The 72089-nt window shown below is 47.8% G+C and overlaps 1 protein-coding gene across 1 annotated transcript; it reads left to right on the top strand.

Annotated features, from left to right (window-relative positions):
• The first annotated feature begins 34958 nt into the window (after positions 1-34958).
• On the top strand, positions 34959-68337 carry LOC8032431 (transmembrane protein KIAA1109-like). The gene is given in 32 exon segments (XM_040211333.1): positions 34959-34967; positions 35367-35702; positions 38381-38593; positions 39051-39113; positions 39762-39935; positions 40736-40798; positions 40801-41037; positions 41702-41779; positions 41826-41946; positions 42589-42662; positions 42732-42863; positions 43371-43491; positions 43867-44013; positions 44077-44237; positions 45154-45381; positions 47024-47256; positions 47606-47728; positions 48268-48435; positions 49303-49486; positions 50562-50688; positions 51230-51346; positions 53190-53533; positions 53848-54064; positions 55206-55316; positions 55908-56034; positions 56576-56733; positions 57317-57522; positions 63946-64164; positions 65089-65181; positions 66194-66647; positions 67431-67559; positions 67934-68337. Coding segments are annotated over 32 exon segments (5487 nt in total). The 3' UTR covers positions 68254-68337.
• The last annotated feature ends 3752 nt before the right edge of the window (positions 68338-72089 follow it).

The following is a 72089-nucleotide window of genomic DNA, read 5'->3' as shown; positions in this document are numbered from 1 at the left end:
AAGTCATCATACGCCGAGAGGCCAGATGTATACATGGCCATTCGCGCAACTGAGAGTTTTAAGCTTATGATGATGCATAGGTAGCGAATTTGCAGAGTGGGGCCGTTTTATTCCTGTGAATTGTAAGCTAATTAATGATATTCCAGCTCAAAGTTCCTTTTCACGTCACTGATACTCACCGCGTATAAAAAAAGAATTTTAATAATATAAAATACATGCCATAACTAACGCCCAAACGTTTGGTGCTGTGCGGCAAAGCCGCTATGACCAAGACGTCGGCTCGCTCCGAGTGAAGGTTTGTCGAAGCTTTTCCCGCTTGGAGGTCATATGTTACTCAATCTTTTGCCATCACAGGTTAGTTCAAGTCACTGCAAAGTGCCAAGGGGAGTTTAAAGAAAATAAAAGATGGAGTTTTTTAAATATCGACGCCCAATCTTGCCACATTTTGAGAAATCAGCCGAATTTCCGAGTTGATAACAAAAATATGTGTAAAGGTGGGCATATTATCTTTATATATTCGTAAATAATATTTCGATACGCGCATTTTGATATGTTTTGAGAAGTATTATGAAAGATGGTTTATTTGCAAAAAAATTGTGAATATGTCTCTAAAACGCGTTTTTGTGCCATGTTTGATATATTTGTTTGCATTGAAATATTTTATGGATATTTTTAATTTTTTATGTATGTGTTGTATAACCTTTGTAAAACCTATTAAAAAAGTTATGGTGCCGTGAAAGGTTCGATAAGGAAATGACGACTGTGCAAAGTAGCATTGTGAAATCTTCTCAATTTCCACGCCTCAAGCTTCTCTATTTTATATCTCAGCAAAACAAATTGTTACGGCGTTCATATCTAGCTGAATGTTCCTCCCAAGAACATGGCTTTCATATATATGTTTAACAAAAATATCTAAATTATGACCCGGACCATCATTGCATGAACTGACGTGGAATCACCCAACAGGTTACTTTTTCAGTTGTGTCTGAAATAGAAGTAAATCGTGATTTCCGTGCCGATCCTTTCAATACACGAGATGTTTCAATTAATCAAAACTGTCTAGTAGGCTATGAGACGCTTAAGCGTCAGCAGATGGTACACTGACACTAACGGCCCCAACTTTTACGAAAGGCTTGATGACGGTGCGATATTAGATATTCAACACCAAAAATACGCATCAAAGGGTGCAAAAAAGAAAAAAAAAAGAAAGAAACACCGAGGTTTCGCATTAGGGCAAAGAAAACCCCGATTACTTCCGTTAACAGTCAGTTACACTTACTTAGGATATTTTAAGAAGCTGTACAACTCGGCTATCAAGCCGCTCGGGAAAGTTGGTAGTGTCGGTTGAACGTCAGTGCACTGTACGTCCAACTGAAGTGTAGGGGTGTCGTAAATGTGACAAGGAGTGTAAAACCTACACTTTCTTTTTTCTTTTTTTACGGTGTACTGAAAACACTGTTTTGATGGCCAAAAAGCTAACTTAATTTCTGGAGCAAGGAAAATTAAAAAAACAAAAACAAAAAAACGTGTATTTCGATTTTTAGTTATTAAAGAGTTTTGGGCTAGCGTACTTAAAAGCTTAGCGTATAGTGAAAAGAATATCGTCTTCGCAACTCTCCATGCGCCAATCCAAAAGGTGCTTTGGACTCGGTGGAGACGACGCTATTTCTTTGAGTACGCAAAACTTTGTGTACGCTAGATTAAAGCTCCCTGTCGATAGCCTAAGAATCACCGGGAGTGGACTATTACGATCCAGCTTTTTGCCTTGTGAATGTTCTTCGGTGTTCTGATGGGTTATAATCAAGCAATCTCATTGGTTCCGGAGCGGTGATGAAATGTCCGGGTCAGCGACCCCCCCCCCCCCCCCCCCCCCCCCAAAAAAAAAAAAAGATAGTATTTTTTTGCGCAAAAAACAATTTACGCGTCTCTGAACGCTCATTTTCCGCCCAAATCTGGAGATATATGTCGGAACCAGATGCCAATGTTCCAGCACTAACCGTTATCTCAATAAAAAAAAAAAGTTAGAAGTGATTTTCTAAAAGTTTCGAAGAGAAAATGGTGTCCGACAAAAGCTTTCGAATACATGGAGCTCTATGGGCGCCAATTGCCGAGAAACGGGTAAAACGTGGGCCCCATTTTCGCATCGAAAACTTTAGAAAAGCACTCATAACGTTTGATTCAGTTAACGGTGTTAGTGCCATCCCGTTCGGACCTCTACAACGCTACATTGGAACGATGACGAAGCGTTCCGCAATGCATAGTTTATGATTGAAAAAAAAAAAAATCAACAAAACACTTTTTTTTTTGGTGGGGGGGGGGGGCAAACAGATGTACGCTGATGATGGCTAGGACGTAAAAAAAAAGCACTGTGGTCGCTTAAAGGCATATGTTGGTTTGTCGGTGGTCTAAATCCGCGATCACGCTGATATTACAGCACACAAAAGACAGCTTGCGGACTTTCTTCCTGATGTGAGCGTCTTTTCACGCATAAATGTTTGAAGAAACAAAGCTAAACATTATTTGAGCATGCTCGAGGGCGTGCACGCAAATAATTCTGTCATCGAGCCTGTAGCGGACGTCGCGTCTTTTGTATGATGCATGAGCGGCCTGACCTGCCGGTGTTTGTCCCCCCGCCTGTGGCGGTGGGACCAAGGCGTGAGCAGATCGTTGACTCGAACCCCTCTCGATTTATTTCGCTGCTGCGTCAGACGAACGCGGCTGCACTCCGAGCAACCGGAACTATACGGGCCGACGACGGCTTTTATCTGTCCGTGCCTCGGCAAAGAGATATGACTCGCGTTGCCTGCTTCCGCTGCTCCGAAGTACGCTATTTTTTTTTTCTTTTCCGACGTCGAAGGCACGGTCGAAAAAAAACACGAAACAAATAAGGAAATACCGAGCCGTTGCTTCCGTTTCGAGGGATTATTGCCAGTCAGGGACGTGAAGGAAGCAAACTCGGAGGTCGTCGTCACCTACGAGCGCTCACAAAGCCTTGCGCTTGCGTGGAAAACAGTGTGCGATGCAAATCGGCTCTTTTCTTCTTCTTCTTCAAAAAAAAAGAAGTCTTTTAAAGATATGTTTTTGTGTTACTTTGAACTTTCTTTTTGTTTACAACGTTAGAGGTTCGCGCTCGAGTAGAGCGAACTGCATAGTACCGACACCTCGTTTGAATCCCGGTGAGAGTGCCTAGATTATTTATTAGCGCGTCTATCAAACAATTATCACCTGGATTATTTTTATCTAAACGCTCGGAAATGCAGGAAGCCTCGCGCAATGCGCCAAATTATGAAAGCAACTTTTTTAGCTCCATTTCTGTGGTATTTACATATGCTGAATCATACAGGGTGGAAACAGCGCAAATTTGACGAAGGACAAGAAACAAGAAGTGCGCAGACACAGCGCTGAAATCACCGAGCCGTTGCTTTCGTTCTTGCTTCTGCCTTTCTTCAAATTTGCGCAGTTCTCACCCTGCAAGATGATCATCGAGCTCTCCCAACTTTCTGCCACGTTGAATCGATTTTGGCGAGTTCTCGTTAGTTTTATTACATACACCATTATGCTGTTTAGCTGGATACTAAAACTGCGACTGTGGAATCGTCAAGCTGCACGGGCGAAGCTTTTTTCCCACTGCCACTCTACAGCTGCATTTTTATGGCTGAATTTTACCCAGGTAAAAACATAAAATTACTTGATTTCATAACTGAAACTTCTGCACGCGCAGGTCCTTGTACAGCATTCAGAACGTCGATCACTGGGACATGTGCAGGGAGCTCGACGAACGACGAGGTAAAAAACACGCATTATTTAGTACTCACAAGAGAAAACAATATACATACTTCATGCGACATATTTACAATATGGCACTATTCGTGGCGACGTATGTTTAAGCACGGCATCAGGCTTTCGCGAGAGAGTCGCGGCCAACGTTAGGAGTCAACCAATTCGATTGCTCGGAGATCTGAACCGATAGACTCGGGTTCGGAGAAGTCATCGTTGAGGGCGCAATCGGCCACCGATCCGGTCACCCACTGATCTCTACTATAGGGGGCTGGATGGCGCTTAGCTGCTCTCCGAGCCTGGCGCAAGTGAAGCCACCGGAAGTTCGATGCTTGTCCCGGAAGTCGGGCGTGTGCTGGGCTTCCTAGTGCATTCAGTCGATATTTTGGACCATGCTTTTTTGTGTGTTTGATTGGATTTTAATTCTCCCGTTCTGGATTAAATCCCGAGAATGAGTCATTTGAACGCGGGACATATTCACACTTGATCTACTAGAATCTCAAAATGTTTACATTGAATGGCTTCCCACGATACTTCTCGGGTCTGCATGCGCTCTTACTGCGCAACAAGCAGGCTCCCTTGAGGGAACAAGCGAAAATCTAACGTCCTCGACGCTTTTCAAACCAGCACTCGGAAGGGTTACAAAGCCTGCCAAGCGCTCACTTTCAGGACAAGGCACGCACTTCCGGTGGCTTCATACCTGTTTGCTTAATGCGCCATCCAGCCCCCTCTAGTGGAGACCAGTGCGGTGGCCGATTCCGTTGACGAACACCAGCTCGTAGCACGTGGAGCAAAAGCTCGCGCTGCAGAACCCAGTGATACCGGGTTCGATCCCCACCCGTTTCTATCTAGATGAGCATCGTGCATTGCTACTGCCTGGTGCATTCGGCCAGTCGGCCTGCTCTCGAGGCCCCTTAAAGACCCCAAGCTAGCGGTTGCGCCGCACTGGCTACATTTCTTATCTACAGCTGGGAAACCAGACGTCCATTAAGGGTGACCAACTTCCGACTGTCTAAACATACAGCATAATTAAGTTTCAGCCAACGTAGCTAAAGTCGCTGGATGCCCCTAACTCTTTCGTAAAGCCCCATGGACCCGCCGAAAATGTGGATGATTAGAAGCCTCATCTATACTTGAGGTATCACCCTTGCATCAGCTGTCGAATCTATTCAGAATCGTTCCGCCCGTTTCATACTTCCGAACTATCATCGCACAGCCAGCGTAACTTGCATGAAATCGTCCGTCTCCTTGCCTGTCTCTTTCCGAAGAAAAATATCTCGTCTATGTTTCTTTCACAAGATTTATCACACTAACCCCGCTCTCCGTCAAGCATTGTTTTTAGAACCATCGTACGTATATCATCACGTGTAGACCGTGACTTAAAGATAGGGATTCCCCATTGCAGCACCTCCACGTTTAATGCCTCTTATACCCCAGACCCCCATTGATTGGAATCGCCTTCCTGCACATATAGTCTCTATAACTAACTCTTTTGATTTTAAAAATGTTGTTAACAACTTTTTTAACAGATGTTGCCTCGAGCATGTTTTTTTTTTTTTTTTTCCTCACTCAACTATGTTACTTTTATGTGTTTTGAGTAACCCCCACTCAGGCGGTCACTCAAAACCCTGAGGGAATAATTCTTATTATTCCCTCAGAGTTTTATTATTCCCTCAAATCCGGCCCTGAGGGAATAATAAATAAAAATTAAATGAAAAGAGCTAGGGGTCATATTGTTTCGGAATAATTGAAACACTACGTGGAGAATGAAACATTTGTAGAAAAAATACTTATCAAAGCAACTATATTTTTTTAAACATCTATATTTTGTTCGTTTTTTTTTACTCGTGTATAAATCGGCGCCATATGTGGTGAAAAGTTTTACTAGGGCTGTTGTCCGCTGAAATTTCCAGCCAAGGTAGTTTATATGAGGGCCCTGCCAAAAACTACTTTCACAATCTGTGACTGAGTTTCCCAAGAGCGCTTGTTTAAACAAACCAAGGAGATGAAAGATGTCGTCGTTGACTAATTCTTTCTAAAGAAAAAGAAATAGCCTGAAAGAGAGAGAAAAAGAAAGAGTTAAAGAAAGAGAGAGAGAGAGAGAACAAAATGAGAGCTCAAGGAAGGAATAAGAAAAGGCTTTTGGCACTGGAGAGGCGCAGAGTTGACGACCTCGTGATGGCAGTTTTACGGCCCAGAGGAGACAGCGAGCTAAGTGGTGCGCGTGTCTGGAGGAAGCCGTGAATAAGGCACGACCTTGGCACCTTTCTTTGGATGTCGAGGTTTTCGCCGGGTTGCTTAGGTCGGTGAGTCGCGAAGCGAAAGCTCGATAGAATTTGAGATTGTTTGGGGTCACGTACGCATGAACGCGTCATATCGCCTTCGAACTACGGTGAATGGTTTCTGATGTCGCACTCAGCTTAGTCAAAGCCACTTAAATATGCGTAGCAAGGAACGTGTGGTTCGGCGTCATTATCTTTGAACGCTTTAATTAGGAATTATATTTTGTTTTTGCCAGTGTTTGCTACGGACCGAGAAAATATTCCTACATAAAGCACGTTCATCTACGTTTACAAGAACAAGAACGATTACAATTTCACAAACCACTTAACTCGAGGGCGCATGTTGCTCGGATTGTTTCGTACTAAAGAGACATTTGTTCAAGTTGTCTAGTCCGTCTAAAGTCAAAACTTAACCAGACCAGATCCGCATATAAAAGAAAGAAAGAAAAAAAAAAAAGAAATTAATGTTTGAAGGTACGAACGACTTGTTTAGAAGCTTCGAGTGAACACGATCTGTTCTCGAATTCGCCAAAACTATCTCTCTCTTTCCATAGCCGTTTCTAGATATACTATGCTGGCATTCTGACATCATATCCGTGATGAGAATAAGGGGAGTTTCCCTAGTACAATTTTTGTTTTTTATTTACCCGACATGGTTGTACGCATCGTACAAAAAAACAGTCTGCATACAAATTCGAATGCGAGTCACCCCGAGATTCATGCTTCGAGTGCCGCGTGGCAATTAGTTCAAGGAAAAACGTGGCACGCGGCATTCCAACCACGGATATTGAGGTGACTCGTATTTGTGCAGACTGCTTTTTGTAATGACGTATGAACAGGGTGACTCCGGCTTATAGCAATTTTATCGCACGAATCCGCGAGACAAATCGAATGTACCCATCAAAACAATATATAAAACTTGATGCTACTCCTCTTTCCGTATACTCTCAGATTTTAGTTACGTTTGCGATTCACCAACTCGTCTTCGCATTCACTATTTTTTTTTTTATCATTTGCCGAATTAGAGGGATGCGGATAAAATGGTTATGAAATCTTGCATCCAAAAGATCTAGATGAACTCAGACAGGATACTATTTCGCGCTATCATTTCTGCGTGGCATCATGTAAACAGCATGGAACGTGTCATTTAAATGTGCAAGGCTATTTTTCATGCGGACCTGTAGCCTCCCTTCTCATGTTCTGTGTAGGAGGATGTTCGACGGCGTGTCCACGTTTAGACCGCACTTCGAGACGCGGGAATTCCCTTCGAGCAGCTTCGATGGCCCGTTGTTGTTGTTCTCCGCGGCTCGGTAAACGTAGCCAGGACCTCGTCCAATTAACCCTCGCCACGAGAACACGGAGCGACTACTCTACGTTCTCGTGATATCCTACATCCCTCGTAACCGGATCTCCTCTTTACGCGTCCATACTATTCTATACAACAAAACAGTGTTTACAAACAAGTCCGCGCTTGCCCACACCGGGCGTGGGCATCGCGCGTGCGCAGGGACCAGATTCGTGCGAGGCGAAGCTTCTGGGCATGCGCAGTGCCGACGGCAGCGCCACCGCAATGCCGCGACGTCAGAGACTCACTCCGAGTCCTACCGCCGTCAACGCTACGATTGAGCCGACCTAACGTCCCTAGATGAGAGCTTCCTACAAGTAGCGACATTCTTTTAAGGGCAGACTGCGTGACGATGCAGGGTTTAGGAAGTGAATGGCGGCGCACAGCAGAGGTTTGAACTGAATGCCGCCATTTTGTTCCTACAGAATGGGCTTCGTCATTCGTTTAGTTGTAAAAAGAAGCATCGAGGGACTTCAGGATATTTATTTATTTATTTCAAAATACTATCAGTTCCTACATGGGACTATGATAGGGAGGGCATGAACAAAAAACTTGATAAACACTGAAGGAAAAAATAAAAAGAACACAACAAAAACTTGACAACTGCATTCGTTGCAAACCCGTCCTAAAATATATTACAGAAGAATCATTCGGCACTGGGGAAAAAGGTAAAATCAATACAACAATGGAAGAACGACGCTGGCTGGAAGTCATGACGCGACAAAAAGAGGGAATGGTAACTAAAGAAACATGCAATTTCAAGGATTGCTGCCCACGTCATCAAATGCAAGATAAGAACGAAAAGATTCCAGCGATTGACACGATACTGTGTGAAGTGTCCACCACACAGCGTTCGATTTACGGTTGGTTTTCTGCACGTGTGTCCTATAGTAACGGATAGCTCAAGTAACGCGGTGTGTAGCGCAGTCCCCTGCATATGATTATCTCCCGGCAACCAAAGAGAGTACGGGACTAGCGGATAAGAGCGCCGAAGAGCCAATCTGGATGCAAGAAGCGCGAACATAAGCCCCGCCTCTCTTGACCTGTCTGTAACTAAAAATACTGTTGGTATACTCTGGTCGTCCGTTCAAATTCTACGTAAGGCCTTGAAACTTACTTCGCGACCTTGAAACTTACTTTGTGTATACAGAATGAATAACTAAAACGGCAATAGCGACTCTTTTAATTAAACGTAAAAATGAACGAGACAAATCGTGTATACATTAGGACAAATATTTTGCCGCAACGAAATTGGGTATCATTGTTAAGCGTTTCATGTTTACACTTTAAGAAACGGCATAAACTATGTGGCAATTTTTATTTAATTGTATTTAAAGTACAATTTTTAGTTTCTTTATGATTTCAATAGTCAGCCGGCAACGGCCAAGCGGCGCCAGCAGAGTGAGAGTCAACGGTTCTACCCTCTCTCGTTTTAACTTGGCAGAGGGCGAACGCTACGCCATCCCTACATCGCGTTCCGACGGCTTCGATAGGCGCTACGTATACGAGCGCAACGCAAACGTATTAAAGCATGACGCAGCGAAAATCCTTCTTCGCAATAGAAGCGCACTCCGGCGATACGTAGTCACGTGCCTCAATCCGTTATTCCGATTGGCCCGCAGTTGCCCTAGGTTCCGCCCTACTGACACGTTTTACGCCCATGGCTCCCTGGCCTACGGTTCCCTGGTTTCGGACACTAGCCTGAGCGACGCCACCAAAGTACTAGCTCACGTTCGAACAATGCAGCCGCCACTTCCAGGCACACCCACCGTCGCCAGATAGCGCCAAACCAAACAGCATTGCAGGTTGCCTGTACCTTTGTTCCGACATGCGTGCTTCTTTGTCAAACTGAGGAAACTTAACCGTTCAGGTTGAGGACGAGGACAAGTGTATTCGATCTAAAAGTAGTAATTATGACGACCGCGTTTTAGTTAAGAGAACAACAACAAGAAAACAGGCAACCGATTGTTCGTGCTAAGTGTGTCAGGCGTATGTACCTGCTAGGAGTTGTGCAGCTCATGAAACCGAGATCGCGGAGAAAGCCACGGAAAGCACAGTATGTCCGAGCTGAAGAGAGCTAACCGAGCCTCTTATTTTCTTAGTAATAGACGACCACAAAAGTTTGCATACATGCATATGCAGTTTTTCGTGACTCGCGTACTCAGGCCAACGACTACATTCTGAAGCTATGTGAACCATGAAAACAGTGATTTCCAAACGCGCAGGTTGTAGAAGTCGATCCCAGTAATATTGAGAGTAAAATAAATAAATAAATAAATAACAACGAACGAAGAGCACATAAATATTTTAACAAAGGTGTCTCCTTGTCTTCTTTTAGGCGTTTGTTATTCTCAAATTTAGTGAGCGCAGGGTTTGGGGGAAAAAAATGAAACAGAAAAAAAAAGCACGTGTTATTCTTGTGCGCAACAAGAAAAAACTGAAAAAAAAAGTTTGGTTAATTTTGCTATTTACAGAGGGTATTACCACACACGCTCGGTTCTTTTGGATCTGCTTTGGGCTACGTGTTCAATTCAAAGAAGCATTTCCGTTTAAGGTTTATGTGCTGCCATCTGTGAGTTGCAGCATCAACCAGAGAGTTTGTTTCCGTTTTTTTCCTTTCTCCCTGTGAATAGAAGGGATAATTTTTTCCCCTTTCTTGCTTTTGTTTCCAGAAAGCTGCACGCACAAAATTTTATTATGATAAATACACCACCTAAACGACTTTGCAAAAAGTTTAATTACACTTCGTTTATTTTCATATTTATACGTCTTAGTACCATAGAGTTATTATAATGTACGCTATAGATTCAATGGGTGTTAGTGTCCATGTGACTTCCGGGATGCAAACTGCAGCTGACAGCAACCAGTCTACTTCTGCGGTGCTCCTGCGCATTATGGGAAAACTCGCTTGCATTTTGTCTCTTCGCCACAAAATAACATGGATCACTTTTATTATTTGGGTCGTACCGAATAGTATGGACCTTTATTAACATTGTAAAAGTGTATTTGCTACAACATTTGTCTTCGTCAGTGAACGATGTTAAACTGCGCTATATTTCAGGCCCAAACGCGTGTTTGTTCCACAGAAGGTGTGTAAAGACAAGCGACGAATCTAAGCAAAATAACAATAGAAAGGAACGTCGAGCATGTATAAGGTTTACCAGCATCCCGGTGACGCTTATATATTGCTAGTATGCCAGCCCTGTTACATATATAAAAATGACTCCGTCGTGCATCTTTTACGAGCTTTTAAAAACCTTCAAAATAAAGAATAAAGTATGTGGAATGAAAGGTGTATCTTCTTATTATTTCCAATGCCGCGCGGCCAGCTTTTATCGGGCTCCCGTTTTCTGGCTACTGGCAAAGATTTCGAGCGTTCGGTGATGTTTTGAACGCAGAACAAGCATTCTCTTTTCACGAGCAGAGATACTAAAACAACACTCTTTATTGCAAATCGGACTATATTATCCTGGCCTTCACTTTACTTTGAATGTCTACATCTCCAAGGATTTACTGTTCTGGTGTTACTGAGTAGTTACTGCCGTTTCTTTTCGTTTTCCAGATGAATATCTGGAAAACGTGGCAAGCGACCAGATGGACATCTCGTCGCTTGCCACGTGAATCCCCCGTGCTGAATAGCGCCGACGCTGTGTTCACGCTACCAGTGTCCGACAGTGCACATAAATGCATGTACGAAGCTGTTTTAGTACCGTATTTAATGCCATGAATTTGAATGAAAAACACTTTAACTGTCCATTGTTTTAATTTACACACGATTGAGAAATATTCCAAACTGTTTTCTACGTTATGATTAGTCGTAACATTTGCTCTTATGATCAAGCGCAGAGAAAAAAAACGCATCCACTTTCCGCCGCTGAAATGAGTCAATTTTAGACTGGTTGCTGTCTTCTTTAATTGGCAACAGCACACTAGCGCCAGCTGAACCTTCTTGCACACTGACAAGTTCTCGGGAACACACTCTAGAGGTGCGAGGTCTTAACTTTCGAAAGAACTCTCGTTGAGCCAACACTAAGTCAACCAGTGTCCTTCCTTAAGCGTCGCGCTCGCGTCAGTGCTTTCAAGAAAATGGTACATAATATACGAAACGGAGAATACAGTAATTGTTCGATCAGGCAAGTAAAGCAAGTATCGATTAAAATACCAGTTTTTTTCTTATCACAAAGGCGGACTCAAAAGATTTCCATCGTACAAACTGATCCTGTTAAAAGAAAAATCGACGAGTAAGGAAAAAAAGGCGGGATGGCGTAATAGCGATCCGGAAAAGGCGAGGCAGAGAAGCGGGCCTCCCGATATCGGCGTGCGATACTCGACGGAAGGCTTTAATGTCGTCACCACACGTGCGTACAACCGACGGCCTTGAAGCCCGCCCCGAACCTGTCGCCGTTATTCCTACTCCAACAGCTATAGCCCCGGAGCGGTGAACAAGAGTGGTCTCGGCCGGCTTGCTAGAAGTTGCGCCCCTGGCGGCTAAAGAAGGCACATTTGGGAAAGCCGTGGATGCCTCCGAACGACTGGACACAAACTTTGTGTTGGAGTTGGGCAGCTAGGGCACTCGGACGTTCGAGCTCAAGATCAGGACCAATCACTGTGCCCGCGGCCTGTCTGAGTGTTGCGAGAATTATCCGTCTGATGCCGTTATATGTGCCCAATCAATTTTCATTGCCCGGTCGGTATACATAAACACCCGGCTATGACGTCACACCGCTGCTCTAGCGCCTGCTATCGGCACGGCGCATGCGCAAAAGGTCCACCTCACTGTACTAGGGTTTTGCGCGCGCGGGATTGTTTTGAAGCCGTACCTTGGCCTAGAGCAGGGGTGGCAAAACTGCGGCTCTTTGCGGGTTCAGTTGCGATTCGCGGCCACCTGGTCAGCGAACTCCCCCCCCCCCCTCTCCCCTCCCCCTTTCTGCAAAATAAAAAAAAACATATATATTGTTTTTTTAAATACCTTGCGTTTTCGCAGCCGTGCTACCATATGTACTGGTGTGAGTCACTCTAGTAAAATCAGAACTCTTACGAACAAACATCTATCTGAGGTGCTCGGAACTGCAATGATGTAATTTGAGTAGAACTTCAAAGTGCTTGCTTCACCAACGCACAATAAAAAAAACAACAACAACAACATAATGCGCAATAGCTTTACGAGCGAAATTCGGTATAACCCCCAAAATTCAATAATTAAAAAAAAAAAAAAGCTGCCACGTTTTTTTTTTTTTTTTTTTTACAGCGGCTCTTTATTTATGATGGTTATTTGTATGGCTCCCTGCACAGGTCCGCCTGGCCACCCCCGAACTGTACTGTACTTAAGACGCGCGTTTAGGTCACGGTGAGTTTATTAATTTTAGGTAATGGCACATATGGTTATGACTTCATGGCAAAGGTGGGTCGCGGTCTTCTTGAGGGCGCGAGCTGTCGGTGATATCCGAAAAGAGTTTAAGGAGCCTTCAAATCAGAGGCAGGTCGATTATTGGTCTATTACCGCACGAAACGTGAACCCTGAGCGCCAAGATTGTATGCTTATTCGTGAAATATTTGAATACCTTTCATATAAATGCATTTAGTAATAACATTTAGTAATAACCCAAGTACATTGGACATTAAAATCGCATCACGCGTGTGTCTCAAACGCCTTTGTGATTATATTCCCCCAAAAAATAGTTCGTTTTTCATAGATATCCAGAAAAAAAAAATATTCGTGAGGGACAATTAGAAAATCACAAGAATGCACATTGTCCTGGTTGCTAACGACACAACGAGCCCTTAAACGTTGTAAAAACCAGGTCAGATTTTCCCGATAATGAGAGCTCTCAAATTCATACGTGTATTCGGTGTATGTGCAAGCGCTTGTTATTTAACACCTACAGTCAAACTTAAGTCATCTATTTAAGCCGTAGCGCTCTGCCCCAACATATAATGTTAGGATCGTGTTCAGAATCATACCACGGTATAAAACCTCCGTTACAGTTTTAAACACTCGCGAACAAAAGTTTAGTCGTCTTAACCGATTAGACTTCGCGTTCTGCTTCCTCATTGTGCACCACAATAGCCTAGCGTGATGTTCTGCGTTAAACGCCGTACAAGGTGCACTCTGAAAAATCCAGAACGTCTGACTCTCCTCTAAAGCACTTGGTAGAGCAGATCGCTGCAATCAAATGAGAGGCTCGGCCACTGACGAAAATAATAATATGTTCAAACCTTTAAAAATAAAAATAAAAAACCGGTTGGCGCTGTGACGTTTAGCATTGCGTTTCAACGTGCTCAGTGCCACATCGCATACTGTTTTCTTTGGGGTTTGAGCATAACATCAGCCCCGTCAATCAGCGAGTTCCCTCCGTAAAGTACAGCGATTGGCTCTCCCTGCATCGGGGGACAGCAATCACTCCAGATATCATAGAGTACTGTCCTAACCTTAGAAATCTAGTTCTACCCTTACATTACCGATCCCCGATAAAATTACTACGAATTCCAGCTGATCCGGGGGTTCATTCCAAACGCCCACGCATCTGGAATCTCCTACCGCGTCGGCGCATGTGAAGTGACATTGACACCCGCTCGACGACATCCGGAGTGAGGGAGTTAGGCGTACACCCTTGACAAAACCAACAGGCGCAAGCTCTCGGCAACGCCGCGATCCAACGAGGGGAAGTCCGACCCGGTGTTTGCGCCTAATGAACGCGGGCTTATTGGCTCGATCCGGCTCAAGGGCACTCATCAGCGACCGTCAGGGTTTCCCTGCAACCGTGTCGGAGATCCGGATTGCTCCTCTGCGGCCGCCTACGCGCCGGTTTTCAATGAGCGTCCACGCCAGGATGCCAACCCTCATACCCGTGTCAGACGGGCACCTAAAAGGACTTTTACGCCATTGGCCTTTAGGATTTTCAAATGACCTTTACCGCCGTGCCAGACAGCGCAACTAGATGTCATTTAGACGATGTTTACAGCGATTGAAGTCTCGTAGCTCGGTTAAAACCGGAGGCATGCGGTTTAAAGAAGCTCGTTTTAGCGAACGCCGTTTTACCGGCCCCAGTTTATCGAATGCGTTTACAGAGAACGCAGTTTACAGAAAATGGCGATGTGCCTCCTTTTAGCGATTTCGGCCGCCGCGAAGCGGCGTGTACGGGTAATTCAGGTGAATTAACATTTTTGTAATGAGCCGCCGCAGACTTCCGTCGCGAAGCGGCGTGAGCGCTGCGGGGGGCATGGCTTAACTCGCGCACCAGTGATACACGCGAGAAGTAGGAAAGCCTTATTTTTTAAAAAAGCGTCCCCTTTTCGATAAACGGCGTTTCTCTAAACTGAGGTTCTGCTTTCTTTAAACCGTGCTTCGGTAAAACGTGCCCATTCTCTAAAACGTGCGTCGATGATATGGCATTCGATCAACCGTAGTAAACCCGGTTCAAACGCATAAATCATGTTCACGCAGGAAAAGTAATATTCTGGCGAAATAAATATATTTTTTAAATTTTTTCTGAAGCGAACAATATATTAAAAAAGACAAAATGACGAGCTCAGTCGAGTGATTACAACAAAGTCCCCTCCAAGCCCAAGTAAAGTGGTTTTTTGGCGATAAGCGGCAACCCTGGGTGTCTCCCGCTTCAGTCCCAACGTTGCTCCGTGCTCCTGGTCCTTTCCGTGCTTCTGCTACGCTTTTGCCTTGTTCGGTTCGGTGTCGTGCTCGCGCTCGTGGTTCATCGCACGCATCGGAGGTCCTTTAAACGATCCTCCCAAAGTCGTATCAGCGCCCAGGTCGCCTCAACCCTCTGAAGGAAGCGCGGTGACCCCTCTCGTGGACGCTCCTCCGTGGTTCGACGTATCGCACGACGCGAAAGTGAGATACAGAAATATATATGCACAAAAAACATTAAATATATACAGTACAGATAGTAATATAAGTAGAGAAATAAAAGCTATATAACTACGGTTGTACGGAAAATCGAGAGGAGGAAAACCAAAGTACCGAAGCGGACGACGCAAGCAGGCGACGACGAGGCCTACTATATAGCTGGGGCCGTGAGTACAGAAAACTATTCGTAGAGCGAGGTTTGAACAGAATATATGTGAACCACGTTCTTTTTCAATAATAAAATTTCTAACGCCTTGATTTTAAATATTGGTACGATCTTTTTATTTCAATGCGCTTCTCTATAGTGTAGACCGCTGCTAACGACAGTAGGCCTTTAGCAGCCGTAAAGGAGTTGCGGGAACTCAGGTTCACGAAAAGGACCTTTACGCTAAATTTCATTTGAGTTGCCGTGTGGCACTGCCTAAGTGACATTTACACTAAAGGTCCTTTGGCGTAAAGGTCATTTTAGGTGCCCGTCTACAGGGGTATTAGACGAGCTAGCGCCTTCTTCGCTTATAGTCACAGTCAAATTAAGAAACGCAGGGTATACGAGTTAGGATCATTTTGCAACCAATGATATTGGGGCACCATAGCCGATAAGAACATAAAAAAAGCAATAATCACGCACGAAGCGCGAACATAAGCCGAACTCCGCGTTCCTCTGGCTCTTGGTGACTCCGCCAAAACGTTTCTTTGGGCGATTATTTGACTTCTCAAAAAAGAAAAAAAAAAAAAAAAGAAGCAGTGTTGGGTTGCGCTATCTTCCTTAAAACAGTTGATTTAGTGGTTTTTGATAACGTTCAGTAAGCTTCTAATTGGAACCATATGTCTATTTTCACTAATTAAAAAGTAAATCAACACATTTTATATTAATGGGCCGTCTGATTGTTACGATCAGTCTCCTATACTCTGTCCCCCTGGCCTATAACTCACCTGCACAAACCGCGTAAATCTAACTTCAACGATTTAAAAAAGAAGATATGTCACAATTAAAAAGGAACACCCTGTAGATATTTGTATTGCGACAATGTCCGGAACACAGCATTTTGTTTTCCTCAATAGTGACACCTACGTTATGATTTCTGCTCTCCAAGCTTCTAAGACCTCGTTGCCACAGTTACCTTCAGACCATTCTTATTTTTTTCGAAGTACAATCTATTTCGGTATAAATACTTTTTTCCTAAACCGGAACTTTGTCAATACCTTTTTGGATTTGCCCTCTCAAACCTTGTTTTGTGCAGAATCTCTACATCCGCGTGAAGTTGACATGGCTGGGTGAAACATCGCAAAATGCCATTCGAGGCATCGTTGAATTCGAGCAAACTGCTTTTGATGCGTAATTTTGTCGTTTTCTTTTTTCGGCGTTCATATGTGCTTTGTTTGCTTAAGAAATAGGCGTTTGTAGTCATTCATTCAAAGATAAAGGAAAGATAGCCCGATATACAGTTAGGAGCTGCGCTATTTTTGTCGGGAATGGAATTAAAACAATCCGTAGTTGTTCTTTCATATACTGTAAACGACTGTATGTGGCGAGCTCGACATTTCGCGAATTTTGCGAACTGTAAGTTTCGGAAATACTTCTCGGGAACAAAAATCCGCGATTGGGAATGTTATTGTATATATTTGCTACCAAAAAGGCTAATCGATTTGCACGATTAATTTTTTTTGCTAAATTTTCTTAATCACGTTTGTCTAAAAAAAGTGAAAGCCGTTTACAAATCCCTGTAACGCCGAATTGGAGCGCAGCTCTTGAGGAGGAGGAGTGAAGGGTACTGAGGGGAGGGTAGACCCCTCCTCCTCCCCTCATTCTTTAATATGCTCCGGGGGGGCGGTCACGTGACCTCGGGGGGGGGGGGGTTGTCACGTGACTTCGGGGAGGGGTCACGTGACCTCGGGGGTCACGTGACCTCAGAGGGGTCACGTGACCTCAGAGGGGTCACGTGACCTGGGGGTCACGTGGGGGTCACCTTGGGGTCACGTGACCTTGAGATGACCTTGGGAGGGGTCACGTGACCTTGGGGGTCACGTGACCTTGGGGAGGAGACCACGTGACCTCGGGGGTCACGTGACCTCAAAGGGGTCACGTGACTTGGGGGTCACGTGACCTTCAAAGGGTCACGTGGGGTCTTGGGGTCACGTGACCTTGAGATGACCTTGGGAGGGGTCACGTGACCTCGAGGGGTCACGTGACCTTGGGAGTCACGTGGGGTCACGTGACCTTGAGATGACCTTGGGAGGGGTCACGTGACCTGGAGGGGTCACGTGACCTTGGGGGTCACGTGACCTTGGGATGACCTTGGTTACGCCGACGGCGACGCCGACGGCGACGGCGACGGCGACGGCGACGCCGCTCAAGCCGGGAACGGGCCCCTAAGAGCTGCGCTCTAAAAAATAGGCCCTCACAAATATTAAATCGTTTACGGTATTCGTAACAATCACATAACCTCTTGTATTGAGGACAAAATCCAAGGTATATGTACATGGGTAGCGAAGCTTCCATGGAAGGGAAACTAACCACCGGAAAGAGTTGAGCACGTTGGTTACACATACTTAATATACACCAGCTGAACAACCCAAGCACACAAATGTAAGAAGGACGAGAGAGACGCATTCAACCGCTGGACTACCAACTGAAATTTAATGAAACACTTCATCTTCATCGACAGGCTAGGATCAATCATACCTAGCTTGCCTCACTTCTTCCTCTTTTTCCTCATTATTAAACTAAGGCATCCTCCTCGTCTGTCTACTTGTGGGCGGTACTTCCCCTCGCAAGAACGTTCTCTCTTCTCTGGTTAAGGTCACAGAGGGTGAACTAACACACATGTCCCCTTTCTCTTGTATGTTTAAAGCTTCTAAAACCTCGCGTGCAAACCGGTTTCGATGGTGCCCCATGACGGTAACTTTGTCTAGGTTCGCCTTGCACTTGCAGTCGCGGCAATGTAGGGCTAAGTGACCTGCTGCCGTCAAGGTCTTCAAGCTATTGGCATGTTCCCGGGTCCTATCATTTATACACCGCCCGGTTTGGCCGATGTAACAGCGGCCGCATGTCAGGGGTATGTGGTATATAACCTCCTTGTCGCACTGGGCATAAACCGTCCTGTGATTGGTGCCACAAACCTTGCCGTTGCTGGTTTGCCCTTGATTAACCCTGCGGCACAACGAATAGGCCTTATTGGGCGCCGAACACAGCACTTGTACCTCATGTCGATTGGCCATCTTTTTTAACCTATGCGTAATCCCATGAATATATGGAACAACCACAAACGGTCTTCTTTTCTTCTTTGGCTGTGTGGAAGGGTCGTTGCGTCCGCAAGTCGTCTTGATGGTGCGGCAAATTCTTTCGCACACGGAGGCAATTACATGTCGCGGGTAGCCCGCGTCTTCGAGTCTGGATATTTGCATCTCAAAACTTCGGCGCCACTATGTGCAGAGAAGCGGCGTATGCATAGGATCCAAAGTGGCCCCACATCTGTGTGAAGTTTTTCTCGGAGCGTGCGGGCGTGCCATCCAAGAAAGTATTTAAGATCCAAGAATCGCGGCGATATTTAGGTATGTCGATGATTTCCTCATTTTATGCACTACAGAAGTTGACGATCATATCGACGGGTGCCTCAACAACATCCTGAGGAGTTTTCAGCACTCATGTATGGGGCTCACTTTCACGCATGAGCTTCCAGAGAGGAAAATCATCAAGTTTCTGGATTTGGTCTTGGAGTTCAGAGCAGAACATGTTTGCTGGAGATACCAAGCCCGTTCAGGGAAAGGGTTTCTCCCCTTCTCGTCGCAGCATTCAAAAACTGTCAAGCAGGCGGTAGCTTTCACAGCCCTGTTTTCTAGCCTGAAGAAATCCTGTGAGCATCAGCTCTCCCGAAGTTTTGAGATGCAAATATCCAGACTCGAAGACGCGGGCTACCCGCGACATGTAATTGCCTCCGTGTGCGAAAGAATTTGCCGCACCATCAAGACGACTTGCGGACGCAACGACCCTTCCACACAGCCAAAGAAGAAAAGAAGACCGTTTGTGGTTGTTCCATATATTCATGGGATTACGCATAGGTTAAAAAAGATGGCCAATCGACATGAGGTACAAGTGCTGTGTTCGGCGCCCAATAAGGCCTATTAGTTGTGCCGCAGGGTTAATCAAGGGCAAACCAGCAACGGCAAGGTTTGTGGCACCAATCACAGGACGGTTTATGCCCAGTGCGACAAGGAGGTTATATACCACATACCCCTGACATGCGGCCGCTGTTACATCGGCCAAACCGGGCGGTGTATAAATGATAGGACCCGGGAACATGCCAATAGCTTGAAGACCTTGACGGCAGCAGGTCACTTAGCCCTACATTGCCGCGACTGCAAGTGCAAGGCGAACGTAGACAAAGTTACCGTCATGGGGCACCATCGAAACCGGTTTGCACGCGAGGTTTTAGAAGCTTTAAACATACAAGAGAAAGGGGACATGTGTGTTAGTTCACCCTCTGTGACCTTAACCAGAGAAGAGAGAACGTTCTTGCGAGGGGAAGTACCGCCCACAAGTAGACAGACGAGGAGGATGCCTTAGTTTAATAATGAGGAAAAAGAGGAAGAAGTGAGGCAAGCTAGGTATGATTGATCCTAGCCTGTCGATGAAGATGAAGTGTTTCATTAAATTTCAGTTGGTAGTCCAGCGGTTGAATGCGTCTCTCTCGTCCTTCTTACATTTGTGTGCTTGGGTTGTTCAGCTGGTGTATATTAAGTATGTGTAACCAACGTGCTCAACTCTTTCCGGTGGTTAGTTTCCTTTCTAGTTACCTGAGCTCTTTCATGTCCAATTTTCACCTCATCGATTCGGCGGGACTAAGCCTCCTCATTGCAACCAACATCTGCCAAGCCAGATTGCTCACACGCTGCATACAAAAGAAAATCATACTGGAAGATGTGCAGGCTTTCTTCGGAGCGGTTCAGCCATCGCAGGGACACGCCCAGCGGGTTTCGAAGATACTCAGGTCTGAAAAATGGCGGCAGGTGCGTCTTCTTACTGACGTTTTACGTGTCAAATGCCCAAATCACTCTGCCTTTTCCTTTTACCTGAGGACGACCAACGATACTACAAACTTCCTTTGGGTTTCACGCTTTCTTCCGATATGGCGTCGTCATCTGTCCTTACATCGCCAAAACCAAGCGAATCCAAAATTGTCTCCACCCCATTTAATTGGGGATTTTGATCTAACTGCGCGGGCTAAACATGTTTTGGGGCACGGACCAAAATATGCCATTGCGCCTAAGCTTGAAGCCGTTGACCAAGTAGCGCTTGTAAGGAACATAGCTGCCAAAGCAGCACATGAAAGGAGCCCGCAGGTCATTGATGAAGGAATTCAGGTTTTTGCAAACCTTAAGCATCAAGCCCTCCCACGTCTGAGCTTCGGACCGACCGTACAAGAACTGAGAGGCAAAGATCTTAAACTTTGCCTTTCCGATAAGGAAGGAGGATTTGTGGTTCTTGACTCAGGGGCTTTTGGAGAGAAAGCTCTTCAAGCCATGGACAAGAATTTCGTTCCGGTGGATGTCAATAGAACTAAAGTAACAAAAAGAGCCATTCTCACGATACTAGAGAAAAATCATCAAGGGGGTTTGTGCTCCAAGATCAAGGCAGCCAAGATTGACCAGTTAACGGTGTTCTTCTCCGTCAAAACGCACAAAGAGGGAAGTCCGTTCCGGGCAATTATTTCGGAGAGGAACACGTGGCAAGCTTGCGTGTCCAAATTTCTCACCGAAAAGATCAACCTTGTTTTGATGCAAGACCCTTTCCGGATTTCCAATTCTGAAAATGTGATTTCTTTTCTTAAAGAAAAAGGGAACATCATCGTTTCTGGGTTTTCGATGGACGTTCAAGATATGTACTACTCCATCCCGCATGCACGTCTACTACAAGTTCTTCGGTCAAACATAGAAGATCAAGGCCTCACGTCATTCCAGAATGCGGCAGGGATGCAAGTAGATACCTTCTTAGAACTTTTGGGCTATTACCTATCAGCCACGGTGGTAGCCTACCAAGATCGCCACTATGTGCAGAGAAGCGGCGTATGCATAGGATCCAAAGTGGCCCCACATCTGTGTGAAGTTTTTCTCGGAGCGTGCGGGCGTGCCATCCAAGAAAGTATTAAAGATCCAAGAATCGCGGCGATATTTAGGTATGTCGATGATTTCCTCATTTTATGCACTACAGAAGTTGACGATCATATCGACGGGTGCCTCAACAACATCCTGAGGAGTTTTCAGCACTCATGTATGGGGCTCACTTTCACGCATGAGCTTCCAGAGAGGAAAATCATCAAGTTTCTGGATTTGGTCTTGGAGTTCAGAGCAGAACATGTTTGCTGGAGATACCAAGCCCGTTCAGGGAAAGGGTTTCTCCCCTTCTCGTCGCAGCATTCAAAAACTGTCAAGCAGGCGGTAGCTTTCACAGCCCTGTTTTCTAGCCTGAAGAAATCCTGTGAGCATCAGCTCTCCCGAAGTTTTGAGATGCAAATATCCAGACTCGAAGACGCGGGCTACCCGCGACATGTAATTGCCTCCGTGTGCGAAAGAATTTGCCGCACCATCAAGACGACTTGCGGACGCAACGACCCTTCCACACAGCCAAAGAAGAAAAGAAGACCGTTTGTGGTTGTTCCATATATTCATGGGATTACGCATAGGTTAAAAAAGATGGCCAATCGACATGAGGTACAAGTGCTGTGTTCGGCGCCCAATAAGGCCTATTCGTTGTGCCGCAGGGTTAATCAAGGGCAAACCAGCAACGGCAAGGTTTGTGGCACCAATCACAGGACGGTTTATGCCCAGTGCGACAAGGAGGTTATATACCACATACCCCTGACATGCGGCCGCTGTTACATCGGCCAAACCGGACGGTGTATAAATGATAAGACCCGGGAACATGCCAATAGCTTGAAGACCTTGACGGCAGCAGGTCACTTAGCCCTACATTGCCGCGACTGCAAGTGCAAGGCGAACCTAGACAAAGTTACCGTCATGGGGCACCATCGAAACCGGTTTGCACGCGAGGTTTTAGAAGCTTTAAACATACAAGAGAAAGGGGACATGTGTGTTAGTTCACCCTCTGTGACCTTAACCAGAGAAGAGAGAACGTTCTTGCGAGGGGAAGTACCGCCCACAAGTAGACAGACGAGGAGGATGCCTTAGTTTAATAATGAGGAAAAAGAGGAAGAAGTGAGGCAAGCTAGGTATGATTGATCCTAGCCTGTCGATGAAGATGAAGTGTTTCATTAAATTTCAGTTGGTAGTCCAGCGGTTGAATGCGTCTCTCTCGTCCTTCTTACATTTGTGTGCTTGGGTTGTTCAGCTGGTGTATATTAAGCTTCCATAGAAGCCCACATGTCGAAAAAATGGCGGCCCATGGAGCTGCTTTAGCGCCATCTGTGAGTCGTGGGGACACTTCCGGCGGAACAAAAAATCAACAGGAAATGACGACACTTCCGGAAAAAAACGTGACGTCATGCGTGCGTGCGGTTTGGCGCGAAAATTAAAAAAAAAAATCCAGAGATCACAGGTAAATGAACGACATATACACTAAAAAGTCTCAAACATAGCTCCGTGTTTGAGCTTTGTTTGATACTTTCTAGTGTATATGTCGTTCTTTTTACCTGCAGTCTCGGGCTTTTCTTGGGGTGTTTACACTGAAATACTGGATCGTTTACACCCTTATTTGCCCTTGCTCTTATATTTTGTTCGAAATGTTTTTTTTCTGCCGCCGACTTTGTTAGCCGACCTGCTATGAGAGTAGTTTCATTTCGTCACACCATCGTGTCTTTGCACTGTGGTCAAACTCCAGCCGCAGTGTTTTGCTCTTTGTTCCTTCAGGATCCCTGGGAAATATGTGAGAAACCTTAAAGCAAATTATGTAATGTCACAAAAAAGAGTGAATCAAATTGCTGGAGTGTGTTGGGCGTATAAAATACACAACAGTAACTCTAATGCAAGTCCAACGTCGCTTTAACAGTCGCGTTTTATTTGTTTTATTCACTTACAATCATTGACTCGGATTACTCACTAGAATTATACAATCGGTATCAACTATTTTCAAAAGGTCATGGTCGAAAAAAATTAGTAGAACGGTACATAAGGCACACTGTTATAACATAAGACATTGTACAATCGGCTGGATGTTGTGAGGACATTGACAGTTGATAGGCAGCCACTAATAACTCGGAGGTTCCACAGTGTTCCGACGACAACTGAGGCCAACACTGCAATACACAAAAAAGCTACACTTTTCTACACAATCATTGGGCAAGGAAACATAATGCTGAAAATATCTTAACTTGCATCTGCTGGTGCTGCTACACTGCAACGCAGCGATTGTTTGGTGCTGGTCAAGGAAGCCAAGTGGAGTAAACCCTCTTGGAGCCCTGTGGTATGCCGCACTTTATAAGCCAGTTTTGCTTCACAGCTTTAAACTCTATATATGTGAATAAGTTAGAAGACTACATTACTCCTCAAGAAACCGAAGAAAATGAAAGGCTCGAATAGAACATGCCTGCACTGCTTTAAAAAGTACTCTGGGTGGTCTCACATACGTAGTCTGCGCACTTGCTGCCTAGCTTTACACTTTGCTACTGTATCAAATAGTCAGCATTTTTTTTCCGCGCGAACCAGTGCAGAATGACTCTGGCAATCAGAGAAAACAAATTATCATAAACAGTTTTGTCACATACAGTCAGAGACTTTGAAATCTTCTGGTTAAAAAGGACACAAAGAGTCCGCCCTACGTTCTCCATAGGAATTAGGTTGTTGATACATGTCTCGAAGACTTCCTCACAAGCTTCAACAAATAATATGAAAGAAGCAGAAGGAACTGAAAGGATTCCAAAGTGGGAGTCAGCAGTTCCTTTCACAGTCAAATACAAGAGCACTTGATTTCCCTCAGAAAAACACGCATTTTCTGTCCTCAACTAATATTTCTGGGATGTTCCTACACAGGAATGAACCTTGAGGAATTTTGATGCCAGCCACCCAGCAAAATAAACCATGTTGTTCTCTCCTATTGCCAAAGGGTAGTTTGAAGGCGAATCGTCTGCCGTGGTAAGGAAGACTGTGTTTCCTAAGGCAAGACGAGGAGAAGGTGCCAAAAGGCCTGCTGGGAACGTAGCAAGGAGAGACATGTCATCAGCACAGTGATTTTTCCGACAGCTTGAATAGGTTGCTAATCAAAAGGTGCCTGAACGCAGCCTGAAATTGACGGAAAGTGGAGTTCGTGTTTGCACCTGATTTTGAACGTATAACAGCAAAAGTGTTTTCAAGGGTGTCCTGGTTCAGATGGCAGCTTAAAAGGTGGGAAAAACCGCAATTAACCGTGAGGTGATTGCTGAGCAGCAGTAGAGACCTAACTGTTAAGCAGAAGCAACGAATGCAGTGCGGCTGCCTTCCACATCCGAGTACTTGCAGGCTCTTAAAAACCAGAATGCACCCTTTCAGAAACTCCTCATGGATAGAGCCGCTACAGATTGCAGAGGCATATGGCGTCTTTGCAGATTTCTGCGAGCTATTTAGGCTGTCAAATAGACGGTCTATTCTTTCAACGAATCTCGCTGTGTGAACAGCTGTAGCTGGCAATTGCCAAGAAGTAACAAGGGCATACATTGCAGCTGCGCAGTGATTGCTAAACACTTGAGCTGCTTGCTTCACTGACATCTTTGACGAGAAGGTCAAATTAAAATACTTCTCCTTCAGCTTTGGCATAGAACCGATCTCAAGTTTACGGTCCTTTTCATAAGCTTCCTTGATGTAGGAACTTTTCACTATGTAATCACCAACTTTTTAGTCGTATTTAAATAACATGTTTCTTAGTCATTTGAAAAGGTGCGGAGCATCGAAAAGGAAAAAAAAGTGGCTTGCCATTGATCTCTACGTAAGGCTTTTCGGCAGTTACGATGCTTGAAAAAGAGACACGTTCTGGCACCGTTCATCGCATGCAACAGCTACCGGCTTCGGGCCAGCGTCCACAAAGGCGCTATAGCACTGGAAAAAGAGATCTTTTAGTACATCTGAAGGTGTGCCTGTGTGAGCAAAAAATAGCCAAGCGGCTGCTTCCACGGTGCTCCGACTCCTTTCGCCATGAACATGGGAGCCTCATTTGCCAGTTTTTTGTCTTGCTGTCCACTATGTTCTTTAAGTCTTTCAAACCTGTGAGACGAGGGGTTGTATGAAAGCCCTTTTTTGATGTGCATTTCATCAAAGACTATGCTGCAGGCCCGATCGGCTCGAGGAAAAGAAGCTGCCCGCGTCTTTATCAGCTCGAAAATGCCAGGGTAAAATCCAATCTTTAGTGGCACACGCTGAAGCCATAGCTGCAGTGACCTTACTGATGGCAGCCTGAGCAGTCGCCTGTAATACTTATAGCCTTTGGGGCTATGAAAGTAGAGGCCTAAAGCCAAGGCTTTGTTGTGGCTGCACCATCTCTGGCCAAACCGGCTCACATTGCTCATTCTAAGCTGGGCTTCAACGAGTGAGGCGACACGAGGAGACACATGAACGCGGACACTCTCAACGACTTCGGCAACAGTCCTCATCTGACGTTGTCGTTGCAGCCTTCTTTGCAGCCTCTTCTTACGCTCTTGAAGCTGTCACACCTTGGCTCTCAGGCGTTCACCTTCTTGTTGCCGATGCTGCGGCTTTTGCAGGGTGCTGCAATTTGGCAAATGACTCAGATTAGGTCTCCAAGAAAAACTTGCATACGCCATCAATTTATTAAATGTGTAATCTATTCACGCTCAAGAACATTCCTCAATGATCTGAAGTGTCTTTAAACAAGAACCGCAAGTTTGACAAACTACACATGCAATTCAAGTTTAGGAAAGCAACAGTACATCTTTATGTTGGACTAGGCGCTTCATGTTGGCCAGAGACCTGATAGTCCGAAAAGACAAGGGCGCACACAGAAACATGCAAGTCAGAATAGGCATCCAAACCGTGAAATGCATTTTCTTTAAACCTTGACCATACCTTACTTATGCCCATGGCATTGTAACAGTGAAGCGCTCGCACAACAACAGGGGACTAAAGTTTGGCAGATAGGACAAGGGACCATGACAGGCTCAGCATCACACACATATGACCACGGCAGCTTTTCGATAACTTTAAAAAACACTGTCTTAAGTGAGGTTTTGCTGGAAGACTTATGATTCAGTGAAACCGGTTCAGCTGTTTTGATTTGACGGTGTTAACACCTGCGTGTGGAACATTTTTTTTTGTCTTTTTGTGTGCTTGACAATGACAATACCGTGAAACAAAAATGTGGTGAACTTTGAACAAACTTCGATTTGTAGCTGCCAGCTAGTCGGTCTGGTGTTATGTGACCCCTTGCGTCATCTGCTCTCAAGATAAAGTTTAGTATCCCCTGGTGTTTCTCGAGCCTTGGCTTTTTATTTTTGCGGCCTGATCTTTTATAACTTCACAAAAAAAACTGCAAACGAAAAAAGTTCGCATCATAGAAAGCACTCACATTTGTGAGAAGGCCCAGCAGCACAGCCAGAGAGAGAGTCTCTAGGCGACGGTGAAGAAACCAAAATCTCCATGTCAGCCACGTCCCCGCTGGACTCTTGAGCAGGAGCAGCATCTTGACGTAGAGCGTAGCTGTGATCAACCGCAAAACGAGAAAGAAAGAAAGAAAGAAAGAAAGAAAAGCTTTTGTAAAAACTGCAAGTAAGAAAGCAAGTTCAACAGAGTGGAAAGTTGGACGAGTTGGTCGTTCATATAAGCTGGCAGAAACAGTGCCTCTCTGTGTACTTTTACTGCGCCTGTCTGTATACTCCTTGTTTCCTGTTTTACGTCAAGTTGCGCTGTTTCTACCACTTGAGAAAGCAAGCTCACAAAGAAAAGGGAATAAAAAAGATAGCACAAGCAATATTCGGCCACCACTTATTATTGGCCCCTAGTCGACTGTTCTCTAGTAAGGTGCACGATTATGTGTGGTCCAATGAAGCCACAGAAATCCGCTCTGCAAATTTAATGTGAACCTAGCAAAGGGGAAGAGGAAGGCCTCCCTTATTCCCCTATTTGAATGCATAAAAAGTATATTCACCTTCTTTTATGACAGGTTTAATTCAGAAGACTGATCGTCAGGGTGACTTCAGGAACTCCACCAGTCTGAGTGGCCGGAGTATGTGCAGCTCGATGAGGCTGGCGAAATCCTCTCTGCAAATTTAGCGTGTAGTTGGCCATGGAATATTGAGTAGTTGAGTTCCTTCCTATGTGTCTATTCTAACACACGACAAAAAATCACCTTGTTCTCACGAAAGTTTCATTTCGGAAAACTGGTCGTCAGGGTGACTACAGAAGCTTCGTGAGTCTGAACTGCCGAAGCATGTGTAGCTCAATGAGGGTGTCACACTCACCTCTGCAAATTTATGGTGAATTCGCCTATTTTAACACAAAATGTAAATCACTTTCTTTAATGGGCGGCTTTATTATGGAGGACTGGGTGTCGGCAAGGCAAAAGATGCTCTGTGACGTTGATTACGTCACCTCAAGTAAAACATGTCATTATAAACGGGCCTGAAATGAACTTCTAGCAGTACCTCTGTCCATATTCAACCAGCTTTTCCCAGCTAATCTCACCTAGTTCTTTTGCAAAATGCTCAAGTCATAAAGACCATGAGGTAATGCAGTGGTGCTGGCAGTTGCTGCCACTTTATGTTAGTTTTAGTGAAAAAGCTCACCATGCAAAACTGTTGAACCTGGAGAGCTTTTGCTGGAAATGTCGCCATGTGTCGTCCCTGCAAATAATATAAAAATGTTATGAGCCCACAAAAGCAATATTTCAACCCCATGTGGTAACCATTTTTCTAAGAGCGGGTTAACCATGCTTAGTCACAAAGTGCACGGAAGGTTTATTGGTCTGCTTACTTTTTGTGGGAAGCACACTTGGCAACGCATTGTGACGGAGGTGTCCAGGGCGCAGGAGAGCTGACTCCTCGAAATGTAAGGAGCAAACTACCCTGTCTCGTAGCTGCCATGGAGTCTTCCCCTGTAGACTTCGGTTGTTGCAGAACCGAACCCAAGGCTTCGCGCCTGCAGATAAGGCATGGTGCTATGAGGGTGCCATGAATACTTACGAAAAGAAAATGTAGCCAAGATGTCCACAAACCAAAGCAGATCAGTGCAAGGACGTTAACAAATGCATGAAATCACTGCTCTGTGTACATCATGAAGAGTAAAAACACGAGTCTTACGCACAGATGCCCTATTATATATCTGCGTTGTACCACTGATAACCACGCCGATGATCACGACACTAGGCTCCTCAGAGCCAGGCCGGTACAGGTAAATTTTAATATCGTGGGCACTTTTATAATGACGGCACACAACGCTGCGAAGTCAGAGTGATTTCGAATTTAAAACATTCCTAGTATAACATATTACGCTTTCAGGTGTAGTTTCTTGTGCACATCCAGACAACCCTAATATTTTTAGGTAAAACTAACAAGAGTTAAGAGGAGACCGAACAAGGGGCATACATCACACAGCAGGCATGTCACTGACAGTAGCGGAGTCTCACCTTCGAGAGTCGAGGGGAAACTGGTGCAGCGAGATGCCAGCCGTGCGGGTCTTGCTTTCACAGATTTACACGGAGCACCGTTTCTTTGCGTATCGCGCTGTGCTCATCGTCGCAAAAGACGTTGAGCCCCTTAGGCGCAGTAGCGTCCAAGATCCAAGCGCACGACAGCCGAGTTCCCGCTCAGGTAACTCGGATAATCACGCCCGAGCAAACAACAAAACTCCCGAAACGGTGTTAACTGCCGCTAAAACAATTAAAAGCGAAGAGCACGTGGAGGCCCAAACACAAGCAAGCAGACGGACGTCAGCAGACTGCCTTTCTGCGCGCCACGAGGTCTACAAAAAACTGCAAATATCGCTATTGCTAGTCGGCCTTTTTGCTAGTGGCGTACAGAGGACGCTAATAAGAAGTATGCATAATATTAGCAAAAACAAAGACAGTTTTGAATTTTGTTGCGCGTTAAATATGATTGATATTATCTAATAATTATATTTAGCTTGTTTAAAAATACCAATGATTATACTTCTAGCCACAAACTAATTAATTTTGATAATGTTTGTCCCCACCTCTCATAGTCGCGCTTCAATCGCATCCTTCACGTGACCCTCCAGGTCGATGTCGCTGGCGATTTGTTTTGAACCGCTTTTTGGCCGAAGCTTCGCTACCCATGTACATATACCTTGCAAAATCTTCTGAAAAAAGAACGTCTTCGCTATTTCAGTTTTCTCACCATACAAGTAGCAAACATTTTCATAACAGTAGCGTTGTTAAACTTTACTTCGCTATATCAAAATAGTGACTATAGCAATTTTATCAAAGGGCACTTTAACAGTGAACGCCATCTAGCAGCTATATACTGCTCCAATAATCCGAGGTCGCCAGACCTTGAATGCGCACTCTATTCATCATTGGACTTGAGGACTGCGTCAGCGTTCGACGTTGATCCAGGTCCAATCATACACTTGCCGCTGGAATCGATGCCATAGACAGATGGATGAGGGACACGAGTAGTGACCGTACCTTTTGTAACGGGCGGTGTCTTGCGCCATCTATAGCCTACAATTCTAAACCTCCCCCACCCAAAGTTTTCATCACTATATGCAATTTTCCTTCCATCTGCATTTCTGCAGTTATTACCGAGCCGCAAGAAATTATCACGAGGATGTTCTTCGGGGAATCCGGCAAACGTTTCGGCCATTGACGCTGCGAAACGCTGGAGCACATCATAAACATGTCCGCGTCTTTGTTCCAGCCGCCTCATATGTTCTATAGGTTGTGAGTGGATGGCGTCCAATAGGTCGTAAATATTCACCAAGTCTCCTTAGTCATCTCGTTGCTTCGGGGAACAATAAAGGAATTGGCAGTACCCCATGCACTACCCCTGACTCAACGTGTTGACGCAGGATCCGTCAGGGCTAGTCCAGAGAATTTCCAATGACGTCGTAATATTTCGTAAAAAAAGTGAATGGAGGTACAGATGATTTCCAATGACAGGATTTCCAGTGACGTCGTAGTATCTTGTAAACAAAACTAACAAAAAAAAAACAAAAAAAAAAAACAAAAAAAAACGGAGGTACTCAGGTGTTCGTGAAACACGTGAAGCATCAGTTCGAAAAATGAGGGAGATTGAGATTTTGCAAGATTCAAGTGACTCAACTCTATCTGAAATAAATAAGTGACATATTTAAAAACGCAGCCTGTCGAAATCAAGGTAATTACAAAAAATTAAAGCAGAAAAAAAAAAGGGCGCAGCTTTGAACAGTGAACTTAACCGCAATATAGCTATCATCCTGTACATGAGGTTATTTGGTTGTACGCCCGTCTTGAAAGCCTAAAATTGCGTCTGCTTCTTTTGCAGGGGTTGCGCTGACGTCAGAAAGACGCCGAACTCTGATTGGTTCTGAATGAAGGAGTAGACCTGAAGGCAGCTTGCTTTGACGTCTACCCACTATTCTTCAATCGAAGCCAATCAGAGGTCGGCGTCTTTCTGACGTCAGCGCAACTCCTGAGCAAGAAGCAGACGACTTTCCCTCCCCATATGCGGCGAGACACTGAGGGAGAGGAGGAGACGAGAGCGCGTAGTGACTTTGTAACGCCGGGCTCTGATTGGAGTGATCAGTGGGTAGACCTAAAGCTAGCTGACTTTGTCCCCACTACACTCGTCCAACGGATTAGAACGCGGAACGCCGGCGTCCGGCGTTTGGCTGTTGCATTCGAACGCGTTCGACGAGCGCAGGGGAGACGAGGTCAGCTAGCTTTAGGTCTACCCACTAATCACTCCAATCAGAGCCCGGCGTTATGAAGTCACTACGCGCTCTCGTTTCCCTCTCTCCCTTAGTTTTTTGGCGCATAGTGACAGAATATGACAGTTACTTTATATCGGAATATCGCATAGTTGAAGTGTCTATAGCAGCGAAGTACTTGCATTAAATATGTTTTGACAGAAAGGCAATTCAGATGACTGCCGTCACTTCATTTTTTCGGTAACCTTCACGGGATGACCTCAGTTTCGCGTCTATATTCTCAATCTTAGTGTCGTCAACAGTAACCATAACTACATTTTTTAGACCACAGCGACGCGGTCGGAGCGGCCGTCATTGGTATACCATTAATCGGTTGAAACAATAGGAGGCGCGAGCAGTATCACGTTTTAAATGGTGCGATATTTCAGTGGCAAAGAGAGGTGCATGCTGTGTCGCCACTGCCACTTCACTCAGCGACAACAATCGCGAGGCGCAGTTTATTGTATATGTTTTGCTTTTTGCTTTGTCATTGGTGCATGCTAACAAAAAAATGGAACTTGACTTGATTTTTTTTTTTTGCGCGAGATGGTAAATAGAGATATAGTCAATGATTCACTTTTATCCAATGCTAATATCCCTGTCCACTTCCGTTTGACTAGAAACCGCTCTACTTTTTATGTTAATACCTTCACCCTTGTCACACATGCAAACACTGCTCAATCGCCTTGACAATCCAGGTATTGAAACATTCAGTGACTTTTCTGTTTAAAGCAAGCAATTGCAAAGGATCTTTACCTATGTGTAATGTGTTTTATTTGCTTTATGTTAGTTTGGCGGTTACTCGTTCTCTGTGCACCAAAGTGAAGACCTTAAAGTTGTTTTTGGTACACAAAAATAAAGATTTTTATTATCATTATTATTAGTAGTAGTAGTTGTAGCAGTATTTGTTCTTAAACGCTCTTACCGGCTAATGCAGTAGTCTGATTGGTTGGATATTGAGACGCCCAGGATTTGGCGCGATCTGCGTTTCTTAAGGACAGCTACATACTTGACCTTCCGAGGGAGTAGTAATTAGATAAAGTAAGTGTCGCGAACTCATTCGCCCTCCGCACAAACAGCACTTGAGTCAATTGCGGTTGAGAGTCCCCGTGTAACAGGGCCATTATTAGTCAGCCTAATAGTGCCCGCGGTGTGAGGCACTTGTCACACTCTGACGCACGCGATGGCGACATCACTGGCCTTCTCAGCCAGATTGGCCAACACCGGGCACGCAAACCTTTCGAGGCTTCTAAGCTGGCTTCAGGCTCAAACTTCGTCACCACCGCTACGATATCAAAGTATATTTTTTCCTGGAATTAAATGAGGCGGGTTTTGTGAGCGCTGCGTTTTCTTGACGATCGAATCATTTTGCGTTGTTCCAAAATCTAATGTGGATGAGAACTAAGGGGAGAAATTTGAGTATCTATTTAGTCCTCGAACATTCCTAAAACCATTAAATGTTACATCATCGTGATAATGTGTATAAATGCTTATAATGCACGGTGCACAGCGTGCACCGTGTAAGTAGTACCCGTTCAATGGATGTAAGTTATCGTCGGAAAAACCTGACATTGACATTTGTTTAAATGCTTCACGCTAAGAACGCGTGGAATTATCTCCTGCCCGCCCTTCCCCCCTTTCCACCTCCAAGCTGGAATGATAGGCAATTGATCAGCTGGTTTTTGACTCGCATTGACTAAACGGATTGACTAAAAATATTTTTTTCTCCGCTTCTCCGCGTGTGAAGCAAATGACGACGACAAATTCACTAAAAATAGTTTTTTTTTCCTCCGCTTCTCCGGCGTGCGAAGCAGATGACGACGACGAATTTGCGTACGATTGTTTCGCACTTATATCTCTTCCGCTTGATGATCGGCTCTTGAAGATTAACTAGCCGGTACCACAAACGACAGTTCTGAAGCAGTGTCCCTTTAAGTTATCCAGCTTAAATTAACGGAAAATACGTTTCTTTTCCCTATCAATCTGTGTGCATATGCGCATATAATCTGGTAGTGTGTTGTTTAGGTATTTCATCCTGACGTTTGTTTCTGTATTACCATTGATGATGCGCCATACAGCGCCCTGCGTGTCTTTCACCACTTTATATTTAAGTAAACGAGACTCGAAGCAAGTTTCGTTTTCATTCAGTAAACTTGATTTTCAATCTAAAAGCCTGTTTGACGACTTCGGTTATGTGAACACAATGCACAGGATTACAAAATAAAGCTGCCTTCTTAGTTTACGAGCATTGGGCCATGCATGCCGTATTCACTGCAGGAGTGTTTATTGAGTGAGAATTCGGACTGTCTTTTAATGTTATGAGATATCTTGACTGCATAGCAAAAATTCTACTAAGGCTGCAAGACCTTGAGATATGTCATGCAGTGGGGATTTCATGAATACATGCTGAAAATGCTAGTTTCTCCTTGCTACGTTAGTCTGGCCTCGAGACTCTCTTACTTCCTTGTAAAGTGTTCACCCTCCGCTAGCCTAGATGTTGTAAGGGAAAGCCACTCTGTACTGTCTCTCCAAGATCACCTCAGACTTGGGATCTTTGAGCAATGTTGCATACCTGCTGACACTCGTTCTGTAAAGCCAGCCTCTAGACATTTTTCAAACTAAAATTTGTTGATGGTTGCTTAGACGTGAAAAGTTAGGAGGGTGTCTGATGTCTCCAGTTTAGAGGGGCAATATGGCCAATGCACTATGACCGCTAACCTGTGGTTTTTAACTTTGTGGGCACCCTGGTGGCCACCCAGCCCAGTTGCTCGACTGCGGGGCGCAGGTGGCAAAGTTTTTCCGCGTGGCGGCGACGTCACGCCCGCCACGCGCACATCGCGTGCGCCGCCTTCCCTGGGAGCAGTGAGGCCGCGGCACAGATTCCATCGGTATGTCGAATCCAGCCCGAGCCTAACATCATTGAACCGCGCATGATGATTTCACTGCTCGATTTTCCCATTGCCGCTCTTTTGGGTTTTGTTTTCGAACTCTGCAAAGCAAAAAGGATAAGCCTCCGGGAGTGCGAAACCCGTTTGCAGCTAGCTTCTGGTACAGCGATAACAGCTGGAGGAGCCGTGAGGCTGCAGATTCGGTTTAATGGAAAGAAGCGGCGTCAGCGCTTTCTTTATCTGCCAGGACTCGTGGTACCCGTGATCTTGGGCCGAGATTTCATTACAGGCGAAAGCATGACATTCGACTTTTCTGGTGGCGGATACCGGCTGGGACAGCAACCGGAGCTGACTCCGTTTACCAGACGGGAGGACTGTTTACGTAACCTGACCACTGCAGCCCACTTCACAATGGTGCCGGACGTCTTGCCTGCCGGTGTTCGAGAATCGTTGCGAAGGTGCCCCGCAAGCAGCCAGCAGAAGCAGGTGTTGCAAGCCGTCCTGCAGTCTTTCTCACCGATGTTCACGGAAACACCTGGAAAGACTGACATTGTGCTGCACCGCATTGAAACCGGTGACGCGCCGCCTCGGAGGTGCAACCTTCGACCGATAAGCGTCCACAAAAGAACACTCCTAGATGCGGCGCTCGACGAAATAATCGACACCGGTTCAGTACGTGAGTCGAAGAGGCCCTGGGCGTTCCCCGTTGTTGTCGCTCCGAAAAAGAAGGAACAGCCAGACTCTGTGTGGATTACAGCCGTACGAGACAGCTACCCTTTCCCCAGCACATTAGTAACGTGTTTCCATATATTTTGATAGCGTGGAGAATACTATCTCGTCTTCCCGAAACCACTTATAATGGCGAAATCAATCTATTTAAAACCAAGACCAAGTTATACTAAATATGAAGAAAGCAAAACACAGAGGGGACAGAGGCTTCACTTTCTTCATATTGAGTATTAATGCAACAGGCTCGTCGGACTCGTCAAGTTATACCCCCTGTCCAGTTATTATCATCACAACCACAAGAAGGGTCACATAAAAAATATGGCACCTACTGCCACTTCGAAAATCTCCCATTTGTTGGAGCTGCTCACCCGTCTCGAGCTGGACTCGATTTCGGCAATTAGTGTCGCAGCACGAGCATCTAGGAAATTATAGGGAATGACTCGCCAACAACCCCGAAATTGCTCCGAAAATTGCCCCGACTGAAGCAGGGAGTTTGAGAATCCGCTTGTGAGGGTGCTCCAGCAAAGATGCTCTCACTCTGTGAGGAAGATTCCGCCCTGCGACGACGTAGATAAAATGTTCTAAACTGGCCTCCTCCTTTGCGACTTCTCGACGTGACTCGGATCTTGTGTTCTTTATAGGAGACCTTTGAGGAGGGTCTGCGCAAGAGCGAATCTTCCGAGACGGGACGCCTGGGCCGAACGAGCGTGGCTCTCCTGGAGGGCCAGCCCCCGAACCACCAGATGGTGGTCACGATGGCCGTGGGGCAATCCCAGGCCCTGGGCTCGAGCCGCGGGGCACACCACGCGGCGCTGCTCTCCATCGGGGCGGTGCACATCGACATCCTCCAGCACCCCGTGGTGCTGCAAAGCATGGTGACGCGCCCCAGCAAGCAGCTCTCCACCACGCTGCAGGAGCTGCGCCGGAGCGGGCCCGGGCGCTCCGCCGAGCGACCGCCCGCGGAGGAGGCCGCCCTGGTGGGTGCCGCAGTCTGCCCTTCTGACATAGGTTGTAATTGACCCTTTAAGAAAAACTCAATTGCACTTTATTAACAAAAATTAATTGTCATTGAAATAAAGATCTGGTGGTACGAAATATTTTCTTAATCTCCGTAAACAATGAAAGAAGGAGGTGAAACCCAGTAGAAGTGTCAGGCCGAAAAATAAGATAAAAAGGACTGGCATAACCACAATGCTTGATTTCATTCAATGCCACGGATGAAGTCGGTATGTACAGAATGCGTTTCGGCAGCATCGTCAGGGTGTGTGGAAGACGCTGCAGTTAGTTTTAAAACAATAGCTTTACGGAGCTTGTGTCGCAGCCACTTGACTTTGCTTGGGAATTTCAAACAAACCACAACACTCGCATGAAACGTGACGTCACGCATGGAATGAAAGAGGGGGGGGGGGGGGTTTGCATTGCAAATCAATGAAGGGCATCTGGGCATCCGGCGCGACCCAAGCGTCTCTTATAATATTGTCAGAATTATTTAAAGCCCACACTGAAATAATGATGCGTAAAGGAATATGCAGATCAGAAGAGTTCCGGGTCTACCGCATAGATGGTGCCAGCGTGTTACGCAGTTAGGAGGGACTGCAATGCAGTTGAAACACTCTGTTTGATTTATTTATTTATTCGTTTGAACATACTGCAACCTCAATTGAGGTCGTTGCAGGAGTGGAATATGCAGGTGGAAAAGATGAGTAGCGCTAACAGTAAACAAAAACATATACAAAATAATGATTCGCCAATCACACATCAAACAAAATAAAGTTTCACAATCTCTAAAACGACGTCGTCGTACTGAAACATACGCATATATCCATTAATACCGTTCCGCAACTCAAACGTGCGCGGAAAGACGGAATTTTTAAAACAGTTAATATGGGCCTGAAAGGGTACAATGTTTAAAGAATGGGATCGCCTAGCGCACGTGATGTCTGAAAAGGAAATGTATTTCATGCACTCAGTGCCATTATCTTCATTAAAAATTCTATGTAGCATTTCCACTCGACAGTTCGCCTAAAAGACAGAGGCTCTAGCCCTAATGTTGGCATAGTGGATGAAATTGAAAAGTGTTATATCTATCTGAAATGAATTGAACCGCGTTGGCCTGAATAAAGTCGATAAGACTATTATCCTTTTTTTACATAAATGTCCCAAACTACAGAACCAGACTCCAAAATCGTCCTAACGAGGGTTTTAAAAGCGGTTAATTTGACATCTTTCGAAGAACATTCCAACGTACGTTTAACATATCCTAAATTCCCGAGGGCACGAGAGCAAATAAGGTCAACATGCCTGTCCCCATTCAAGGTTAGATGTAAAAATAATACTCAAATATTTGAAATCGTAAACCTCCTTTAAGACAATCTCATCAATGCCGTAGCTAAAAACCAAAGGCAATTTCTTACTCGTAAACTTCATAAACACAGTCTTTTCAAAGTTTGTTTCCATTTTCCATTGTTTGCTCCAATTAAAGAAGTTTATAAAGGATTCATTAAGTAACAGTTGATCATTAACCAAAATTAATTTCATTATACAGGATTCAGTCATCGGCATCAAGACGAATTTTAACCGGTATGTTTTGTACAATATCTAATATACAGAAGAAATAAAATGGGTCCTAACACCGATCCTTGCGGTACACCTGAACTGACAGTGACTTCTGAAAAACAGCATTACCAAATGAAACAAACTGACCTGTTTCTTAAATAATCAGTAATACAGTCAAGTCAACCCGAAAGTATATTAGATTGCAAAACTTTATTGAATCCCTTCGAATAATCTATGAATATTGCCATCAATCTGCCCCCATTTATTCAAAGACGAAGTAATGTCATGTGTGAATTCCAAGAGTTGCGTGGGGGTTGAAAAATGACGACGAAAACTGTGCTGTTGAGGGCGAATGATTGAGTTGCTTTCGAGATATTAAAAATATGACTGCAGACTATATGTTACAGGAGCTTACTAAAAGAAGAAGTCAACGCAATTGGTCTGTAATTGATAAGGCTCTGTTTGTTACCAGATATAAAGACGGGAACAACTCTGGCTGATTTCTAAAGTTTAGGTATGATTTCAGAAGAGAGAGACTTCTCAAAGATTACGGTTAAGTCGCTCAATGTCCAAAGAGAATACGATGAAGAGATTGATTAGGAATACCATCAGGACCTAAACTCTTCTTGCAGTTCATGTTCAAAAGCAAATGGTGGGCACCAGAAACACTGATTAGATTAACTCGGTTACGGACCGGTACTGTCCATAGACGACACTTCCACGAACACCCTCTCCCTCCCCCCAAAGTCTGCCTCCCGTCGTTCGATGCGTTACCATTCATGGGGTGGACGGCATCTCGGTGGCACTTTGCCGTAGCACCTTCAAGGAATAGAGTTTTGAAATGCAGCCTCTAGATGACACTTTAAATGACACATGGTGGAAGTTAAGGGGGAAGGGGAGGGGTGCCCCTTCCGCAGGAGTTCCACAGCTGAGTTGATCTAATAACATTGGCACACTGAAACTCAAATATGCGAACCTTCCTTTATGTTCTGCATTACCGCTGCCTTAGCCACGGCGGCGCAGCAAAGGGGCAAATCGTTTATCTTTGCGCCATGCGGTTCCGGTTTGGCCGAAGCGGCACCGTTTCCTGACCGTGCAGGGCAGCCCGACCCCGCTGGGGTCGGACCAGCGGACGTTGCGCCCCGTGGTGCGCCTGGACCTGGTGCTGGAGGGCCTGACGACGGCGGCCTCGCTCCTGCCCTCCCTGCGAGCTCACTATCACATGAGGCCCCTGACGGGCACGGGACGCACGGGGGCCCAAGCCCGCTTCACGGTGCACCTGCCCCAGCACTCGCTCAACTTTAACACCAAGGTGGGCACCGGTACGGTACCTCGCAGGCGTCTCTGACCGGTATATTTGGCGTCCTATCCTGCCCACGGTTCGAAAGTTGTTTTCAAGTGGCAACAAATATTGTCGCAAAAGCCGGAGTGCCACACTGTCAAATGTAGCAATCCTGGCAGTCAGTTGCAGAAGTTCTGGCAACAAGCACGAGTAAGTGCGAGTGTCACCGTCGGGGCTACTAAAGTGGCTACTCCTGGCTAGTGAGGCCTATAAAGTGGCTACTTCTGGCTACTAAAGTCTGGGTGAACTGTCAAGCTGGTGAGAGACTTGCAGCAGAACGGGCATCTGCTGCAAGACTTCTACAACGACATCGGGCTGAAATTGAGGACCTCCATTCAAGGAGGCGGGAAACAGACCGGTCAGAGACACGCTCCAGGCGCCGGACAATTTGTTTACGACCACTGTATGCAAACCATTCCCTCTTCAGGTGCCCCCGGCTTGCGAGGCCAACCTACCATCCCGGGCCAGCGTGGAACTACCACCTGTCCAGGTCAGTCGGTGCGCTGTATGCAGGCGTCGTCCTGGTGCCCGAATCGAAGCAGCCTTTGGCCAGCACTTAGAATGGGCCTCTACAGAACTGACACTTGAGACATAATATATTGCTTTTGTAGGATTCACAGTTAAAGACACTATGCACACGAAAATGAGATTATAACTACCGACTTTGTCGTCTTTTGCTGGTTCGACACAAGCCTGGTCTAAGTACAATAGGGTTCATCTTTGTACATGTATTGGGGTCATAATGCACTTAATAACTGAATGATTATTAAGCCCACCAAGCCGGCATTAACCCGCCGGATCAGCAGGTTTAATCGGGACGCCAGCTCATAATCTGAGCAGCGAATCGAACGAGTACCCACAGCTCGTGGTTGTACTTACTTAGATTCTTGACAGCTTCCCACAACTTAACCAGGACATCCTTCCTTGCTTCGTGCCATTCCGGTTAATGGACTTGCTGCGATTCTGGTAATGAATTGCACAACGTTCGTTGTTTCGGGAGTGCACACCGCCGCTTGATTAATGCCAGGCGGCATTAAAGGCCTTAGCTCTGGACCCAAGTCTGCAGCTATCTTAGTTTCTGTGCACTCTATCGCGTGACGTGCTCTACGGGGTGGGTTCACGTTTTGCCATGGCGCACGTGGCGGCCGAGTACCTCCAGGACCCCGGGAGTCCTTCGCAGCGGGACGCAGACGGCGTGGTGCTGCGTCGTGGCAGCTACCTGAGTGCCCTTGCTGAGATTGGCACCTTCGAGCACAGCCTGACCACGGACCTGCTCAACCACTTGGTGCTCGTTCAAAAGGTCTTCACGAAGGTGGGGACCTCCCCAGCCCCCTTGGTAAGCTCCTCTTTTGGGCACCCTGCAACAGTTCTCAAACTGGGTTTGTAGGACCCCAGGGGTTTCTTAGGGCACCCTTGTGGGCTCTCCGGGCCAGTGTTGCCACGTTGCTACAATTGGTCTTATCTTAGTCCAGAGGAAAATTCTTTTTTTCCCCACTAAGAAACGTTCAGATGCGAAAGCATTAGTTGAAAAAAAAACAAAAAAACTATCGGATGGGAGATTTTCCAACGTAAAAAAGCTCTGGAAACTGAAAAAAAGAAAAGCAGTTGCCAGTGACGAAATAGCACTATTTGGCTGCCTGTTGCAAAAATACATACGACGGGTCATAGGCGGTCCCTATAGAGAGTGATGTACGAACTTATGCAAAGGTTCTATGGCGATGTTCTCGTGAGAGCTCTTCTTGCGAAAGAATTGTGTTGCTTCAAACCTGAATAGCAAACTATTGAAGCTAGGTAAACAGCGCAAACTAAAATGGGATATCAATTGCCTCTTCAGAACCACTTTAAAATTAAGTGCACACCCCCCAAAAAAATAATTTGAGTTAAGTTTAGAGCTTTTTCTCTCACTGACTGTTAAGAAGTTAAAAAAGAAGACAGAATGCTAAGACTATCACAGTTTCTCGTCTTTTCTGTTCTCAATAGTTTGCTGGAAGGTTGAAAGGTGTTTTTGCAACATTAAAGTTAGTGCAGCAGCCGTCCTCCCGGCTGGAGTGCGTGTAGCACCCAGGCCCCTTTGTTCACGGCATCCGTGCCTAACGTCCCGCGTCTTCGCAGGAGGTGAACGAGGTGGTGCAGAAGATGTCTGGCACTCGGCCCCTGCGGCTGTGGGAGGGGGCCCTGGGGGGGGGGGGGGGGAGGGCAGGGGAGGCCGCCTGCTCTTCTCGCTCCAGCTGCGTCTGCGGGGCATCCGCCTCACGGCCACCACCCCGACGGCCAGCGCTGTGCGCCTGCAGACGGGCACGCTGGACCTGCAGCTCTCCAACCGCGCCCAGAACGCCTCCCGGGCCGTCTCGGCCATGAAGCTCTTCGGCAAGGGCCAGGTTGACCTCAGCCTCGCCCAGAGACAGCTCCTCAAGGTGAGGGCAACGCTTCTCGGCCGCTGCCACGTCGATGTCTCAACGGCGGCTTCTCCGTGGCTCGGAGGTGCTGAAATTAAAGGTGTTCAGGATTCCAAACAAGCCAGCATCACTAGTCGGTCCCCTCAACTTCCCTCATGTTTACCTTCATTATAGACCTTTCGCAAAGTATGAAACAGTGTCTGAAGTGCCGAAAAGAATGTTTGTAACAGCCTGTAGAGGACAGGCTAGAGTAGAGGACGGAGGATGCGCAGGCGGATGAGTGAGGGAGCAGCTGCACTACTTGACACTTTTTACTCTCTCCGATGTCATGGGGTAAATGATGCGGTTGCAAGGATGTTTCTGTAATTTAGTGTTTGCTTCACACGTGGTCTTTCGGGACTTTTGCAAAAGGTCTGCTGCAATCGGAAACCTCTGTAATTCAAAATCAGTTAGCCAGAAAAGTTGGTGGTGTGGCAGTTTTCGTGTCTCTATGGCAAGGAAGCTTCGCAAATGCTACAGCTCTTCCTGTGAAACCAAGTAGAGCATGAGACCATAGAAGCATCGTTGTGGACAGTGACTTTGGTTTGTTCTCTCGGGTATATTTGAGCATCCCCTCAAAGCTTGAGTTGCTCCTGTGCGACTCCAGTCACTGATGGTTTTGAGGGCACTGTATGGTTTGCAGAATACTCTGTTTGAAGAGGCGGAGCTGCTGCAGTTTGCTTTCTTCAAAACTCGCATCTGCCTGCGCAATGCGTTGCAGGTGAGCCTACCTGGCCGGGCAAAATGCATGTTGTCGTTGGGTTGAGATGCCCCCTTTTTGTTGGCCACTGGACGAGATGATCTCCAGCTAGTACGACGACAAGGAGGCGGTCCTCGTTACTTTGAACCGGCCCATGATCTACTTCCAGCCAGTGGCCCTGGATAAAGGTGAGCGCACCGTGCGAGGGGCACTCAACGAATCTAGGACATGGCGTCTATGATCATTGACAAGACAGGGAGATGTCTCAGCTATCCTGCCTCTAGCACGAGCTTTTTAACTTTGATAACGCTTTGGCGTCTCACGAGCCTTTAGCGTGCATTTGCAGCCAAAGCGCGGCAAAAAAGAATGGGCACGGGCTGAACCCTGGGCATTTGAAAGAGATATCCTGCTGCTCTCTTTCTGTCAATATGCGGGCGGGAACTGAGAGAAAGGAGGAGACGAGAGCAAGTGAGAACGTCAAAACGCCGACCTCTGGTTGAAATGATCAGTGGGTAGATGCAAAGCTAGATGCTTTTGTCTCTATTGCGCTCTTGGAATGCGCTAGAACGCGGAGCGTCAACGTTGGAATTTGCATTGGAACATATCCGACGAGTGAAGCGGAGAGAAAGGCAGGTAGCTTTGCGTCTGCCTTCTAATGATTCCAACCAAAGCTCGGCGTTCTGACGTCCCCGCACGCCATCGTCTCCCCTTCTCCCTCGGTTTCTGCCCTCATAGTTAGCGAGATGAGGGACGTGTTATCCTCGGAGTTTTGTTAGGATAAAACTCGTCGAATAGCTCCGAGTGAGCGAACATCCCTCTTTTTATTCCAGCCGTCCTGGTGTGGCTCAACTACAAGAACGCTTACGAGTACTGGAACGAGCAGAGGGGCAGCCTCAATAAAGAGGTGTGCCCGATTGCGGCCGCCATTTTAGGGAGCGTCCGACGACGCGACTCCATCCACTCTTTGTTTCAGGTGCTGACGGCTACGCAGCAGGTGTTTGAACGTGTGCCCCAGTTCTCGCAGCTCAGCAGTCAGTCCCTTGGGAACCTGTTCCTGCAGCTGACAGTTCAAGACCTGGGCATCTGCATGCCCATCAGCAAGGGGGTGAATGCACCGGGCTTTTCCGTTAGCTCTTGCTATGGTGCCTAGAACACATCTCTGACCGGTGCGTCCGGCGACCTATTCTGCCCATGCATCGAAAGTTGTTCCCGAGTGGCAACAAATGGCGTCGGAAAAGCCGGAGCGTCACGCTCTCAGACGTACCGGTACTGGCGGTTTGTCCTAGAAGTTCCGGCAAAAAGCATGAGTGAATGCCATCGTTGCAGCGTCTCAAATCTTGGCTGCCCACGCTTCCGTGGACTGTCAAACTGCAGAGAAACCTTGCAGAAGAACCGACATCTACTGCACCTGCTTCTGCCATTGTGCCACTGTCGAAATTGTGGCGGGCAACCGCACGACACTTCTATTTCGTGGCAGAAATCGAGAGACCACTTTTGAGAACTCGGTAAAGTCATCAGCCGGAGATACTTTTCAGGCACCGCAGCTTTTTGATGTGACGAGGACTGTGCCCCAACGGATGTGTTCACACTAATGTGCACTACCGACTTGCAGGCACTGACCAACAGCCGGCTGTACGAGTCGGACAGTACGGCGGCAGTGGTGGTGACCCTCGAGAACACCCGCATCTCGGCCTGCTCCTGCGGATCTCTCGTGAGCAAGACACGTTTCACAGGTGGGTAGATGTTGCTTTTTCTTCCTCATGGGAGGACATTGGCAAATGGTCGAGACGTGAGATTCTGCTTGTGGGTTCTTTAGATCACACTAATTTTTAGTGTCCCATTATACTACTAATGACTGGAATTGCTTACCTGAGTGCTGACTACGCTTTCTTTTGTAAAACTATTGCTAACTTCCAGTTCCCTATTGTTTGAGTATTCATTGTGTTGCTCCTGCTTTTGTTTCTTTTCTTGGGTTTTTTTATTCTCCACTTTTTTCTGCAATGCTTCCGTGTCCTTGGAGTAAAATAAATAACTAATTGTTGATACTAAAGTGATGTCCGACAGAGAAATCAAAGCACTCGAGTCAACTTGCGGTTTTCCTGTTGCAGGGTTGTGTTTGCGCTTTGCGGAGGACTTTGAGGTCTCCCTGGACGACTGGAAGCCTGACCCGAGCGATTCAAGCACCACGAACCTGTGCGTGGTCTCGGAGGGCACGTACGAGATCTGCTCGCGCACCATTGTGGCGCAGGCCGGCAGTAAGGGCGTCAGCGACGACTCTCTCCGTGCAGTGATGTCCCCAACATCTTCCCGGTGCGCAGGCAATGCGAAGTGGATCCTGAACGTGCTGTGGCAGATAGAGGGCGTGGACATCCACGTGGACACGAGCATCAGCAAAGCTCTCTCGACGCTGTTCCGCACCCTGACGGCCCTCACGGGGGACGGGGACGACGGGGGAAGCCCCGAGGAGCAGGCCGCTCAGGTGTGTGTGCCAGGAGTCCCCCAGGAACAGCTCTAGTTTCAATGGGTGTTCCTGGAGCTCCTCAGGAACACACCAAGTTTCAGAGGGCGTTCCTGAAGCACTTTGAAAAGACCTATAGTCTCAGAAGGTGTACCAGAAGCTCCTCAAAAACCACCCCTTGTCTCAAAGTGTTTACTGGAGCTCCCTAGAAACACTCCTAGTTTCAACAGTTGTTCCTGAAGCTCCCCAGGAAGACCCCTATTTGCACAAGGCGTATCAGGAGCTCCCCAGGAACACCCCTAGTCTCAAGGGGTGTTCCTGAAGCTCCTTGTCTTAATTTGTGTTTCTTGAGCACCCAGAACCACCCAGGCACCGCTCAACAGCTCCTAGATATAACGAGGCAGTGGTGCTGGATTTTTTCTATCACCTACTGGAGGCCAATGCGGGACACAGATTGGACACGGGCGCTGCATGAGCATTTGGCTGGGATTTGTGTTCCCACTGATTAAACAAGAGTCACAACCGAACGCAAAAGGAGTATCGGTGGCCAAGTGTGTTAACATACTGCTGCTCCGAGCACATGGAGCGAAAGCTCTCGCTGCAGAACCCATTCATCCTGGGTTCAATCCCGAGCCCCACCCGTTTTGATCTGGATAAGCTTTGTTCCGGCTTGTGTTCATGTAATCACTATTGCATGATGCATATTAAAGACTCCAGGCTAGCAGTGGCACAGCAGTGACTAAATATCTCATCTACCGCATAAAGGAATGTCGTCATCATATCAGAGGCAGATCGACCTTGCACTGTTTAAACAGGAACACCCAATTTCCTTTCTTGATCAGTGGCTTCGAAACTCAGTCATAGCACATATTTATTGTTCTACTGCAATTACTAAGTATTCAAATGCGTGTGCCTGGGTGTCGGGCGTTTGTCGCAGGAGCCCGTGACCCTGCGTCATGCATGTCTGCATGACGCCAAAAAGCGGTCCCGGCTGATTGAAAAGGAAATGAACGAGCAGGCCAAGATCATCAGCGACCTACGCTTCCTGGGGGCCAGCCAAAGCACCATCGAGCAGGAAGAGCGCCGCCTCAAAGAGCTTGAGACGGCCGTCTTTAACGACTTCCGTCGTTACTTCATCAAGAAGCTGCACAGACAGAGCGTCAAGGTACGCTCAGATGCCACCTCACCACCAGAGGGGCTCAAAACAGGAGCAGAACGCATCAAATTATAAGCGCTTACATTGGTGGTCCGGAGAGAAATAATGAGAAAGAGAGTGACGAAAGAGCGGAGAAAGAAAGCAGACGATAGGTTAGGTGCATTCGCTTTGCCGCAACGAGCGGTAGCTGTTCAAGTAATCGTCAACTTTATTTATTTTATGTAATGCGCAATGGTCGGCGTTTTCGTGTAATACAAAGCTAGAAAGTCACTCTTTTTGTATATATCAAAGTGTAGCCAGCGATATGGGCCTAACGGGACCACCAACGGGACCACCGATGTCTGCGTCTATGCCCCGTTGTTTCGAAGCGTCCGAAATGCTTGGTCATTTTCTCTCTAGATTATTACATTAACTCTTGTTTTCTGGAGAGGCCTGCCTACCCGCTCTCCCTGCGAGACCCCTGTCATGGTAGATTTGAACCGTACGTTTGCAAAGTGGTTTCCTAGGAACTTGGGGTTTCCCTGCTCCTAAAGTTTATCTACCTTCCCTGTCTTCTCCAAGTAAACTCTTTTTCCAGTTTAAGCTCTATTTTAGTAGATCTAAGTCACCCATTGATGTATAGTAGCTAGAAGCCAAACACCTAGTAGTAGCGTGGGCATTTTTGCTTACATAGGTTTACTATAGCATCAGTGCTGCGGCTGTGCGCTGCTCCTCGGCTAGGAACCAAGAGATATACCTCAATGTCAGAAAGGTAAACTGTATCAACTCATTTAGAACTGACATTAGTGTAGAAGGCGGTGCACGGAAAGCGTCTTTGACTGGTGTGCTCGGCGACCTCTGTTGCCCACGGTCCCAAAGTGGCAACTAATTACGTCACAGGAGCCGGAGTCTCGCGTTATTGGATGTTATGATCTTGACTGTTAGTCGCGGAAGTTGAGGCAAAAAAGGGGAGTAACGCAAGTGTCGCCGTCATCGTGGTGCCCCTGCTTCTGGCTGCTGAAACTTCCGCGAACTGTCTAGGTGTTGAACGAGCTGCAACAAAACAAGCGTTTGTTGCACCTGCCTCTATCGCTGTGCCACCTCTAGGATCGAGGCACATCTGTGACATATACGCTCAGGCACAAATTGAGAAACCATAATTGAGTATGCGAAAGTTACCATTATGAAAAAAACGGCGCGAAAGAGACAAGCAAAAGAAAAGGGAGACTACACAGGATAAGTGCTGACATAACAAAGAGGCTTTTTGTAGAAGAAATAACACTTGGTAGAATGGACAATTGGGCAAGTGCGAGTTCGTTGTGTAAAAACAGCGCGAAAGAGACAAGGACAAGGAAGGGGAGGACTAGACAGGACAAGCGCTGTCCACACACCAGTTGGAGATGGGTTTCCAGGCACCGTAGTTCAGAACAATATGTCTTTTCTTTATCGAAAAAGTAAGCTTCAGACTCATAGAAGAAGGATGTTTCTTTATGCCTCTCTCCAATGCGGTGATTTGCTTAACAGGACCGTAGCCTTCGTCGTTTGCCAAGTTACATTGAAATGAAGTACAGTCTAAAGCAGTGTGCTGCTTCTCTGTTGGAAAAGTAAGCTCAGACTGGTAGAAGGACGTTTCCATTTGTCCGAGCGTCTTTGTCTGCTCCGTGGTCTCCAGGTGGCCTCGATCAAGGAAAAACTGGGGCTGGGCCCCATGTCACGGCTCGTGCCAGGCACCCCCGAGGAGGAGACCCGGCAGGGGCCCCCCCAGCACGGCCAGGCACCGCCCCCTACGTCGAGCGGGGTCTCCTCATCCCCCGGGGGGGCCAAGGAGGCCGGGGTACACGTGCGCACGGCTTCCCTCGACATGTCAGACCTGCCCGCATCCCCTAGGAGGCCCCTCGTGCACAGGCAAGGACGCTGGGCCTCCCTCCGCTCCCACAAGGTGTTGTTGAAAGCAAACGGTGCAGAGGACACAAAGAGAAGATGATCGCACTGCCATACTTTGGTGTATTTGTTTCCCCTTTTTTTTCCGTGTCCCTTGCTCTGTTTGCTTTAGAGTGATAGCTTTATGTGAGAACCCCGTTTGAACCTTGCCTGCTTGTGTTGGTCGCACCGGAGCAAAACCACGAGAGAAAAAGTATCAGCAATCAAACACAGCTATTGGTTTGATTTCACTGCGATAACAAGCAGTTGAGCCAGCACATGCTAGTTAGGCTTGGTAGCTGGACAAGCGAAGACGTCTTACGACCTCTTCCAGGGAGCTGTCCCTGGACAGCGTGCTCTCGCAGACGAGTATGAGCAACAGCGGTGCACCGACTCCGACGAGTGAGCCCTCTGAGCCGACCACGAGTCCCCAGGACGAGGTCCCCCAAGTCCCCACGTGAGCCCCGGCCCCACCTCGCTCATTGAGAAATCAATCGACTCAATCCTATGTACTGAATTACGCAAAATGCGAACTCGAGGAAGTGTTGCAGCACGGCGTATGACGTTTTCACACTACATTTGGCGACGGGGTCCTATGACACCAACCCTATGATGATGTCATGTGACGTCACTTACATACTGGTGTCACGTGACATTGGGACATCACATGATGTCATCAGATGTCCCAGCTTCACGTGACATTGAGTGATTTCACGTGACACTGGGATGTCTGGTGTCAATTACATGGCCACATGTGACAGGACCACATAACCCATAATGGTGTCTCATATTGGCACCACTATGGGTTATGTGTCACGTGCACCACTAGGGGTTACATTGTCACATGTCCCATATTGACATCAATCTCGTGATCGTCATATGCCCATTTTATCATGTTTTTGTTACCACTCTTTGTAATGCCTTAAACCTAGAGAACAGTCCATGAAAACATTCTATGTGAAAACGCGCGAGCGAACCCGCATCTGTCCCTCGCAGATCTGGTGACGCGCACGGGGGCCAGAGCCCGCCCACTGCCCCGCAGGGCAGCCGGCAACAGGCAGAGCCCAGCATCGACTTTGAGCTGGACATCAAGGTGTTCTTCAACAGCGGGGAGTGCGTCCTGCACACCAGGGACCCCGCCAGGGAGGAGGAGGCCCTCAGGATGTGCGTTGGGGCAATCTGCCACTCTTCTTGAGGGTCTTTGGAACGGTTTATTGGGGTGCCAAGGTCACCTTTGTGGTAGCTTGCACGCAACCTGCGAAAGAGGCGGCTCGGAATGGATGCTCGGGTATCGGATGGGCACGGGCCCATTGTTTTCCGAACCAACTTCGGAAGAAGGAAGCCGCACATTGCAGGACGTGACCAGAGGCCCGTATGAAGCTGTCTCACTCTAGTCGCCGACAAGACGAGAATCGCAGTGAGGAGTTTCAATAGTCCTGCCTCAGTGCGAGCTTTTTACCATCAATTAAACTTCAGCGTCTCGTGAGCTTTGTGCATGTGCACGCATCCAAGGCACGGCAGAAAGTGATGAGCGCATGCTGAATGCCAGGCGTCCGAAAGAGACTCCCTGCCGTTTTCACCATGTTAGTGACAATAGAAATGTCAGCGGCCATTTTGAGGGGCTCCTGCAGTTGTTTCGGATATTTGTGGAACACAGGGTGCTGTCAAAGCCTTCCTTCAGTATCTCTATTATTGGAGGTGTTAGTGGGAGAGGAGTAGGAAATACTGTTGCGGCCAGGTTGTCCTATAGGGTAAATACTCTGTGAGACGCTCCATGAGAACTGATGTTTCACGAGATGCTTCATGAGAAAGATGTTCGGTGAGATTCTCGGCGGAAACAAATGCTCTGGGAGGTGCTTCGTGAGAACAGATGTTTCATGAGATGCTCTGTAAAGAACAGGTGCTCTGTGAGATGCTCTGCGAGAACAGACGTTTGGTGAGAGCAGATTACCGATGAGACAGTATGCTCCGTTAGAATAGATGACAATCTGCTTGGGTTCTCATTGAGCTCTTAGGCACGTCCTGTTACAGGGCACGTCCCATGCGCAAAGAGCGCAGCTTCTCGGGGGGCCTCCCCGAGGGGGGCTCCCCCACGCGGCGCCGGAGCGGGCCCCACAGCCACCCGTCGTCGTCCTGGATGCGCTTCGCCCCCGCGGCCACGACCACGCAGGTGGCAGACTTCACCATCTTCCTTGTGCCGGGGCTGGATGTCAAGGTGCGTTGGAGCCCTCTGCTCGATCTCCACAATCCCTTTTTCATCTCTTCTCCATCTCTTCAGGATCCTTAAAGGCTGACCTTCAGAATCGTCTTCTGTTGGGAAGAAAACCGGTTCCCAGTTTCCTTCTTTCGATTCCTTCTTGCACTCTTTTTTTCCTCTCCCTGCAGGAGTGGGTCTCTGAGCTACTCCCCGCAGAAAGGAGCGTCTCCCTCTTTCTTGAATGGAGAGGAGGAATTGAAGGAAAGTTTCCTCTTTTTTGGCTGCTCGTCCGCCTATTTTCCTCTTTACTGCAGTGAGGAGCTGGGAAGGGAACTGGAAACCGGTTTTCTGTCTGGCAGAAAACGATTCTGTAAGTTGGCCTTTAAGACAAAATGTGTTGTGTGCATGTTTAGACAGCGGGAAGTTGGCCCCAGTGGCCGTCTGGTGTCTCTGCTGTAGGCAAGAAATTTAGCCAGTGCAGTGCAAACACTAGCCTGAGGTCTTTAACGTGCATCACGCAGTAGTTATTACACGAGCACACGCTGGTGCGATGCTCATCCAGATCAAAATGGGCAGGGGTGGGGATCAAGCCCAAGATCTCTGGGTCCTGCAGTGTGAGCTTTCGCTCCACGTGCGCCAAGCTGTGGTGTGTTAACAGACTTGGCCACCAACCACCTCGTCCTTGGGACACAGAAGGAAATAAATCATGCCATTAGCCAGTTTCAACCTGGAATGTCAGTTGCCAGTAACATTTTTTCTGTGTTCTTAGGCCATAGTGGGCATCGGTCGTTCACTGCAACTCAGACCCGCTGGACTCGTCACTGGGTCGGGGTGACGTCAAAACACCGAGGTCTGATTGAAGGATAGTGGTTAGACCTCAAGGCAACTTGTTTTGAGGTCTACCCACTATCCTTCGATCAGAGCTCGGCATTCTGACATCACCACAACACCTGCAAAAGAAGCAGATGAACTTGCACTCCCCCTTGCTTTACAGTTGCTGCAAATCTGTGATGTTAAGATAACTGACCAAGGCCGTGAGGTTGGAATGCGGGAAGGTTACTCGTGGTATACAGGGCAGGCTCTGCGTCCGCAGGTTCACTACAACTCGTGGACAGTGGGTGGAGAGAGCCCCGTGGGACTGGAGCCACCTGCTCGCAAGGGTGGCCTCAGGAAGGCCACCCTCTTTGCCTGGATCACCTTGCAGAGCATTCCGGAGATGGGTGCACAGGGCAAGGGGTACGGGTCTGGTCTCCGTGAGAACGAGAGTGGGATCTAATTTGGATCTTGCAGCGCGAGCTAAGATGTCTTTAGCAGATGACTCGTGGGCTCCAAGGTGTCATTTGAGACGAAACTAAAGCAAGGAAACGCCTGCGCATTATCTGCTTACAGATAAAAAAAAAGGTGGCCCGTCTGCTGAGAGGTGAGTGCTACAGCGAAGTAATGTTGAATGCACGCTGAAGTTGGGATTGTTTCCTATTTTACAAAGGCTGCTGTACAGATGCTCACATCCACCGGTGAACAAAGAAGTGCTCGGAACAAGCACATCTGCCATCATAAGACTTCTCTCCCCGTTCGTGTGTAGGCGAGAAAATGTTTCTCAATAAAATGTCCTGGATTCGCAAACCAATAAAATATTTCTCATTGGTCAGTAATGCTCGCCCAGCAAACGACTACGACAGCACGTCCAACCGACAGGCGAAGAAGCTTTCGCTCTCACCAGGGACTGAAATCGGACTTTATGAGGGCCCCTAGCTGATGAAGGCCCCTTGTCTTGGCAGGAGACGGTGATCAGCCCCCACATTCTGGACTTCCTGGAGCAAGCCCTGGAGGCTATTCCCTTGCAGCAGGCATCCAAGGCCTCTCCCGTTGCATCACTGGGTGAGTCAGAGTACCCAAGACCGCTGCATGCCCCCAGTGCCTCTACTTAAACTAAAAACTTCCCCTCATTCGATACACTGGCTCACTGGGGCTTGGCTCTAGGTTTGGGGTCTGCTATTATGAAAAAATTATGTTTTTCTACAATTTTCAGTGATTCAAGAGAGAGACAGATCTACTGAAAACATAAATTGCATTTGGGAGAGTGAGCAAGCTCAATTTAATTGAAAACATATGTGCTGCATTATTTCTTGAGGTGAGAGGCAACAGTGCTTTTACTTTGAAACCACCTTCCAAGTATAAAGGCCCATTCACACATTTGGGTTTGCTTACGGCAGAGTTCTTGTGATCTCTAATGACAAGAGGGCACACTGGCGTGCTGGTGCTGTCTATGAGGTGACTCTGGAACTGCACTTCGCTAGAGCAAAGGTTTTGCGGTATTTACGAAATCAATATTATGTCCCGTAAAGCCCGTAAAGCCCATCCAAATTTAGGGATAATCATGTAAAACTTGGGGACAGGTTCTTCTTAGGTCAAGAATGTGTAAAGATGTCTTTGCTGTATTTTGCACGCATTACAAAATTGAGAGCTAGGTGCTTATCGAGGAATGGGCGGATGCTCGTTGTTTTACGGCACTAGTATTTATAAGAAATGGTTATTTGTAACATGATCGAAAGTTCTCCAAGTCAAGAAAGAAAGAATGATGCGCAAAAAAAATAATAAATATACGGAAATGCAGAGTGTTCTGGCTACTCAATAGATGGCGCCGATGTGTCTCGTTGAAGAGATCTTAGGAGATTTAAATAGGGATGGCTAGTTGGGCGAGTTGGTTGCTCAACATGGTGTAATCCGCCAAAAAACACTGATGAAAACGAAGGAAGAGCTGGACAATATCAGTCCTGTCCAGTTCTTTCTTTGTTTTCGTGCGTGATTTCGGGCGTACTACACCATGAGGTTTTAATATGATGCACACGGTTGTAACTAGTTGCAAGTGAGGGAACCAGTTTTTAATCGATACACTGTGTGACCCAATTATCGTGAAAACGACATGTCGCTTTATTGTCTAATTTTTTTCAAAAAGATTAGCATCAAGTGTCAAGTTTCATTGCCCGTGTTGGTGTGCCACATACACACGGTCTTCTTTGCTAGAAATTTAAATGATAGCATGTGAGCTGAAAAAGAAAATTGGAGACAAAAGTGATGAAATGTTTACATTAAGTTGCTGTACGTATCTTTTTGTCACTAGCTATCAGCCAAAAATTAGGCTGTTTCTAGTGGACCTTCGCTACTTTTAATAACAAGCTTACTTTATGATAGGAAATATGCACTTTTGATGCCGAAGTTGCTGTGGCTCTGACATTTACACTTTGGCATAAAGCAGAAGGAAGCCACTAATATTGTACTGTTGTATTTTAATTTTAGACCATCGATCATGTTTCTTTTTCTTCAACAAAAAAAAAAACACATCTTTAGCACAATACTTCATATACCATGCTTCCTTACAAAGAAATTTTTTGTGTGACCAGTTTGTCGTATAAGAATGTGTCCCTCCGGCGAAGGCAGACGTCTCCCCAGGAAAAAAACCAAGACCAAATGAGACGTTTGTGTTTTGATAGCACAGGGCGGTTTGCCTTTGAGCTATGGCGACACTGGTTTACCTTGTAGGTGATGAAGTAAGCTAGTGCAGTGCTACTGCTATCGTGGGGTCTTTAATGTGCATCACGCAGTAGTGATACATGACCGTGCTCTTTTGCCATGCTCGTCCAGATGGAGAAGGAGGGGGGGGGGGGGTTGATATCAGGATCTTCGGGTCAACACCCGGAGGGTTCTCCTTCCGACTTTGCAGACGCCGCCCTGGTGTTTGAGGAGAGCCAGTACAGCTCGTTCCCAGTGGACGTGATCGTGTACTCCCGGATGCAGCCGTCGATCCTGCGCTTTAGCTGCCTGCCCGTGTCGCGGGTGGAATGCCTGCTCCGGCTGCCCTCGCTGGACCTGGCCTTCTCGTCCAAGCGGGCCGACGAGGGCCCCGTGGGCGGCCTCTCGGCCACGGGTTGTCTGGCCGACTTCTCCCTCTACATCTTCCACCCGTACGGCGGCGCCAAAAAGATGCCCTCGTCGGCGGCAGACGCGTCGCCGCTGGCCGTCTTGGAGCGCAAGGACTCCCTCTCCCTCCAGGTGGAGTTCGTCAAGGTGTGTGCCTTGTGACACGGTGCGTCTGCAAGCGTGCGTGACAAGGGCAGAAGATGCAGTCGCGAGCTGTTTTTCAAAGCCCACACGAAGCCTCATGCTCGGCCGGCTAGTCGACATGCTTGGCTGGCTAGTCGAGTGCGATACTAGTCTCTCGTCCAGCTTTACCTTGTTTTCCGCTCGGGGCAGTTTGGATGCACTGACGGCGTTAACGTGCATGCTTTGTCTTCTGGGTGGCATTGGCATGAAAGTAGTCGCTGTCGTAATTGCCGCGACCCCAAGAGTGGCCTTCAATGTGCCGCCGACGCCCGCCACAGGTGAACATGAGCCATAGCCGCCACCTGGGCCCAGACGGCGGGCGCGCTCTCATCCGCTTCTCGGCCCTGTGTGACGTGGGCTCGGCCTCCTTCAAGTACGACATGCGGCGCCTCACGGAGATCCTGGCCTTCCCCAAGGCCTGGTACCGGCGCAGCATCGCTCGCCGCATGTTCCTGGGGGACTCCGCCACCGCAGGCTCCGCCTTCGGGAACCCGGGTATGTTTGCTTCCATATTTACCGAACCATAGTCCACACCCTGCACATTGTCCGACACTCGGTGCCTAGTCCCCGTGTAAAAATTTAATGTCCACAGCACACCTTCACGAATGGCCGCTTTCTTGGCTCACAAAGAAGCTTGTATTATTCGGAACTTATCATTATTGTACCGTCATTCAGAAAATCTGTTGGGTCTCGTCATAATAAACAATCTATTGAAAATAAATCCTCGTGTAGTCTGCACCTATAGATAGTCTCTGCACCACGTAAAATTAAAATTTTTAGACGTGTATAGTCCGCAGACTGTATTCCGCAAAAATACGGTACTCTCGAGGAGAGGGAAGAAGCCGTCTTATATGCATAGCATTTGTAGGGCAAGCTCTAGCACTTTAGTGTCCTAGTCTGGAATGTAGCCTCGATAGGGCGTGCAATGCACAGAGTGCAATTGGCGACTGTGGCGCCAGGCCTGGTAATGGCAGGAAGTCAGTTGCTATTACACGGCGGCTGACCGGCAGTTCAAGCGCCAGTTCATGGACAATCCGTTCGGTGCAGCGCGTAATGTGTGCGACAGACTGCAGTTTCATGCAGACATGAGCAAAGGCATTTTAACTGCTATGGGGTTGGAACACCTTTTGACGTTTTTTTCTAGCACAGTTCCGCTTACATAGCTGCAGGTTGGAGACCAACACAAATGTTTTTTGGGGCAGGTTCTGGAAGTGGCACATTGTCCGTATGCCGGGTTTCATAAACTGAATGCAAAAGTGCCGGTGACAGTGGCAGGCCTTGGATGAATGTAATAAATTATTAAATAATAATAATAATAATAAATAAATAAACAAATAAAAATAAAACTAAAAGATAAATAAGAAAATGAAAAATAGAATAAACAAATAAATTAAGTGCTTAATTAAAAGATAGAAAAATCTGGCACAAGCCACACACGGAGTGTGCTTTGTGCAGGACACATATTGTGTTCTCTGGTCTTTGTCAGCACGATCGAGCCCGTACGATATTTTGGTTGTGCTACGATTGGCACATTCCCGCTGCACTCGGCGGTGCTTCATGTCACAGTACTGCCGCTTGCATGCCCCGTCTTTCGGGAAGGCCTCGACATTTGCGAAACTCGGCGACGGTTATGCAGCGGAAGACTCGGCGGCAGAGACGAGCAGCAGTAGCGGCACCCTGTCCCCGAGCAGGGCTGACTCCTTCCCTTCCGGGAGCCTCGAGCTGGACTCTCCCGAGGAGGACGCAGGTAGGTCCCTCCCTATCGGGCACTTCCTGGCCCCGTTTGGGGGCTCCCGCCAAACGTGGGCAGTAGGCGACGAAAGGTCCCCCCCCCCCCCCCCCCCCCGGAAAAAGGACAGGAACTAGCTATACATGTCCGTATGGTGTCTTTGCGCTTCTTCAAAAGTGGTCCCTCAATTTCCTCCCGACGGCGTCGCAGAAGTGTCGTGCATCGCCTGCCACGACCCTGCTGGTGCCACGGCAGCAGAGGTAGACGTAGCAGACGCCTCTTCTACTGCAAATCAGTGTCCACATGGACAGTCCACGGAAGCTGTGGCAATCGGGAGTCGGGACGCTGCGACGACGGCAGCACTTCATTCTCTCGTGCTTTTTGCCTAATCTTCTACAAGCGACCGCGAGGATCGCGACGTCCGACGGCACGACACACCAGCTCCTGCGACGCAATTTCTTGCCACTTTGGGACCACTTTGGAGGCATGGGCAGAATAGGATGCTAAACACGCCACTTGGAGACGCGTTGCAGGCACCATAAGCTTACTGAAACAACCCTCCTACGGCTCGTCCACAGTCGGGACAACTTTCCCGCCGGCTTCTCGCAGCTCCGCCCGAGCGCCCGGCTCCTGCCCGGGCCCCGGGTCAGGCGTGGGAGACCCTGCTGCTGTACGCGCTGAACTTGTCCCGGCTCAACGTCCACATGAACATCGGCAACGTCATGGGCAACACGTCGTGAGTGCTCGAGCACCTCTAACCCTCTGGCTTGCTCGCTCGTGCTTTCAGCCCCCCAAAAGCAAGAGGAGATAGGTCATGCGTGAGCCTTGGTGCGTTTTTAGGAGTGCTGTTAGGGAAAACAGGACGTCCTAGTTCGACTGTTCTGCGGGTGAAAACTTGCTTGAAATGAGCTGCCGCCAACCAAACTCCAGCGAATGGGGAATCTGTCCGGACCAACACTCATTTGAATGAATGTCGCCTTACTTCCGTCTACATGAGTGCCTCCGAATGTCACATGGTCATGTGACATGCCTATGCTACATGACATGTGGTCACACGACGCCACCGTGTCATATGACACTGTAACTTCATTGTGCCGTGTGACCATGCACACTTTATCAGTGACTATCTGTTTGTGACGTTACGTCTCTTTCCACAATGGCCTCCCCCCCCCCCCCCCCCCCCCGTGTTGAGAAATTTATTCTTCAATATTGCGGTAGCTATGAGGTGTCTTTGAAAGGTGTGGCGGCATGAAGTGGCGACTGGGTGTGGCACGCAGGTGGCTCACCCAGGGGTTCAGGTCCCAAGGGCGGCTGGCCATCGACAGCCGAGGCCACAAGGACATGAGCCTGGCAGTGGACCTGGATGGCTCCAGCCTGGACGTGAAAGGCGGCATCGTGGGCGGGGCCATTGAGCTCGGCCACATTCACACTCGCAGTGAACCGGCTTTTAAGTGCATAGCCTATATAGGGCCATCCCTTCCGTTTTCTTGCCCCTCGTTGCGACGTAGTGTAGGGAAAGCGTACAACGTGGAAGGTACAGTCGGCGACTGCCTTCGGAGCAAGGACTTTCCTCTGTGCGTTCGGCTGTAGCAAAGTGGACTGCACATACTATGAAGGCTCTTGCTTTCTGACTGCGTGCCACCAAAGTGGCGCAGGGGTGACAACAACGAGCACAGTAGGGCAACACGATAGCGCTAAGCTCAGCAGTGATGAAATGTCAGTTGCCATTACAAAGTCTATATTATCGTGGGCCCAATATTTCTCAGATTTTGCAAAGTGTGGACTAGGGAATATTTTTCAGGCACAATATTTTGCAACTTAAAGTCGCACTCTGCATATTTGTTACCACGGGGGGCTACATTCGCACGATAAACTTTTCGCAATATTTTTCAGGTTACGAAATTCACAAAAGTGAAGTCTTTGCGACCATTGAATTGCTTACAGTAGTCTGGCTGCACGAATGAGCTCGTTGCAGTGATCTGTCGGGAGATTCTAACTCGACGGCGGTCTCCCCGTAGTGGGTCTGCAGGAGAGCTGGGGCCGCGAGCCCGTGCACACGCTGACCCTTGCCCTGTGGGCGGCGGAGAGCCGCCTGGATTACATGGGAAGCAGCGTGCTCATGGGGCGGGTCTCGCGCCTGGCCCTCGAGCTCGGGGATGAGTGGCGCCTGTGCGAGGGCTGCGAGGCCACCAAGCGGCCCGCCCTGCTGTTTGTCCACGGTCAGGTGAGCCCGACCCTCCCCTGGTTGCCCTCGGGTTGACGCTCTTGCCGTAATGCTCCTATTTGCCAACAATGGAGAGCCATCGCGTAGGTTCTAGCTCTTCATATGGCGGAGAGATTTGAGTCAGTAACTTGCTTGCCTTCAGCTTGTAACATGCTTTGGTGCACCGTTATTGTAATGTGGACCTGGTCTCACAGAACTGACCTTATGCACCACCGAGTGGAACAAAAACTGACGCTGGCCATTTGTTTGGTTGGATGGTTGTATTGTTTGCCAGACGTGACATTTGCCTCACTCACGGTGGGCACGTTTCACGGGCCTGGGTTATTGTAGGTTGATGAGGGTGAATGCGGGGAAAGGGAAGGGAAAATATGGTGATGAAGGGGTTCGGGGATGACGAGGGAAGCGTTAGCAAAATAATGACTAAACACGTTTCGCGGGCAAAAAAAAAAATGATTAGGGCCGTTAAGACGAACTGTGACATATGTTCAAACAATGCTGTACACGACAGAACCCCATAGCGCGCACCAGCAAGCACAAAATAAATAATGAGAGTACTTATATCGACCTAACTATACTTCGTTTCACCCCACGTGCGAGCGAAGGCAAAGCTGGAAGCGCGAGCACGAAAGCTCCGCGCACTCAGGCCTTGCTCGAGCACGCGAGCTGGGGAGAAGCGCTAAAAGCGCTGGTCCCGCGCTCTCAGCCCCGGCCCCGCCCGCAGATAGGGCGAAACGAAGTATAGGCTACCGTTCTAAAGTTTCTTACACGTCACAGTCACAGTCTTGAGAGTAGTTCGCACGCGCCCAAAAAACAAAACACAAATTTTCTCAGCCGTATGCACGTGGAAGTTGGTCCCTTCGGAAATAATGTAGCTTCGAGCGTGAAAGGAATGTCCACCCCTCTCAGGCAGTTCAAGAATTCAATTCGTTCGGATGCGTAGTGTTCGCACTTAAAAAATATGTGTTCAATTGTCTCTTGTTGGTCACAGTGTTGGCAATTAGGGCTGGCCGCTTTTCCAATCCGGTACAAGTTAACGTTTGTGTAAGCGGAATCTGATCTAAGACGGTGAAGAAGGGAAGCAAACTTGCGTGTTAAGCCCCGCGTACATGCCGGGGGAGGTGGGTCATGCGCTGCAATTCTTGAAACCGGATGCTTATGCTGTATCCAGGTTTGGATTGCTATTTTTGAGTCAGTCTGGGTCGGAAGCTGTAAAGTAGCAGTAGGTAGGAGCAGAGCGTTGGAAGCCAGTTGGTCCGCCTTTTCATTGCCAAGAATGCCAACATGTGAAGGTATCCATTGCACTCGAATGTTGCAGCCTCGGAAAACAAGTAGACGTCCCAAGTTAAATATATCACGAGTCATGTTGGCATTAACGCCTCTGCCACTTCGAATGCTTCGCACTGCACACTGGGAGTCCGTTGCGAGCAGCCAGTTTTCTGGTGGCCTTTTCAAGATATAAAGGAGAGCTGCGTGAATTCCACAAAGCTAGGCCGTAGTCGATGAAACAGCGTGATCAAGCCGTCCTGACCAAGAATGGTGTTCTGATGGGACATGGTATGCCGCAGACGCGGAATCGTTAATGAGATTAACAGAGCCATCAGTGAATATGATCTTAAATGAAGCGTGGCGGGACGCCAGGACGTCTTCCGTCAAGGCGCGGCTGACCAGCGAGGAATGCTGTGATTTTCCATGAAAGCCAGGGATGTCATCATATACGGTGAATGGATGCTCACTCCACGGTGAATCGGCTGGAGAACGCTGAACAGCTGGTGTAGATCCGAGCGCCTCTATCAAAGTGTTGCAGTGTCTGCCATAATGAGAACAATGCCGCCGTTGGATATCCTCGTAAAGAGAACCACCGCTGTTCGACTGGGCGAGTCGAACCAGATGGCGAAGAGCCCGTTCCTTAGCGTGCAAAGATACTGGCATTTCCTGGGCCTCAATCCACGTTGCCTCTATTCGAGAGTAAGAGGGGAGTCCTAGGGCCATCCTTAGTCCAGCGCGATGACGTCGTTCCAGCTGATCCCACAGAGAGCGAGTGGGGGGCAAGTACGGCGCGACATAAAGAATTCAAGACAGGTTCAGCGCTCGATGCACGTTAGTTAGGGCTCGAGGAGTTGGTCCCCAATCAAGGCCACGAAGCCTACGAATAAGAGAGGTTGTCATCGTGCTTTGCCGTACAAGAGTAGTTACGTGGCGACGAAAGCAGAGCCGTGAGTCGAGATCAACGCCCAGATAACGGTAGTTTCGCACACGTGGCAATCGGATCCCAGATAAAGTTAAACGTGGAAAGCCGTGGCGAAGAGGACGGCGGGAACATGCGAGCACAGCCGTCTTTTCTGCCGAGATGGAGAGACCGAGGTCTTCCAGCATGTTTGCAACTCGCTTAAGGCAGGTTTGCATAAAAGGGCGAAGTATACGGCGATCGGAATGGGAAGCCCACAAACAAATGTCGTCACCATAAATTATCATACCACTAGGATGAGGTGATGAGTCCATGCACAGTGGTAGCGTTGCCATTACGACGTTGAAGAGTGTCGGGCTTAGACAGCTGCCTTGAGGTAGTCCCCGCAGCAGTGGGCGAACAGCACCTTCAAACGTTCCCAGGCGGACACTGATAGTCCTGCCGTTCAGGAAGTCTTCGAAATATCTTAACATCCTTCCCGTTACGCCAAGATGTCTCAAGCACGCAAGAACAACATCGTGGGGAACAGAGTCAAATGCGCGTTCCACGTCTAAAAATACTGCCAAGCCTGTATGTCCCTGGGAACGGGCGTCTTCCAATGCTGACGTGAGAGTCGCAATGCAGTCAGCGGTGCAACGTTCGCTTCTGAATCCTGCGAGCTCAGGGGGAAGAGCTTCAGTATCGTCGAGGAACTACTGAAGGCGTGTAAGGACCAGGCGCTCTAAAAGCTTGCCAACGCATGATGTCAAAGATATCGGGCGATAGGATGACGACTCGGAGGAGGGCTTGCCGCGCTTTAAAAGGGGTGTTACTAATGCGTGTTTCCATTCTTGAGGGATCACACCCGAAGACCAAACTGAATTTAGACGTTCGAGTAAGGAGCTGCGTGACTGATAGCTGAGATTTCGTAATGCTTGATATGTTATGTGATCAGGCCCGGGAGCGCTGTGACGCTTGCATCTTCGAAGAGCAGCTTCCAGTTCTGACATGGTGAGGGGGTGGTCCAGTTTCTGCGGACTTCGCGATGGGCCAGTCAGCGATAGGCCCGCGATGACCTTACAGAGTGTGGAGCAACGACAAAGCGTATCGCAAATTCGTCGGCAAGTTGACATAATGCCAAGCCAGTTTTTAAACTAAGAGCAACGAACACGTCTCGAGGTGTCGGAGATCCACTCATACCTCTGAGCACTTTATAGATCTTCGGCTTCGGTGTACATGGGGTCAGTGACGAGCAGAACTGGCGAAATTGTCTGCGACGAAGTACTCGGGTGTGCCGGCGTAAGGCTGACGTTATACGGCGACACTCCACCCAATCGGCGATCTTGCCAGAGCGGAGCGCACGGCGCTGGGCACGACGGCGAGCTGCCCGAAGACGAAGAAATTTCAAGTCCGGGCTAGGTTGCAATACTCTGAGTGTGATTTTTATTATAGATTGGACGAGGCAGCTTGGAATGGCTTTTAGGATATCCTCTGACGGATCGAGAGACAGAAGACTTTTCCGAAACAGGTCCCAATTGGTTACATGGTACAGACGACGCGGCAAGCGGCCCACCCTGGGTATACTCATCAAAACTGGGAGATGATCGCTTCCGCGCGTGTCCACGTCCAGCGACCAATATACGTCAAGATCGGGCGAGGCGAAACTAAGGTCGAGGACGCTAGGCTTCCCGCGATGGCCGAAAAATGTTGGAGAGCCATCATTTAAGAGCACCAAGTCTGTAGATTCAATGGCGTCTGCAAGGGATGCGCCCCGCGGCGTCGTGCGTTCACTACCCCACGAAGGGTGATGCGCGTTAAAGTCTCCACATAGAAGCAGAGAACCGGGGAACTGTCGACGTAAAATTTGAATGCTCTTCGCATCGAAGCGACCCGCAGGAGATATATACACGGATACAATAGTCATCCTAAAAGAACCAAATATGACAGTGCAAGCCGCGAACTCTGCTGTTTCGGTACACAGATGTGACACATCTTCTGCAGCTTGTTGAATGGTGGAGTGAACAAAAACCGAAGCTCGCGACAGGCTGTTTGGGTCAGATGCGGCACTTCCATAATGAACATATGGCTGAATTCGAGATGCAGGTAGGAGCCGGCCTTCCGAGATTGCAAGTATAGGCACTGGCGTAGAGGCAAGATAATATTGCAACTCAGGTAGTTTAGAGGCGATGCTGCGGGCGTTCCATTGTAAAATAGAGGGACAGACTGCCATTATGATAATGCTAAGCATGATTAGGACCTTCATCGCAGGAAGCTTTCGATTAAAGGTTCTATCAGTCCAATGAAATGCAGTAACTTGTCTGCCCATGAGTACTTTATGAATGGTAAAAATTCTCGTACTGCAATGAATATCTGGCGAACGATGCTAGAGAACGAAGAGGAGCCGGAGAAAATTTCAGGCGGACGTGAATCTGCGATTTTCGGTGCGGTGTCTGGGAGTTCCTGTGCAGGCTTCGGTGTAGGCCGCATTTGCACTTGAGGAGCCGACGTTCTAGAGCTGCTGCACAGTACGTCTTTGAAGCTTCGTTTCTCGTTTTTGTTGACAGAGGACACGGGGACCGACGTGGTACCTGGATCGATGTTTACTGCACTTGATGTCTCGGGGAGAGGTGAAGAGGTCGATTTATCAGCGCAATTTTGTTGCACCTGGCGTCGTCGCGAATGTCTTCGTCTTTGTGGGTGTTCCGGGGAAGAGCCGACGACTTCTGGTGCAGCTTGTGCTTCCGGCACAGCCTGCGCATCAGTAGGCTTGTCAAATGCTGCTCGTGCTTGCGCAAACGGCACGTTGTTCTCGCAGCGATAGCGGCACACGGTGCGCTCGGCTTGCCAGAACGGGCATATGTGAGACGTTGCTTCATGCGACTTGTTGCAGTTTACGCAGTGGAGGTCAGAGGCGTCACACTGCGCAGTTGCGTGGGGCTGCGCACAGCGGAGGCAAGTCAACTTCCTCTTGCAGCCAGCCGCAACGTGACCGAAGAGCCCGCATCGGTGGCATTGCAGAGGGTTGTTAATGTACAGGACGACTTCATGCCGGACCAAGCCAACGTAGATGTGTTGGGGAAGTGTGGCAGATGCAAACTCAATGCGAACTGTGCTTGATTTTCCAAGCCGACGAACACAACGGATGCTTACACTTGACCGTAGCGCTCCGACGATCTCGGTGTCTGAGAGAGCGATGTCAACGTTGCGCACGATGCCTACACTGGAAACTTTTCCACGGGGCTCAAAGGCTCGAACTTTCATGCCGCAAAGCGTGGTCAAGCCTAGAAGCACCCGCGTTGTCTGGCCATTCCGGGTGTCAACCGCGAGAAGATTTTTTCGCCTGTTGAATCGAGCTTCAATGACGCATGAGGGCACCAGCGTCTCCAGGGTATTAGAGACGCGGACCGAATCAATGGAGTCGATGCTCACGTCTGGATCCAGTGGCGTGAACAGAACCACCAAACCAACTGTCGGCTCTGGGAGGGTGACGATGGTCGCGTCGCTGGAGCCAGAGTTGTGGCTGCTGCAGCGTCTCTTCTTTCTGCATGTCACTTCCTGGAAGGGACCTTCAGTGTCTTCAATCAGCGAGTCGGACAGGCTTGCGGCGTCATCCTGCGCGGTCGGGTCGGGTGTTTCATCCATGGCAGTTGCAGGGGCGGTCGTGGTGTCCATACCTCGCCGGTTTAAAAACCGGATCGAAAAGTCAGAAGGCCCTGGAGGGGACTATAGGGACCTCCCGATGACGTTGAGAAGCTACTTGCTGATATAAATTCGACGTAGGCAAAATATCAATGAAAATTGAGGAGACTAGAACACACGTCCGATGCGTAGCTTTGTCTTCGTCTTCCGCTGGCCATTTCACGCACGAGATAAATGTATGCATTACACTGCCTTCTATGTTGGGTGGAGGTGTATAGAAGCTTCATCCTTGTCTGTTTAATTGCTCCACAGGCTATAATGTGACTGCATGTGGTAGCCCTGGTGAAAATCAGTCCATCCGCAGCTAGATATCGAAACTGGTCCCTGCTGGATCCAGCTAAGACGAGTTCCATAATCCAGCTGCAAGTGAACTGATTTTCAGCCGAGAACTCTGCCCCTAAAAACCTGAAAACTGAAGTTTGTGCAGTAGCTATGTCGGTGTGTTCCTCATTAATTGGAACTTTCGCTGGGGATCGAACTGCGTGCTACTTGCAGAATATTCCCAAGGCAGCCACTGCACAAAAGAGCGTTTGTCTCTTTGGCCGACCTTTCATTGCCAGGTGCACTGGGACCAGCTGTAACTGCCGCTCTCCAAGTCCACCACCCCCGACCTGGCCAAGATGGGCTCCAAGCTGGAGGAGTTCTTCTCGCAGCAGTTCCACAGCAGCCGCCGGGTCTTCTCCTTCCTACGCCTGGCGGGGCACGCCCGCCGGGCGCCCAGGGGCCGCGGGGGCGCTGACGAGGGCCCCAGCCGCCATGCACAGCAGCGTCACTGGCAGGCGAGTGCCTTCCAAGGCGGATGTTCCATGCGCAGAAAAGCGGTTACCATATTGCCTCGCGCGCAGCTGACCAAGTAGGCAGTGCGCGCGTGGCCTGACGGTTATTGCACCTGCCTCCCACGCGAAAAGCCAGGGTTTGATTCCTGGGAGCAACGTGTATTTTGTTTATTCCTGCTATTTAGTGTTCTGGAAAATTCGCTAATCCTGTTGCTTGTTCGAGGTCTGAGTGTTCTACGCGTCGAACTTTCTATGCCGATTATTCCAGAGGCCCACGCGTGTACATAAGGGGTTTCGCGAGGTGAGCCAAAGTCAGTTTCGCCCTACCGTTCGACTCTGCTCTTTCGCCGACTTCGACGCCCGCGACGCTCTGCGGTTGTCTTCTGTTTCCTCTTTATTTTTGGGCACAAGTTCGCCCCCATTAAACGTTTAGTTTCTTCAGTTATTATCGCCTCATCACTTGTCATTCGTGACAAGTAATGAGGAATACAAGTCCCGGTTTACTTATACCCCCCCCCCCCCCCGCACACACACACAGAAAATAGTGCCCATGTATTTCTATTGCTTCGAGCTTACTAGGACGTCTTGCCATCTAGAACTGGTCATTTTTATTGACTAGGTCCCAACAAATAGTATCCCATCAAAAACAAGCTTTACAAAAAGCGGAATGAAGGGTATGGCTTATCATGTTTGCGCTTCCTGCTTCGCGATTGGTTCTTTGGTGTTCCTATCGGCTAATGCTGCAACCTGATTGGCCGTGAAACGATAATGAGATGCTCGGGATTCGCCACTTCCTGCGCTTCTCAAGATGTCGGTGATTATAGCAACTATCTGGAAGGACATGGAACTGTGCAGCGAGCCTCGTGTGCGTCAAGTGCCAGGCGGCGGTCAGAATCCCGATGTGATCCGTCCCTCTGCCTCCCGCAGGGTGCCCTGTCCCTGGTGTCTGGACTCCAGCTGGGTTGGGGCCTGAGGCTTCCCCTGCACGGCACTCTGGTCGGAGGTAGCATGGACCTCCAGGTAGGGGCTCTCGCTTTTCGCCCAGACGTCCACGGCCTCGTCTGCGTCGAGTACACGGCGTTCCCGAAATAAGAGAACCTTGTTTCTCAGCCCGTGTAAACGAACCGTGCATCTCAAAAAGCTCCAACTTCGTGAGAACGTGACGCCGGCGGTAGGGCCAGAACGCGAAATTTTGGGAATGGGACGTTACCTATATCAAAAGATGATTTAGGGAGACGAAATTTCTCTAGGAGCCGACGTCCACGTAAGACTAATAGCGTCGAAACAAGAAATGACATTGTAGGCGCATGTGGAATTTATGCAAGGCCCAGTGAGACGCTCAAGTTTGCTTTTGACCGAGTTCTTTTTATCTCTCGTGACAAGAGAGCACATGGCACGCTGGCGCCATCCGCAAGGTGGCCCCAAATCTGCATTTCACTAGAGCGAAGGTTTTGCGGTAGTTTTGCTATCAAATGCGTGTCTATCTATGAGAAACAATCATTTATTGCCGAGTGTTCCACGCCTACCTGACAGATGGTGCCAGGGTGTTCTCTTGTCGTAAGAGATCACAAGAGGTTGTAAGGCGCTCGGTTGTAAGCAGTCGTGAGTGGTAGGCCTTTAACCTGTTATTACGCCATCATCCCATACTAGTGTACCTGAATCTGCTCAACATTGACGTAATAGTGCCACCTAAGCCACGGTGATGTTGGTCCCTAAACAAAAGCTGCGCTATTTGTTTGAGACAAAGCTTAACAACAAACTTAAGTGGAGTGTCCAAACCTGGGACACGGAGGAAAAGTTGCAGGGCCTAGCATCCACCTTAAGTTGGGGTGCATCCGAGTAGAGTATATATCAGTGTCCCTCGTGTTTCTGTGCACGCTGTCATCGGCTAACCCAACCGTTCGGTGAATGTGCCGTGACCTAGCGGTTTCAGTATGTGTGCTCTTGTGTCTTCTAGCTTTTCACCGCGCTCTTACGGCGAAACGAAGCGTAGCGTCCCGAAGCCAGCCTGACTAGGGCGGTGTGGGCGCAGGGTGGCAACGTGTCCCTGACGTGCTTCCACGGGGTGAGCTTCCGGTCCAAGGCCTGGGCGCTGTTCAGCCTGCGCCAGCCCAGCATCCACTTCGCCACCGAGGCCCAGGACGTGCTGGGGCCCCAGGCGGCCGTGGACACGCACGTGGTCCAGCACCTGACCTTCCGGCTGGGCACCGGCGGCACGGGCGCGGGCAGCATGGCCACCGTGTGCCGCATCAGCCGCAACGTGCTCTTCCCACCCCAGTTCAAGACGGTCAACGAGTGGTTTCATTACGCCTTTGCCAGCAGCGAGCTGGACGACGTGGGCCGCTTCCCGGCCTTCGAAGGGCGCCCCACGCCGACCAGTGGCCCCGAGGCCGGCCACACAATGGAGATGATCTTCACCTTCCCCAGCCTCGAGCTCCACCTCAAGACGGAGCAGCTGCAGGGAGAGCACAGCCCCGGTCCCGACGGTGCGTGCTGCGGCGCTAGGGTGCCCGGGTTCGAGAGTGTTTCCAAATGCTCCATCTGAGTCCCGACGGGGCCAGATATAGAGGTTGGGCTTGGGAAGTATGGTGACCCTTCGACTGCGGGGGGTTCTGCGAAGAGATCTGATGTCAAAGGGCAACGAATTGCCCGGCGCTATTTGTTGACCTAATATTTGCCATTCCACCAAAGACTAAACATTTCTGCCTAAAAAAAAAGCTGGTGACTAGAGGAGATTATAGACCATTTCACTAATCGCCTTCTGCTCACTGCTATCTTCGTCCATCTACCGGGCTGTGCATTCTGAGCTTACCTTTGCAAAATATTATATGCATATGTTCATATTCTAGTGACTCATCATTTTTCGCCTGGGTGATAAGCAATAGAAATGTTTATATACTGGGATTGCTTATGTGTAACGAAACTCGAGAACTGAAGAGGAATTCAGCCGAGGTTAGGTGTTCTATTAGACTCCTCCACCGTCGAAAGCAACGAGGGTATTTGACAGCGAATTGTTGACCCCCTGCTTACGCCGTACAGTGAAGTACCACTTGAACAAACTTCCAGGGACCTTGAGAAAACATTTGCTCAAGGGAAAGTTCTATCGGCTGAATGAATCTTACGGGGTTTTGTTGGAGAATTTCTCAAGTTTGTTCATGCGAGTAGTTTGTTCAAGTGTGGTATATCACTGCGACACCTGCCGCAAAAAGCGGAATGCCTCTGTCAGTCGAGTCACGATCCTTGTTGACTGCGGGGGCCTCATTCTGCAGATTCCCGGCCCGTCGTGGAGTGCAGCTTTGTGACGGAGTTTGACGACCACATCTTTGTGGCCGTGGACGCGGAAGCCTTCTTCTTCCTGCATGACCTGATAATGTCCTACATTCGAGAGAAAGATGGTGGTGGGTCGATTCTTGCATTTTTCTTCTCTGCTCAAATATTAAGGAGGCTAGTTGGTTTAACATATTGAATTAAAAAGCACAAATTTAAATAAATAGCATTGTCCTGTCTACTTCATGTCCATGTCTGTCCTTTGCGCTTTTTAATTCAGTATCTTCTCTACTCTTCCACTCTGTCACCGGGATGTAAAGGAAGTGTCTACCACATGGTTATGCATCTATTAGTAGCTCAGATGTTTTAAAACAGTGCTTAAACTAAAAGAACCCTCCAAGTGGGTGAAATGCTGGCTATACTTTCCACAGGATGAAACGCATTTTAGTTTACCGCGTCGTAGCGTGGTGAAAAATTTGCCCCTTTGTCGGATTCTCACGCACAGCCTCGGTGGGCGGCAAGAGCCAGTCGCCGGAGAGCGAGCGTCGCAAGCGTGGTAGCGTGGTGGAGCCACTGGAGCCCCTGCACCGAGACTTCCGCGACTACCAGTGCTACACGTGGCACCTGGAGCCTACGGTGCGGCTGCTCTCCTGGGCGGGCAAGGGCATAGAGCCCTACGGGGTGGACTACATCTTGCACAAGCTGGGCTTCTCTCACACCCGCGTCACCATCCCCAAGTGGCTGCAGCGCGGCTGCATGGACCCCCTGGACCTCTTCCTCTCGCTCATGCTCGAGAGGATGCTGAAGGCCGTGCGCCAGCCCTGACTCTTGTTGTGCTGCACATTGTTATAGGTAGAAGACAGTGTTCTGCTTCTTTCTGTGTAAATAAATGTTTTCCACAAAAATAAAGTGTGTATGGTATCTGTCGTGGTGGAAGGATGCCGGAACATTCCCAATTCGACACTGACCGTCGACCTACGCTCTGCAACCTTGAGGTAAGCTTTCGACCAATCTCGTGGGTTGAGCACTCAGTAGATGCTCCGCCCCGAACGTGAGCTCTCCTCTTTGAGCTCTCTGCTTCGTCGCATGTACAGCCAAAGCCCTGTAGAAGGCAAGGAGCAGGTGCTGGAGGCAAAGCAAAGGGTGGGTACATGCTACGCTGACTACACTCCATCAATAAAACTTTTGAATTAAATGCAAAAATTTATTTCTGAATGCATCTCCCCTGACATGAATTAGCCAGTGAAAAGCAGCACTTCCGAGTCGCAGATGCCTAGAATCTTTTGCAGTTAGTGTTTGCCTATCGTCCTCCTGGATGATAGGGCAAAGATTTTCCTGATAAGGAGGCGCTTTTTCGTTCAGATGCGGCCTATTTGGGGGCGTGCTTTTACGCAACCGGCGCACTTCAAACCGCCCCTATCAGACCGCTAGATGATTGCTCTAATAAAGTTATCACTCTAAAGTTCTTTCAAGTTCTTTATCTCGTCAAACAAGTGCGCCTAAATGCAAAAAAATGTTGCATTTTGGGCTAAGCTCCAGCCTGCTCTGGAAGCTGGCTTCTCCTAAAAACAAAATTGGGAAAATTTTTTCGCTGAACTTTGCATTAATATGACTAAGCTCGAGCCTGCTCTGGAAGCTGGCTTCTCCTAAAAACAACCGTGGGAAAATTTTTTTCGCTGAACTTTGCATTAATATGACTAAGCTCGAGCCTGCTTGGAAGCTGGCTTCTCCTAAAAAGCACCGTGGGAAAATTCCTTTCGCTGAACTTTGCATTAATATGACTAAGCTCGAGCCTGCTCTGGAAGCTGGCTTCTCCTAAAAACCACCGTGGGAAAATTTTTTTCGCTGAACTTTGCATTAATATGACTAAGCTCGAGCCTGCTCTGGAAGCTGGCTTCTCCTAAAAACCACCGTGGGAGAATTTTTTTCGCTGAACTTTGCATTAATATGACTAAGCTCGAGCCTGCTTGGAAGCTGGCTTCTCCTAAAAAGCACCGTGGGAAAATTTCTTTCGCTGAACTTTGCATTAATATGACTAAGCTCGAGCCAGCTCTGGAAGCTGGCTTCTCCTAAAAACCACCGTGGGAAAAATTTTTTCGCTGAACTTTGCATTAATATGACTAAGCTCGAGCCTGCTCTGGAAGCTGGCTTCTCCTAAAAACCACCGTGGGAAAATTTTTTTCGCTGAACTTTGCATTAATATGACTAAGCTCGAGCCTGCTCTGGAAGCTGGCTTCTCCTAAAAACAACCGTGGGAAAATTGTTTTCGCTGAACTTTGCATTAATATGACTAAGCTCGAGCCTGCTTGGAAGCTGGCTTCTCCTAAAAACCACCGTGGGAAAATTTCTTTCGCTGAACTTTGCAGTAATATGACTAAGCTCGAGCCTGCTCTGGAAGCTGGCTTCTCCTAAAAACCACCGTGGGAAAATTTTTTTCGCTGAACTTTGCATTAATATGACTAAGCTCGAGCCTGCTCTGGAAGCTGGCTTCTCCTAAAAACCACCGTGGGAAAATTTTTTTCGCTGAACTTTGCATTAATATGACTAAGCTCGAGCCTGCTCTGGAAGCTGGCTTCTCCTAAAAACAACCGTGGGAAAATTTTTTTCGCTGAACTTTGCATTAATAGGGCTAAGCTCGATCGAGCCTGCTCTGGAAGCTGGCTTCTCCTAAAAACCACCGTGGGAAAATTTTTTTCGCTGAACTGCATTAATAGGGCTAAGCTCGATCGAGCCTGCTCTGGAAGCTGGCTTCTCCTAAAAACCACCGTGGGAAAATTTTTTTCGCTGAACTTTGCATTAATATGACTAAGCTCGAGCCTGCTCTGGAAGCTGGCTTCTCCTAAAAACCACAGTGGGAAAATTTTTTTCGCTGAACTTTGCGTTAATATGACTAAGCTCGAGCCTGCTCTGGAAGCTGGCTTCTCCTAAAAACCACCGTGGGAAAATTTTTTTCGCTGAACTTTGCATTAATATGACTAAGCTCGAGCCTGCTCTGGAAGCTGGCTTCTCCTAAAAACCACCGTGGAAAATTTTTTTCGCTGAACTTTGCATTAATATGACTAAGCTCGAGCCTGCTCTGGAAGCTGGCTTCTCCTAAAAACCACCGTGGGAAAATTTTGTTCGCTGAACTGCATTAATATGACTAAGCTCGAGCCTGCTCTGGAAGCTGGCTTCTCCTAAAAACCACCGTGGGAAATTTTTTTCGCTGCTTTGCATTAATATGACTAAGCTCGAGCCTGCTCTGGAAGCTGGCTTCTCCTAAAAACCACCGTGGGAAAATGTTTTTCTTCGCTGAACTTTGCATTAATAGGGCTAAGCTCGATCGAGCCTGCTCTGGAAGCTGGCTTCTCCTAAAAACCACCGTGGGAAAATTTTTTTCGCTGAACTTTGCATTAATATGACTAAGCTCGAGCCTGCTCTGGAAGCTGGCTTCTCCTAAAAACCACCGTGGGAAAATATTTTTCGCTGAACTTTGCATTAATAGGGCTAAGCTCCAGCCCATTAATCTACACAAGGGAAAAAAGCGGACACTTCCATAGGCCCCAGCGGCCCATTTAGCTGGCAGGAAGCGCACTCGGCGGCCGTTGTAATCCCGAACTGAATAAATGAAATCACAATAAAAAAAAAAAAAAAAAAAAAAAAAAAAAACTTACCGGATGGATAGATATCTAGTTTGGCGTAGTGCGATGGGCGGTAGCGTGCGCCACCTGCTTTGCCGCGACTTATGATTTTCCTATTATTCCCGCATGCCGAATTTCAGGTATTATTACTTCACACGTATGTGTGAATCCTAATGCGGACAACTAATGGACAATACTATATACGGTTAAGACTGACTTTAAAGCCAGGAAACCCATATAGGTTTGTGCTCTCCAGAAGAACACCACCAGGGAGTAATCAACAGAGTTTATTTTCGCAAAAAAAATATGATGGGCAGTTTGTGCCTCGTATATAATACAAAAACTACAGAGCACAAGCACAGTGTATCAAGGATTCACAAACAGTACATCCTACAAAAAACGACCAGCATATTATGGCATACATAAAAGTCTTATCAAACAACTGAAATTACAACTGCAATTGGATCGAAAGCCGGTTTTGTATTCTCAAGAAAGTTCCATGGAAGGCGCACAAACACATATAACATATGCAGCATCAGCAACAAACACAAAAAAATGGCCATGCAGTATCAAAGCTCGTTGATCCAATGCATTTTGTATGCTAATAAAAAGTTCAGCAGAAGAATTCTGAGATGCACGATGACCACAATGAGAAAAGAAAAGCAAAAACAGACAAGTAAATGCCTAAATGAGATTGCCACTAGTATAGACCTATTTAGTCTGTGACATAGTCCCTAACACAGCGTGCAATGCACAATTAGACATACCTTGCTCCTGCTGATTTAAGTAACAATAATGTCCAAAATAACAAGAACTGAAAGTCAACCGACGAACTAATACAAGTTTTATGTTCATGTCACGTTTAACATCTCACATTTAATATGTAAGGTTTAACTGCCATAAAACTATTCCACTGCCATAAAAAGAATGGCTGACAAAAGACTGCTACAAGCAGACTGGTGACCGGTGTAGCTGCGACCCACTCATCACAAATGATTCCAGCAAAGGCTTGGCATGCAATCTGCACTGCCTAATTAAGTA

Source organism: Ixodes scapularis, unplaced genomic scaffold (assembly GCF_016920785.2).
Source record: "Ixodes scapularis isolate PalLabHiFi unplaced genomic scaffold, ASM1692078v2 PGA_scaffold13__105_contigs__length_92229423, whole genome shotgun sequence".
Lineage (NCBI taxonomy): Eukaryota > Metazoa > Arthropoda > Arachnida > Ixodida > Ixodidae > Ixodes > Ixodes scapularis.
Note: the sequence above shows the minus strand (reverse complement) of the source record. Positions and strands in the feature narration are given on the sequence as shown.